Source organism: Saccoglossus kowalevskii, chromosome 22 (genome assembly GCF_978046115.1).
Source record: "Saccoglossus kowalevskii chromosome 22, keSacKowa6.1, whole genome shotgun sequence".
Classification (NCBI taxonomy): domain Eukaryota; kingdom Metazoa; phylum Hemichordata; class Enteropneusta; family Harrimaniidae; genus Saccoglossus; species Saccoglossus kowalevskii.
In genome coordinates this window covers 18,651,274-18,715,438 of record NC_140662.1, presented here as the reverse complement: position 1 = coordinate 18,715,438, position 64,165 = coordinate 18,651,274, and the positions used below count along the sequence as shown (strand labels likewise).

At 35.5% G+C, this 64,165-nt stretch overlaps 2 protein-coding genes and 2 long non-coding RNA genes across 4 annotated transcripts in view; 2 read left to right on the top strand and 2 right to left on the bottom strand.

The window, feature by feature from the left end:
* The window catches only part of LOC102808294 (gamma-aminobutyric acid type B receptor subunit 1-like), a 33,453-nt gene extending 31,413 nt beyond the window's left edge, over positions 1 to 2,040 (bottom strand). Inside the window, exons 1-2 of the mRNA XM_085495804.1 lie at positions 2,035 to 2,040; positions 675 to 812 (exon numbers count right to left, since the gene is read on the bottom strand). Coding sequence (XP_085351930.1) covers positions 675 to 812; positions 2,035 to 2,040 — 144 coding nt within the window. The remainder of the gene's footprint in view (positions 1 to 674; positions 813 to 2,034) is intronic.
* A 30,558-nt stretch (positions 2,041 to 32,598) lies between these two features.
* On the top strand, positions 32,599 to 41,602 carry LOC144355837 (neuronal acetylcholine receptor subunit alpha-2-like). The gene is made up of 6 exons (XM_085495494.1): positions 32,599 to 32,708; positions 33,731 to 33,873; positions 37,066 to 37,110; positions 38,598 to 38,707; positions 38,971 to 40,081; positions 40,407 to 41,602. Exons 1-6 carry the CDS (start codon positions 32,657 to 32,659, stop codon positions 40,524 to 40,526), a joined length of 1,581 nt encoding a protein of 526 aa, XP_085351620.1. The 5' UTR covers positions 32,599 to 32,656; the 3' UTR covers positions 40,527 to 41,602.
* A 1,589-nt stretch (positions 41,603 to 43,191) lies between these two features.
* Positions 43,192 to 44,365, bottom strand: LOC146729095 (uncharacterized). Its single transcript, XR_014928191.1, has 2 exons — positions 43,525 to 44,365; positions 43,192 to 43,301 (listed from the first exon to the last, which is right to left on the bottom strand). It is a non-coding gene; the product is annotated as an uncharacterized LOC146729095 (long non-coding RNA).
* Positions 44,366 to 50,577: 6,212 nt separating this feature from the next.
* Positions 50,578 to 51,544, top strand: LOC146729094 (uncharacterized). The gene is made up of 2 exons (XR_014928177.1): positions 50,578 to 51,212; positions 51,436 to 51,544. It is a non-coding gene; the product is annotated as an uncharacterized LOC146729094 (long non-coding RNA).
* The last annotated feature ends 12,621 nt before the right edge of the window (positions 51,545 to 64,165 follow it).

Genomic DNA, 64,165 nt, shown 5'->3' with positions numbered 1-64,165 from the left:
TGGTTTAAGTCTGACAAAATATGGATACGTGTCTATATCTGATAGAGATGGCTCCACAGCTGCATATGACATCTGATGATGAAATACAAAGATTCAATATATATTCATAATTTCTACATCTCGTACGTTGCATGTGGTGGTGTCCGATATCCATTTAGTCACTGTAATCGGTTTTCACTACGCTATTTGCATCTGCGTGTTTTGAATGCAGTGAGAGTGATGTAGCTGCGTCTTTTTGTACTTGAGATGCGATTGGCGGGATCGCAAGTTTAAACTCATGTTTTATATTGTAGTATAGATATGTATCTTTGCATTCATAATAATTTATAATTAAATATGATTAGATATGTGATTAATATATATTAAGAATATTATGAAATTGCAAAAAAATACATTCAACCCGCATGCAGCTCAAAGGGCGGCAGTCGTCGCGCCTGTTCGATATGGGACTCACAGCGACGTAAAACGCGTGTAAAATACATTGTTTATTTACATTAAATTCGAACACGCGCTGCGCGACGACCACCGCGCTTTAAATGATCTCAGCTCATAAAGGATTGCATTTAAATAAATATATCTGCAGCATACGGATAGAACTGTTTTTAATTCCCAGGCTTCAATTTTAATATAATATCAGTCGTAATAACCCAGTAGATTATGTATGTATACGTTACCTGAGCTATGTTCCAATACCGTGCCGCCTTTGCTGTTGCTTGGGCTGCCGGTGAGCACGCTGGACCAATGATAACTATCTTTGTTGGTTGGCTGTACAAGAGTTTATACATGGCGTCGACGGCAGCTCCTTCAATGCACTGAAGTATACAACACGACAGAGTTTATCATTTCATTTAGATCATGTAAACCAATTATCATTCATCTGACATAATGCAATTCATCCGTCTGCACAAATGTACATATGTTTTCAAATAATTATGTTCGAACATGACATAAACGTTATTCTTTGATGGAAAATGTTCGTTATATTTAGTTCATACAAAGTAGCGTCGACATTAAACGGTCGCTTATACACGATTGTTGTGGCAACTAGAAAGTCAAGGTGGATCATGAGGAAAACGCAAAGAATTGACAAAATTAATGCACAGACCCATCGAACATATATCCGTATCCTCGTAACAATATTTAAGGTAGAGATGCAGTTTACCTGACAGGTATTTTAATTAGTTAATTAGGAAACCAAGATGACCTCCCTTGTCCACAAAACTATATATTTTCGGAAAGCTTATTGTATGAATTTTAAAATTGTGTTAGTATTTTTTTGTTATTGACACTGTAGTTGAAATGTGCACAAAAATGTGCTTTTTTGGTCAAAAGTGATTTTAAAAAAAAGCTTCTAAACCATGCTTCTGTTTCCTGTCAAAATTGGTTTACGGGTACATCTGTTTACTATGAAGAAAGTGCCGTCTTGAAAACTGTCTACCAGTTGTCAATTTTGTAGGGCAGCAGCTCAAATTTCAATACTTCCAGTTTATGCATAAATTAACACCCAGGCTAGTTGTCTGTACGATTGTTGTAACACTGTTCAACCAAAAACAATGCCCTGACGGCGTTTTGAAGATAAACACATTGTTAATTATTTGTGAAAATTTTAAAACAAAAGGTCAAAGCATCTAGGAGCTATTTTTTTAAAGTTCTGGGATGTGCACTAAACAGAAGCTGAGATAATTGCTAATTTGCATAACAATTCACTCAGTAAGAAGTTTGCTAATGCTCATAATTAAAATGGCTGTAACAATTTCAAATTTAAATGTATTATCGTTTTGTTAAAAGTTAAATATAGTGCATAATATGGAGATCCCGTCATTTTTTGTTTACCATGTTTTTTTTATTATTTATGTACAGCCTTGCTAAATCTTGCTAAGCATTCAAAAGAGTGAATGTTTGCACCTGTTATCTATATTTTAAAATCGTCTTTTGAGTATGTTCCACTATTCACAATTCTACAAAATTTTATAGCCAAGACTGTTTGGATAATAAAAAGCAAAAAAAAAAATTCACTCCCAAGTGCCCACGAACCTGCATCTTAATTCAGTCTTGTAATGTTTCATTATCAGCAAAAAATGTATACACTATACATCGCATTACCACAAAAAGAATCACATGTACAGATATTGCCTTTACTACCACTATGCCTAAGATATCATGCATCGGCTGTCTACGCCTAATAAAGTGAATATTGCTTATGATAACGCGATGGCTACAGAATTATATATGTATTAAAGTGACCATTGTTAATAATAACACCAGGGGTATTGAATTCTAAAAGTTTGAAATGAACATTGTCTGACGAATGGACAACTGTATTCGCGTTTGAAGGTGTGCGTGGAATTAATATTGACATGGCTCAATGAACAGCTGTCGTGGCAACTAAATTTAACACATGTAATCGTGGTTATTACATGCCTACTTTCTAAAATGCTCTTAAGTGTAGGTGCGCTGATTTACCATTGATTCGATGCATCAAAGCGAGTAACTCTTTTTGTGATCAGCAGGCATATTCAAAGATAGAAGAATACAATTCGTTAATAATCATTCATCCTGGCGGGTTTGCACATGCATGAAACATCAAGGCAAGTAAACGATAACAATATTATAAATAGAAAATTGGAAATTGGAAAATGTGTTTATAGGCAAAATAAGATTTATATTCTTCACACTGAACAGTATGACGCAGTCAGTTATATGTTATATGAAACATTCGGACATTTAGTTTCCATTTATAAGCACAAAATACGTTTCGACGCACACGTGATTCTCGGGCATTAGCAGAGAATGCTTGTTAATCGTTATTCAATGGTTTTGTAGCTGATATGTCACATTATCTGAGGGAAAATTGTGCGTTTACGTATAGTAGTATATACGATGTTCTACCATCTATTATATAATATACATAATCCTATAATATAATTTTGTAGTTTGCATAAAATCGCTGGCACGTCATTAACTCTCAAATACAAATAACTGTCATAACCTTTAAACGGTAAAACAATCCCACAATATACGTTTGTAGTTTGATTTTGAGATAAGGAATTAGGCAGGCATACGTGATTACCACGAATATAAAATATCAACTACTGCTCGGATTTATACAAAAAAACTGTGGCTGTCATAACTAACGTCATCTTAAAAACAGTTTGCGCGGCATTGAATTGGTGGAGTGTATTAAAACCCTTGTTGTGAAAACAGATACTTGTAATTTAGACATAACATGACATATATGTGAGAACGAATCTTGTCTCGTTCATCATCCACCACGGGTTGGTAAGGGTCATTGGTGAAAACACACTGTTGTGAATGTGAAAACACATCGTCATTACGTACCATGCTGTTTATGAAAGTGGATAGCTGAATGCGAAATTACATCGTGTCACGTTCCTAGATGTTGCCAGAGAGGGGGTAGCTGGCTTTTAAAACACAATAATCGTTGTCTTGACCTTGTAAACTAGTATTAGATGGCCTGAGATACAGCTTATTCTGACTATACGCTGTAATACTCCTGATAAGGACTAGTGTCATTATAATTGACTCAGTCGAACGAATTTCTGCCAATATAATTATCTTAAACCTCTAGTAGCCATTTCTATAAATAATTAACATCGCCATCAAGTCGTTATCTATATCGAAATAAACTAACAACTATTAACAATATATAAACCAATGATTTCTTCCCGCAGTTCACCGCTAGCAGCTAGGATTGGAGTTATTTTGCTCTAATCTTCAAAGGTTCTTGATGATTCTCATGAGAACATCGTTAGTATTACTACACTACACGCGTCGGTCAATACGTTACTGTCTGATAGCATAGTTTGATATATTCTCGTGTATATACATTTGTCCTGCTTGTAGTAATAAATTAATGAGAGATTATGGCAATATTATGGTAATTTTTCGCATACAGTATAATGAAAGTAAAGACATAATATTGGTTTAAGCAATGCTATAGTGCTGTGATATTCATGATGGGAGTGTGCCAACACTTGAATTTAAATTTTAAAAAATGTAACGTTCCTGGATTCCGAAAAAGTAAGTGGGACAGCTTGATAGAATGTAGCTAAATCATGCTGTGATCACAGCTGAATGTAAAACCAATCTATATACGAGAAAACCCAGAGTGTTATGATGATGATGACTAGTCATATCACACTTGGCAACATTTCAAACTATCGTTTCCTGTTTATATGATGTGCCAGCTAACAACACTGACATTGTATTCGTGTCACATGTATCAATCGCGTCATTTTTGCTACAATAAGAATTTAATATTATTTTAAAAATCTGCGTATAGACGAATTCTTTGTTCACCAGCAAGCATAATTGCGTGTGTATAAAGTGTATTCAGTGTTTTTATTGCAACATTTCTAGCATTTTGAAAAGGGTTTCCATCAGTAACATGTATATAAAAGTGCTTATTGTCACAACACTTTTAAAAGTGATTTTACTAGAAATTTGAGGTGCAATTTAATCAGGATTTTCTTTTGATCCACTCTGTTTATATTCTCATCAATCAGTATCATTTCACTTTCAGTCACCTCAGGTTCTGTACCATCAAGGCATTTCTGCTTTGTCGTTGCAAATGTCTAATTTTGTCTCAGCTCTGATGTTTTACTCAGCAACAGAGGTATATCTACATCTACCACTTCTGTATCAATCTTGCAAACATTGTTTCCTATCTTTGCCGGTGGTATGACATTATCCTTTGAAGTTATCTTTTTACCACCACAATATTTGATGGCGTTATTACTGGTAAAAGCCTTTTTCTGTATGGTGTCAAGATCATCCACATAATTTGCCAGCCATTTCCTTCCACACACAGTGCGTATACATGCAGTATCAATTATAGCACACCCAAATGACTCAGTCATTAAAATCTCATTATCAGGCTGTCCTTTAGTAAGTAGTAAGTAGAGTTTTATTACATATCTCATTAATCGGATCATTCTCTTGAACATTTTGTTCATTTTTGTCTGAACAATTAGCCCAGTGGAATACTGACTGGCAGACCATGCATCTGGTTCTCCTCCCATATCTATCCAAAGGATTTGTACCTCTAGGGGTTTCTGAGTTATCCAAATTTGTGTACGTTTTTGGGTTGCTTGATCGATGGTAACACTTTTTTGAAACGGGAGAACTTAGGATTATTAAATCTTTCTCTGACATATGCCAATTCCTCTTTTATCGTGATGCCAGAGGCGCCATTCCCGCTAAAATCACTTTTCCCAGTCACGTGTAAGCTAAATATCTAAACCATATTCCTTATTAAGCTCACTTCCTTAATTGTATATCTAGCGTCTTCGCTTTGGCTTGCCCGGGGAGTTACAGAGTTACCGCTAACGCCTGTTTCTTTTTCTCGATCTCGGTCATCAGTCTCCATATTTTAACTTCATTTTTCATGTTTCGTAAACCGCATCGGAAGCAAACACGGGTGGATTATTGTAATTATTTGCCATGTTTATGCTCTGCTACCATTTAATAAGTCCGTGATACCACGAATAACCCGAAAATTCCATTGAATTTGACAACGCAACTCACCAGACAACTATGGCGCCACCGTCAGAACCGAGTGAGATCCGAACGTCTTCGGAAAACTCCGGAAATAAGTAACGTCCCATAAATAAAGTTCGCAGGGGAAATTAAACCATAGTTATCGATTTCTATGATTGTATTTGGGTACTCATATCATGTCTCTGGGGGATGTCGGCAAGGAAGTTATGCAGTATGAAATTATCTGGTCCTGTAAACGTTTGAGTTAAATCAGTTATCATAACAACACGCATATAATGAAATGAATAGAGGCCAATGCAAACGCTGGCTTTATTAATAACACTTTCACACGTTTCGTAACGTGTAACAATATCATCATACCTTCAGGTTTATTTAGGATAACTTCCCGTCCTTTCTTTCCTCAAAAAAATTAAAAGGCGTCATTTGGTCCAAATTGGTATTGCTTAATATAATTCGACCGTTGAATATGCGTGTGCACGACACAATATACCAGTTACTTGCACACGCAACGATAGTGTTCATCGTGAACACTGTCGTTTACGAAAGGTATCTCAAAATGTTTACAAAGAATTGGCAAACTAAATTATTATTCAATATTTGTTTTAATATTGTATTTATTGTAATAATGAGTTTTCCAATAATAGTTAAATGATTATGTATTATTAGAGACATAGTGGAACTCATGCGCAAATTTGCAGAGGTGTGTGGTAATCGCCATATTGAAATTCAACACTGAGGCTCCGCCAATAGAATAATAATAGAATAAAGAAAATGAATCTAATGATTCGATCACATGGAATTAACACCTGTCTAGCGCTGCGTCATCGAGCTTACTAACTCGAGCATTGATAAAAACACCGTGCAGGTTTAATTGCATTGGTTATTCAACTTGTGACAGGTACATAGTATCCACACTCGCAAAATATATGACTATATATAGCTGTTTATTATTGGAAATAGTAAAATCAATAAATTTATCGCTACAAGCACAGTATGTCTGCTGATAATTGTGACGTGAACATTTTTTTCCAATAAATATCCTGCATACAGTCGATAATAAGTATTGTGTCTATTCTAGATGCATACCGTAGATTGCATACACATGTATATGAGCATTTTTATAATCGGGTGTTTTAGCTTGAAACATTACATGTGTTTTACAGGTGGTTCAAGACAAAACAATTAGGGAGAATAGTGTTTTAGTTACTCCTATACACTTTACTGTGTACATGTCATATATATAAACACTTATAAAAGATGCGTAGTCGCGTGTTTTACTTTGAAACATTGCATGTGTTTTAGGAAGTGTTTCAAGTTAAAACAATTTGGAGAAAAGTGTTTTAGTTACTCTAGTGACCACAAATGTGCCTAATGCATTAACATTTTAAGCACATTTATAGTCTGGTGTTCTGGGTTGAAACATCCTTTCTTAAGTGTTTCAAACAGTTTTGAACAAAAATGTTTAAATCACATGAGAAATTCAGATGAGATTTAAACTACAACTACTATTTACAAAATGCAGAGTATCAAAATCCGTTAGGTCACGAGGTACTTAATTCGCCACGTGTCTCGATTTCTAGTTGTACTTAGGTTAGTAAGACCATACAAGCGTACATACAATTAATTCTCCCGCAACCTGGCGCTTGACAGAAAATTGTTTTCTTAAGGTGATGTCATGACTCATATCATTATGCGTTGAATTACGTCACCTTCGGTGATTGTCTAGTTGGGATATATACCATAATGTTTACTTACAAGTCTCCAGACTTTCCACTCAGTTTTGTTAATACTGCTTTCATGAAGGTGGATGCACTAGTGCACAAATGTTCTATCAATAATCACTTCAATGACATAGTTATGTCCCCGTGTTTTATTTTGAATGAGTGTATTTTTGTGTGTTTGCCATGTGCTTAATTTTCATCAAAAAGTGTTTCAATAACTCCCAAAACACTTTTCTAAAAATACTACTACTGTTTTGATAGAAAATAAGGTGTTTTATTACATAATACACATGTTTTTAATTACAACAATGTGCTTTCAATGACAACGGTGTGTTTTAATGAAAACCACGAAAGTGCTTCCAAGATTTACATTGTACGCGTATCCTCGTAACAATCTCATATTAATTCAGATCTTGTAATATTTCATCATCAGTTTTATTAATCATCTACAATCAAACAATGTTAGATAACTGACAGGAAAAAGTATATACACTATACACCGCATTATCCTCAGAAAAACCACATGTGCTGATCAATATTGCCCTTACTTCCGCTATGCCTAAAGCATCATGCACGTATCAAAGTAGATACTACCATTACTACAAACACGGCTGTCTACGCCTGATAAAGTGGATATCGCTTATGATAACGCCAGTGCTACAGAATTATATATGTATAAGTGACCATTGTTTATAATAACGCCAGGGCTATTGAAATCTAGAAGTGTGCATTCTACATGTTTGAAGATGAGCGTGGTTTTTATTAGTGACATAGCTCAATGAACAGCTTTCGTGGCAACTACATTTAACACATATGAATGTGCTTATTACAAGTCCGCGTTATAAATTGCTTATAGGTATACGTGCGCTGATTTACCATTGATTCAATGCATCGAAAAGAGTAACTCCCTTTTCCAAGGAGCACATCATTACAATGATCAGCAGGCATATTCAAAAGATAGAAGAATACAATTCGTAAGTAATCATTGATCCCGACGGGTTTGCTCATGCATGAAATTTCAAAGTAAGTTAACGATAACAATATTTGTTGAGAAAATCAGAAATTGGATGGCACTAGAAATGTATTTATAGTTAAAATAAGGTTCATATTCTTAGAAGTATAACGCTGTCAGTACATTATGGCGGCGCCAGTTATAGGTAACATGACAGTTATAGCAGCATGACATTTAGACTTTATTATAAGCTCATGGAAAAACGTTTTGCCGCACACGTGCATCTCGGGCATTATCAGGAAATGCGTGTTAATCGTTTTGTAGCTGACATATCACATTATCTAAAGGCAAATTTAGTGCATACATCTCATATAATAGACGATTTGCCACCATGAGATTGAATTCTTCTTGATTTCTTAAGAAGCAAAATAAGCGTATTATATATATATAAATATACAAAATCCTATAATAATAATAATATATTTTTGTAATTTACACAGAATCGCTAGCACGTCACTGGATCTCGCTCAAGAAAACAAATAACTGTCGACAATTTGATGACTATGAATGTTACATGAATTGATGAATTGAATAATCGGAGTACACGCTTTTATAATGCTTGCTGGTGTTTGAGCTAACAAACTGTTGTAACTGATAACTGTTGTAAATGAGATAAATCTTAAATGTCATTTCAGATTATCTGGCACAAAAAACGCATCACGTAATGTGTATATATATATATTATCCTACAATTTGTTATTGTAGTTCACCTCGATCACTGATTCTTTTGTATTTTTACTCGCTTTTGGTGTATAGACTCATATATTGGTAATATCTTCGACAAAATACGATAGACGTTAGTGAGGGATGCACAACACATATTACTACACAGTATTTACACAATGTCATGTATAACGATAGTATCTCCTAGTCTGGTTTGATTCAGGTCAGGTCCAAAGTATATATCATAGTGCGACGTCACGAACTGCCGAACTTTTAAATTGCGAGTGCTACTAAAGTTTGCTCAGAGATTTCGAAACTAGAACAAGAAATAACTACGGCTTGTGTACACAATTAGTATACTAGGTATGTGCAATGACTTAGACTAATTCCGTGAATAAATGCATGTATTTTTCAAATTCTATGAAGTTGCTGAGGACGAATTAAGCAATTGGGGAGACACATGGGATTACCGCCAATATCGAACATCAGCTACGGCTCGGATTTATACAAAACTGTGACTCTATGACGTCAACAAGAAAATAACTTGGGATTATATATAAGTATTTTAGTGTGAAATGTGTTAAATCTAAGGATGTGAAAACAGATACTTAACATGGCATAAATTGGAGAACCTCGTTTGTCATGTCTATCACCTACAACGGGTAGGGAAGGGGCTTGGGTGAAAACGCACTTTTGTCATGTACTTGCACGTTGCCAGCTTGGGCACAGTAGGATGTGAAAACACACCTCCATTACGTACCACGATGTTTACGAGAACGGATAGCTGAATGCGAAATCAAATCGCTGTCACGTCTCTAGATGTTGCCAGAGAGGGGGTAGCTGGCTGTCAAATCAGTATAATCGTTGTCACAATATAATGGTAATTCTCCTAATTTACTAAGACAAATTGATATATGTCAATACAATTTGTTAAACCTCTAGTGGTGAAACTGATACATTTTATAAATAATATAACGGGATTAACGTCGCCATCAAGTCGTGATCCATGGCGAAATAACAAAGCAACTATTAACAATATATAAACCAATGATAAGACCCACAGTTCGCCACTAACAAATAGGATTGGAATTATTTATTTAATCCCCGAGTGTTCTTCTACGTCAAACTAAGAATAATTGATATAGGAATATCGTCAGTACTACTACACTCTGGCCCGTACTGCCTGAGTGCATATTTTGATGTATTCTCGTATTAATCATCGGAATATGTATGTTTTCTTGCTTGTAGTAACACATTAATGAGTGATTATGGCAAAACCAAACATTTTTCGGTGTTGTAACTTTTGCGCATACAGTGTAATGAAAGTAAAGATACGACACAATATTTACACGTAATACTACTTTACATTGATATGCATGTTGGGAGCGTGGCAAAAAATGTTGTAACGTCCCTAGATTCCGTTAATGAAAGGGGAACAGCTTGATGCGAACAGACGACAGCGTAACTTCCTGAATCATGTTTTGATCACAGCTGAAAGTAAAACATATCAATATGCGAGAAACCTCTGAGTGTCACGATGACGACTAGCTGTACCCTACTTAGCTACACCTAAAACGACAATTTCCTGATGTGCCAGCCAACAACACTGATATTGTATTGTTGCTATTTCGAGGACCTATTTCATTTAACCACGGTTATTGGTGTAGTTCCTGGTTTATATATGTAAATCGTTTCAATCACCATCATTTCAAAAAGAATACATATGCCGTTTAGCGCCGTACGCCCGATTGCGTTTTACGAATCGACAAAACCTTCTGGTTCATGCACCCAAATACTCGAGGATTGCAATGTCATTGAGCGCTAGTCTCGTCTTATCTCCATAGCAACGTATTCAAAGTGTGCAAAATTGTTTACTAGAAATTATCCAAACACGCGACGAACATCGACTTTTAACACAATTGTATAAAGTGTTTCACCAAACCAAATATTATTTCTCATTTACACGACAATTAACAAGTTTACCTTACTGTCTCCCCATAACATCTTTAACTCGTAGCCAGGTAAAATGTCATCCCGATCGTTGACGTGCAGCAAGCCCAGTTCAGCAGCTGGTAGGTTACTTTGGCCACCAGGCCAGGCCGGTGTTTCCATTGGAAATAAACCCAGAATATGTAGCTCCGTTTTATTGGCATATACTTCACGATTAGTGGAAAGCACTATCATCAACGCCATTGCAAAATATACCAATCTTTGAGGCAGCATCTAAAAGAAAATACAGTTATTTCTTTTAGGTTTATTGATAATTGTGCATTGTGCTTCAAACAGGCAGGAATTTGTTGTAAAATATTAGCAAAAACAATAATATGCCACGTTTAAAGAAAGTACACGACATTTTATTGCAGTTCTCACTTTCAAATATCAGTGGCGTTCGTTATATCTTCATTGAATTTCATGCTTGTTGTCTATCAAAAGTTAAAAAAAAAATTGCCAAACCTATAAAAGTAAATATGATTCGTAGTTGAATCTTCTCATGTGTCAAAATTGTTATAGCAGAAGCAAAAAACAAAACGCTACAAAATTCACAAATTAGCCTGTATTCCTATTAATATAGAGCACATTTGATATTATAGTGCGAGTACATATTCACACATTTGGCAAAGATTATATATTTTTATATAGTTATACTTCGTTTAACGTTTTTTTCCACAATTGTCATAAAACGAGAATTTTTCGGCCAATTAAACACTGTGGAGATCAGACAAAAGAATTATTTACTGGCTTTGCGATTGATAGCTTTCTGGACTAAAGGATAATTAGACTTAATCATGCACTATGCCCAAAAATGTCATCTCTTTGCGGTTGTCGACGTCTTTTGACTACATGTCGATTAATAATTTCCAGTAGCTGACAAATTAAGGTTGAAAAATTAAAAACGGCGAGACCATTACGTGTGACGTATGAAACGAAAATGAACATCGGCAGAAAAATCAGCGGACTTTAACCCATTTAATTGCATTTTAAATATAAGTCCAAGGAAAACTGCAGAGAATGAAGGATGAGCTATTAGCAGTGGAATATATTATAATATCATGAACATCCCCCCCCCCAATATAAATTCGATATGTTATTCAGTTTACCTAGTCTTTGTTGAAGATCAAACTAAAACCGTTTGAGAAGTTGTGGGTTCACAAATTATTTGATTTTAAACATACGTTGGCGGTAAAATCGGTATGTTTCGTTCGCCAAAACAAAATTAAACAATACAACAAAAACGTCATTAATTTGCGATCTAGTTTACATTCACACCAGAAATTTTGTTTTTACTCAAATTGTCGCGGAAGGATCAGTTGCAGTCATTACAATTCGATTTAGCGCCGAAATAAAAACAAAACAAGAACGATTATTTGGTATTTAATGCTATGTATTTTTTTTTTCATTTTAAAACAACTAATTCGATGGTATACGACGTATTTATTGAAACTCTCGCTTTTACCCGGAGGTAGTGACCCTTCGAAGAAGCTATGAAGTAAAATTAATTAACCAGCATTGCCAACTCATTGGGCGATGCCGGATGTCCGTATTGATTGCGCAATACTCATTAATTTCCAATCATCATATTTCCTAGTCGCGTTCGACTAATTATTATTCCAATTTTGCTTTGTGTTGCCGCTTTGTGTCACGGTTCAAAAGCATACTCATTCAGATGACTATTTCACTGATTATACACATCGATGTCGAATTGGACGATTGTACTACTTTATTATTTTGTAATCGATTCACATTCTCCGTCATGGTCATAATTATATATTCATTTATTATTTACATTATGTTGAACATATTATGTTATCTAAGAAAACAGGGTCAACGTACTAGCACGAGTACGTTTTATCCGTCGGGTGAATAAATAGTCGCTACAGGTTAAATGAAAAACCGCAAGAGATTTGCAGGAAAGAAATGCGAACGAAAATAATTGGCAGGCACACGTTCGAAGCTCGAACTGCAATAAGTTATCTTGTATTTGTAAGAGAAATATATTTATAGTAGAAAAACGAACTTTCCTTGGCACCGAAGTTACTCCTATAAAAAATGCTATGCTTCAATGACAAGGTAATAACGTTCAAAATACCGAATGTGCATTTTATCAAGTACTTTGTCACTTCGTTTAACGTTTTTATTTTTCCACAATTGTCATAAAACGAGAATTTTTCGGCCAATTAAACACTGTGGAGATCAGACAAAAGAAATATTTACTGGCATTGCGATTGATAGCTTTCTGGACTAAAGGATAATTAGACTTAATCATGCACTATGCCCAAAAATGTCATTTCATTGCGGTTTTCGACGTCCTTTGACTACATGTTGATTAATAATTTCCAGTAGCTGACAAATTAAGGTTGAAAAATTAAAAACGGCGAGACAATTACGTGTGACGTATGAAACGAAAATGAACATCGGCAGAAAAATCAGCGGACTTAAACCCATTTAATTGCATTTTAAATATAAGTCCAAGGAAACTTGCAGTGAATGAAGGACGAGCTATTAGCAGTGGAATATATTATAATATCATGAACATCCCCCCAATATAAATTGTTGTTTGTTATTCAGTTGACCTAGTCTTTGTTGAAGATCAAACTAAAACCGTTTGAGAAGTTGGGGTTACCGCCAACGTATGTTTAAAATCAAATAATCTGTGAGTCACAGATTATTTGATTTTAAACATACGTTAGCGGTAAAATCAGTATGTTTCGTTCGCCAAAACAAAATTTAACCATACAACAAAAACGTCATTAATTTGCGGTCTAGTCTACATTTCACACCAGAAAATGTCAAATTAGCCTAGAAAAAAAAATCTCACGACAAGTACAGTTGCATTACTATCCAGTCGAATATATATATAAACCACATCGTGATGTCCATCGCTTCAATATACTTTCTCAACTACCGGTACAGTTTCAATATCAAAACGATGTAAGCGTTAATACAATTTTAAACACAATTTACGAGTACGGTACATTTGTTCAGCAGTGTGACGGTTGTATCATGTCAACACTTATGTACATTATGATTCGAGTTATTGTAATCCATAACACGGAAAATTCAGCTATCGCAACTGTACTGTCATTCCCTTTTGCATTTATTTGTAAACTAATGGCCAGAAGACATAATCGTATAACTTACTCCGCTCATGGAATGATGTGCTAGTGCGCAATCTGGGAGTAGTTTTCTCATCGTGAATTCAAAGTTGTCAAACACTGGTGTTATCGCTTAAAAAAACTTGTCCTGTGTACAGACATTTGCGGCAAACTAAAAAAATAATGCCTTTCATCAGCTGCTTAAACGTACGTGAGAATATCGAACGTCAAATCTCACAATCTAGCACGGTATATGAGGTATATGAGTTTTCCGAGAATAACCTAATTAGTGCAGTGATGGCCGAGATGTAATCACATTTCAATCCGTTCTCACGTCTGTTCTCAAGCGCTGCCCAGGTAATGTCCGATAACTGGGCGACATGCGATGTCAATCGAAAATGAGAACGCGACATTTCAGTAATCGGCAGTACACGGTATTGCAATACACCTTTAACGGGTTACATTTAAATAATGCATTATCATATGTATTGACTAAGAAAATCGAATTATAGTCACAACACGTATAAATCAATATTTCAAATTCCACACTATTAAGAGACGATTTAGATCGATTGATTTAATGACGAATAGAACGTAGTGTAGCATAAGCATGTCTAGTTCTGTTAATTTAATCTAAATGCAACAACCTTCACAATGTGGTTTCGTACATGTATACTCAAGCTGAGAAGACGCTTGTAAATTACATGACATTACGTTTACGAACTGTATATTTAAGACTATTGTTGAGTAATATTAGACCATTAGTCTATTTAGGTCTATTAGGTTTACAGCCAAAACAAAGTCAGCTTGAACATTCAGCTGTGAGAAATGACAAAATAAACGGTGCCAGCGATAGATTTTGAGTATGAACGAACAGAATAAACGCAATCAAAGGCGCCGACCACACGCGTTGAAATTAAATAAAACGCGTTGCGACGAGAAATCTCACCTGCATCTTCAAGTTTCACTCACGCAAACGCACACACACGTGCTAGTTTCGTATATTGAATACGTTGGCAACGGAAGGGACAAGTTTAAATCATCTTTGTATTAACACAACTTGAAAGCAGCAGTCTCACGCTGAATATATGTTTATAAATTATCAAACTAAACATTCTACTACACGTCCGGGGACTACATGTTCAACTATCCAACTTCCCAATACAAAACATGTTTAGTATCAGTAATAATGTCTAGTACTGGCTGGATAATTGCGTATTATTAGTTGACATCAGACATATAACTGTACAGGATTTTTTGAACAATGTCTCAAATTTCTGAAAAAATATTCAAATAAGTTGGGATGAATTGAATGTCCATCTTTTGAAAATCAGCTAAACAGTTCACCACCACGATTATGGTAAATTGGCGAGTTATCAACGAAGACAACCGGACGTCTCCGGTCATGAGCAGGCTGGTTCGAATTTATCCACTTTTACAGTGATGAATATTGCGTTCGAGTTGAGTTACTAGTAATTACAAGTCTGATTTACATTTTACTTGTGGTGTTTTTCGTCAAGGTATTAAATATAAGTGTTTTGGGAATTAGCATAATTATATTGCGTGAGTGAAAGAGGCTGGTGAGTCTGTGTCATAACGCGTTCTTTTTATTTCAAACGCGCGTAGTCGGCGCCTCTGATTGCGTTTATTTTGTATTTTTATTTTCAAAATGTATCACTGGCTGCGTTTTTTTTATATGTCTCGCAACTGAACGTCCGAGCTGAACTTGTTTTGGCTGTATAATCGTTTGAGTTTCAGAAAATCAATTCATCATTTTAATGTTTTTTTGCGCCTTGAGAGATGTCACATTTAAATTGTAAACACATTATCAATCAATGTGTGCGATATCAATCAAGACCTAGGTGGTCCTTCGAACCATGAATTGTTCACGGCAGGTGTTATATAAGTTTGGGCGTATTTCATCAAAACAACATTTTTGAATGGAAGGCAACAAACATGCGGTATAACTAGTTGTTCTACCTTCTCTGTTGGGAAAATGAGTTGTAGTGTAATACATCTATCCCGGAATGTTAAATCAAATAAAAAAAAAGACGTAAAATTGTGCAAATACTATGTAGGTTTGAAAATGCATTTGGTGCATTGAGGTCTGACTCTAATAGCTGTATTTTCATATGATTTCATAGCTTGTCCATTGTTGCAATATGGCGTATGTATTTGGGTTTCAGTATGAAATAAAGGGGAATACATAGTAGAAGAGTATTGTATTGTTTAAAATAATGCCGAGGTACCAGGCAACCGCCTCCACCCATTTCTTTATCCCAACATAATTAGTTTAAAACGTCTCTACCCATTTCTTCATATCTGAATATTTAGATGGGAATGAACAGAGCGTCAGTACAGCTTCTTACGCAAATATCACGATATTCAATGAACGTCTCCCTCAGATTTCAGCGAATACTAAAATTACTCAATAACAGAATGTCTGTGCGTTTCTTGTATTATCGAATGTCCAGCATGATATTCACAGGTCTAGTAGGTTCTTCTATAAATGTAAAATGTCAAAGTTCGAATTAATACTAAAGATCACTATGTAACATATCCCCTGATATTTGTCAGCTCAATTTGATATTTAAATACCCCCTATCTTTCATTGTATAAATTCACATTTGTCACTGCAAAATCTAATGTGGTGGGCACAATCCCGGATCAACAACACTGTCAGGCAATTGTTTAAAATTTCATAAGATTCGATACAACACAGATTTGAGAATACGTCACATATAGATGGTTTCAAAAGATTTTGATAATTCCATGATTAGCTTTACGAAAGAAAAACATATTTTCGTATGGATATATATATATATAAACAACTTGAATGCGACATTTGTCTGACTGATCGCACTGAGTTAGACGCATTTTCAAGAATACCGTAATTTCTAATTCATTGCCTAACTCATCCATAAGAAGGGCACACGTGACACTAAAAGACAATATACATGTGGTGAAATGAACAAATCACTGCGAAAACCTGTATAAGACTGAACATGTTGGGCGAGATATGACTTGACTTAATAGTGACTTTTCACTTCACGGTTGTAATATCCACACAATATAGTATAAAACAACACATGTAAACACTGTGACACATAAGATAACTTAATTAATTACTAACCAGTATACGGAACCCGATCACTTCAGTCAGTGACTACAGCAAAATAACGAGACGCTGCACACTCCTTTAATCCTCGATGTATGCGAGAGGGATATATTTGATAGCGAGTAGAATGACTCCCTAGAAATGATTTAAAAGATAACTATCAACTCCCCGGCTGCGTTTATTGTGTGAAACGAAAGCATAAACAAAGCGGATGGGTAAATTGTGAGCCAATCAAGCTGAATTAAATCACAATATATAGTCATTATTTAATGTTGCACAATGTTGTTGTGTAGTGGTAGCTGTCTGTAAGGTGGGCACAGATATAACGTTGTGCTGTGGTATACGTATTATTCAGTTGTGTAGGAATAGTTGTGAAGATAATCGAATACACATTAAGCGAGTAAATATAGGTAGACATTATCGATAAACTATACAGATAAACGATCTTCTATTATACAGATACTAATAATTTAAATAGAAAAATGAAAACAAATAAGTACAAAAAATATTAAGTTAGTAACTACCAAAGTGTTGTTACTCTATATGTCACGCACGGTCTTTCTAATAAACAGATGCGTCGATTACATCACCAAACTACTAAATTCATCTCCATTTTACTTTATAAAGAACCATTTGACTTAGTTAACTCGAACGATTTTATAAAGATGTAGTGTAGAAATCAATAATACTGAGAGTATAAGTAATTTATGATTGGAAGTTGCGTAATCTCTTGACGAGATTTCCAAAGAAAATCATTTTAATAAGACAGCAAACAAGACAAGACGTTAATGCAATAAATTTAACGAGCTGATGTTGCTCTAACTTAAATCCGCATCGAAATATCAATATGCAATGAAATATCAATATGCAACTCTAGGAGAACCGTTCTACGTGAGAGTGTATAATCATTAGAGCTGAGCAGATGTGATTTTATTGTTCAATACGTATGTAGTATTGCTTATGGAATGAATGGCGACCTGCCGCCCATTATTTATTGAAGACGGGAATGTGCCCATTAATGGGCGAAACGCAGTAGAATTGCATTGCGCGCATCCTCGTTGGAATTAAAATCATCAAAATTTGGCTGAATGACTTACCTTATGTGCATATTATTCTGGTAACTCAATTAGACATTACACGTAAGTGGCCGCTGAGGTCTCGCTGGGATCGAGAATGCCTCGAGACTTGATTATCCCTACAAATAGAGTTCCATTCTATCTCGTCATCAAAGAGAAACAATAAATACCATTGAAGAGCAAAACGAGTACCACTATTAAAGAGATATGGAAAGCTATGATATATAACAACGTGCACTGCAATCTGTCGACGTAGATTACCTTTGACAGTATTACAAACTTCTTTTTGTAATGTTGGTAGTGTCGTAAAACGCCATAGTTGTTTATAATTATAGGTTTCGTACGACAGGCACAACAGCGTGCAAACAACTGTAACATTACCTGTGTTTACAACACTCAAACGCGCGATCACCGTGTTGCTCTAATGTTGAAAGATTTTCAAATATCTGACATGTTAAAATCATGTATGTCTGTTTAGTTAATCAGTTCTAGTTTTGTAACACTCACTTAGAGGAATTCGTCTTATTGAACAAAATTTCTATCAATGTATTAGGAGTGTTTTTTTTTTATTTATGTAGTCCACATATAATATATATTATAAGTCCATATTCAGACGTGGAATCAAAGTGTTAGAAATATTGACTAGGTATTAGGTTGTCATTTCCGGCTTTAACGTAAGACATTCCGTGAGCTGGACGGTGCACATGATTGAAAATGCATTATGTTGGTAAGCATTTCTGCAATATCACAAATGGGATTATAATTTATAATATATAAATATAAGTATATGCAAGTAGACAGCTGCGAAATATAAAAGCAGAACGTTCATGTTTTTTTTGTGTGTAGAGCGCATTTACATTAATATTAAACTTTTTTGAAATCAGGATTTGGGGATTTAAACAGTTGCTATATAGAAAGTGGCAACTTTGTTTCGAACCAAACCAAAGTCTGTCTGTATTCTGACAGGCTTATCGTAAATAATGGATGAGAACGACACAAGCCGTATCTGTAATCCGAGAAAAGAAAAATAATCTTTAGATTATTGAAGGATAAAAAGCGCTGTTCTTGGATATTTGTCCTTGGATGACTAGTTTATCTTTTCTTTGCCAGTCGTCACCAGTATTGTACACGTCTACATACATTTGATTTCATACACGTAGCAATTGACAAGACTGAGCAAAATATGTTAAAATCCACCGTTCGCCACACGGGAACCATCCCTTTGTAGCTTTGTATATGTTGACTACAATAAATTGCTGAATTTAGAATTCGAAATCATTCACAAAGGAAAGTGGGTGATATACTGAAGTGGCGTTTGTTTTACAAGTACTTTACTTAATGATCAAATGCTTTTTGATCACTTTTCTACATTGACATTCTGGTAGCGTTGAAATTATAAATTATTTAGGGTCTCAGCGCGCACCTTACATTGGAATCGCTGGTGAATCAAAACAAATATGAGTCGTTCTTCATACAAATACTGGCAAGCCTAGAGCCGTAAAGCTTATCATTAAAACGGGAGCACACGTGGCCGGGAGATATACACGTCAACAGTTGAAGGTAATTAGGATTTGGGGATTCGTGCATATTTGTAGAGCGTAACAAATGGGTTATTATGTCAGTACAAATTAGAGTCATTATATGTTTCAATGAGCGTCACATGCACTCAGATATATTGTATGTAAACAGCATATCCTCGATGTAACCCGAGATTAAAGAAGCGTTTTCTGATTATTCGAACTTAAACGCCGTCGAACATGAACTTACCCCTGACCGAATCAATTCTCCATTCTTATGAGAATAAAAAAATTCTATCAGTATCTATCAAGAAGTTCAGGTCCCGATAATGTGCAACTGATGAATAATCGGAGATAAAGTAGATACCCGCCCAGATAGCGATATATAAGCGCTCACTGAGGTAGACATGTAATTGGCTCGATGCTTACAAATCGGGTACACTTTAAACCCTATGTGAAGTTTTGAAATTAACATATATGTACTGTTTATAGAATAATAACCAAGTTCCCATAGTGACAGGGTTACTCAAAAAACTATGTCTCACCTTCGGCTACAGATAAAAAATACTTATTCTTACTATTAATATGTATTACTAAGTAAAGTAGATACATTAAAAATTCGTGTTGGGTGGTTAAGTATATCTAATATATAGATATTTATCAATTGTAAATTACTGTCATCAAATTCGTTCAAGAGCTACTAGTCCTTGATGTGTTCATATTAAACATCTTCATAATTTATATTCAGTACCCATATAAATAGAGTAATAACAAAGTGTTTTGTTATGAATTTGGAGCGTCAATATTGTAATGATACAATATAAATTTCACTTTCAAAACTGTTTCACTTCCATGTAATTCTGTTGTTGAGGTTTATATTTGTTTGTCTGTCTGTTTGTTTTATTAATGTTTCTCCGCGATGTCTGTATAGGGTCATTGTCCGATTTGTCGCGTTGTTTTTCGATAATAACAATTTTTGTTGATTAAGAGAATATCGGAATAAAGAGCTCGGGTGAAAGTTATCGTAGTCCTACAAGTATGGTAACGAAAATTGTTGGCCCCGAGATCTGGTAAAATACGTACGATCTGTTTAAAACAAAGAAAAATCACTCCGAAATGAAACTCTCCGCTTTGTGTTCTAACAAGAGTGATATAACTTTCGAAACAGCCGACAACAATTTATATATACCATGAGGAATACTGATATCATCATGTAGTTTGTGAAATGTCGGGGGTTATGTTTCCTTCTTGTTTATAGTTTTGTCGATTGTTGTCAGTTCGTTTAGTTTGTGTTCACGGACTTTTAAATTGTCCTAAATATTGTTTGTTCTTTTAACCGATTTACTTTTTCAATATTATCTAATTGTTTACGTATATTCGTTCAACTCGTTCCACAAACAGAAATAGTCTGAGATTGTTGATTTTTTTATTCATTCGAAATTCCGGAAAGAGGGTTCAATTATTTCAACTTTATACATTCTTAGTGTACATAGGCAAGTCATTTGTTTCATGATTAGATTCAAGATATCGGAATGACGGCCATTGTACTGCCAATAATTCAACCAATGAGCAACTTGCGACCATTATATTAAACAGAGTTGAACAGATGACATACAACAATTTACCTGTTCGCCTTGTTGATGCTACTATATAGAACGATTCAAAACTAATGATAAAATAAAACCTTAAAAGGATGAGCTAAATTGATTAATAATGACTATTCACAATTATTCACATTATGCGAGTATAAAAAATTCAATTTATTTCAACAAAATGATATAATGATATAGAATAAACCGGCTGAACACATTTTTTTGCAATTAGCTAATTGACATATGAAGAATAATTCCAAAGTGACTACACACGTAGAAACAATTTACAAAGTGGAACGTAAATTGGTAAAAGATTTAACTATTTATCATAAACACATTGATATAAGTTAGTAATCTCAATAACAAAAGTCATGCATAATCAAATTGGCTTGACTGCATAATAAGATACACACAAATGCGACACACTGAAATTGTTGATTGTTAAGCAATGTACCTAATTAACATGCACAAATTTATTCCAAACCATTATCTGTCATTCAATTTGAAACAAATAAGTTTGATTTACAGGGAAGACAAGAATGAAAAATGGTGTAAATTTTGAAGGTTGTGAACCCCGATTGTGATTGCGCAAGCTACAACCTTTCGAATGATACCTAATTTGTACCTGTGCTCAATTTCTTTTTTTGTGAAAACGTTTTTTTTTATATTTTGCCCAGTCATATAAGACGAATATCATTTTAGTCTTATCAGTTCCGCTTTCAAATACTTAAAATAAATGTATATTACGTTTAAGATCCCCATCCCCTAAAAATCTGTGAACTTCTTTGTGAACAGTAATCGTCCATTTTTTTGCGCAATTTAGCAAGTTGTGTGCACCGTGCATTTAATTGTTTAACAAATTTAATGTCTGTAATTATGTATATTTGTTTGCTTGCTTTATTGTTACTTCAATCATTACAATTCTTCTAAATGTTAAATGTGTGTACTTCTGGGAATATGGCCTACAGCGCGGAATGAATATTACCCCATTTTTATTTGCTCATTGTCCTTCAACATGGATGGATATGATGCCATGAAAGAATAGTGAAAAATGCCCTAGTAATATGGATTAATAATTTGGTTTTATTGATATTGTCATATATTGTCATTATGACGAGTAATCTCTTTTTTCATGGTAGATATTATGCATGTTGAAATTTACTGATTTGACTAAATATAATCCAAGCTACTGGCTTACCAATTATTCTTATTGGATATACCCTGTGGGTAATCCCGTATGCTGTATACCTGTAATAGACATGTTACGTGAACTTATATACATAATGATTTGTTTATAATGAACCCAGCATTACTCTGTAGGAAATAATATACTTACAATGCGACGCAAGCACATATATTTGGTTGTGTAGTAACCATGCCTATATCGACGATGTGAATGTGACTCCCTTTAAATACAAACAGTTATAACGAGTTCAAAAACACGAAATCAATAAGTATTTCGTTATAATGAAAACAGTATCGTTTTTTTACGAGATGGTACTTTATTATATAAGGCGATACATTGCTGTACGACGGGAAAGATAGATGGCTGAATGGCAGTTTGCTTTTAAGAATGACCATGTCAAAGTTTCATCTAGGACAGAGTTCTTTTAATGATGGGATGTAATTTGGCACGTACTTCATATACGGTTCCTTCTAGTCAAACTCCTTTAGTGAAAGGAAGAATATACATTGCATGCTTAATGGATATGTTCTATTACCCGGCTTAGGTAGTACGCCCAATAAAAACGTTGCAGCCCTACACATGAGTAGTGTATTCGTGACATATTGCATATACAATGCTAGTCAATTTCTAATAATTTTATGTTTGATTGTTTGACGTACGTTGAATAATAAATGAAAGTACCAATCAAGCCTGCAGCGATATTAACTACTCTCTCATTAACGGTTGTATACACAGTTTCTGACGTTACCAGTTAAACCCTTTTAAAATGGTGCCACCCTCGGGCAGATGGTATGATATAACTTAAAGTGCAACGGTCGTCACGACGCGTGTATTTGATATGGTTTCCACGTGCAGAGTATGTAAACTATATTATTTATTCAATGTAAATTCCAAATTTTGCTAAACGCTTTAAGACAACTGTTAAACCTCACTATATCAATACAATATTCTTTTTAAACTATACACTGCATATGTAACTTTTTAGGACAGCAACTGTGTCGTGACAAAAAGCCGAGTCGTTTTTCCATCAATACGAGATCGAATCCCGTGTTTAGTGTGTAAAGTATGTATCTTGGTCGGCTTGTGAAAACAATAATTCTGCAGTATTTGTCTCTGCTGTTAAGCAGAAATGACCCCGAAGACAATCATAACTTACTAGTTTTTGTTGAACGATGAATATTCGATTTATATACCTTGTCTGTACATATCTAGTCACTGTGCAGCCATGCCTATTATAATTTTAATACTGATAGTGAATGTGCCGTGATGAGAAGCACGTCTCCTGCAGTTGAGTCTCTTTGACGTGATCACAAGTTAGAACCCGTGTTTAGTGTTGTAGTTTATGTATCTTCATTTGTTTGTAATTACATTTCATTCTTTATTGATTAAGAAAACCTTCCAAACGCTCCCATGTAAAGTTAGAATTATAAGTAAAAGCAACTAATATTACAAGTGGTACAATAAAATTGTCCGCAAAATATTTTATGCACAACTGACGTTTTTTGTTCACTGTCATGTGTAAAATCGCAAAAGGATATACGCAGGTCATAGCGTCTTAGTGACATTAAAAGATCGCGTTTAACAAACTACGAAGGATTTTTTAGTGTATTCCCACGCTTAATTTTGCGTCATACGAATTTGATAATTGCCAATTTTGATGAAGTGAGCGTGAGCAATGTAAATTTCTCCCCAAAGGATCGGCATTTTGATATTGAACTATAACAAAAAACTAAAATCAAATCATTCAATTTACTCATTATGCAAGATATCGCAGTGATCTGATAATTACCAATTGATTTTTCAAATATATGTTACTGTCCACCTTCTGCGATTTCTCTTTGCGTGATTGGAATTAATAATAGAGGATTCAAGAAAATGTTATTCCAGTGTATATAGGTATTAACAGGTTTACAGGCAATGTCGGAATGAATACAATTAAGTAAATGTAGGTCCACGGTCAATTTGTATCCCGGTAAAGTGACAATCACACTTTTATATATAATTCGTGCACGCGGACAGGCAGTATGGCCGCGGTTGGTTGAAGTATATAGTACAATAGTATATATATATATATTACGAGATCACATCTCTTGTATGACATTAACATGCCAGATGCATTAAACGACTGTAGGAGTTTTCATTTAATAGTCCGACACATATTTTCAAATACACGAAAAGCGCATTCATTTTGTGTCATATTTAAAAGAGGAAAGTATTTATATATATATATATATATATATATATATATATATATATATATATATATATATATATATATATATATATATATATATATATAATTTTTATGTTTGCATTCTTAAATAGATCAATTCTATAAATCTAAAAATCTAGCAATGTAATTAGGTCGAAATTAAAAACACCAATAAATCAATGAATAAATCAAAAAACAAACAAATAAGTAAAATAACACATAATAAAACAGATAAAAAACTAAATAAAACAAAGAATAAAAGAACAGATAAACAAACGAACAGTAAATAAAAACGTTTAAGAATGAATAGAAACATAAACAATAATTAAATGCGTAGACAAAAAATACACAAATGAATAAAAGAATAGATAAATCAGCTTATTTAAATGAATATTTTAAAGCCATGAAAAGTAAACCACCGTTGCCGCGCAACGAGATTAAAATTTTGACCCTAAGTCACAACGCGCATGGGAAGCAAGATGTTAGAGAAACGGCAGAGATCTCGACTGACTTCACGTGGTGTAATTATTGGCCGAATACCAAATAGGTCATAGTCATTCCCAGTTAAAAATATACCCCCCCCCCAGTACAGGGGTTTGTTACAGTTACTGTGAGAAGGGAGGGAACTCCTCAGCCTCGATGATGTCACAGCTAAAGATTATCTGAATTTTAAGCAGTGCTACATAGTTGAACTTTGAAAAAACCCACACAACTGAATACAGTATATTGTCGGCAAATTGAAAGCACACCAGAGATCAAACCGCGCAAATAATAACCATTGTCTGGGCAGGAACACGTTTGAAGGTTCTGCTCTGTACATCAACGACCATGCTTTGTGCTCTTCAATAGATTTCGCTGTAAGTTAACATGCTCCTGTGCCCACTACAATTGTCGACGCCCTCGAGGTTTGTACGCGGCAGGTCTTTGAGGAAATCGATACACGCACTTCTCCTCTGTTATTTTTCTCGGTGAATTAATTTTCCAGCAGTAGCTTAGAAACTCAAACCTGAAGTCTTAATGAGATTTAAGTTGCTGATTTACTCAGATATCAGTCAGAATTATAATGCCTCCTCAGTCGTTGCCCAAAATCAGGTTTCAGTAATCGTTATTATTGACCATTGGTGTATTAAATGCCAAGCTATAATTTGATAATATAGTTTTTTTTATGATTGAATATGGTTAACATTGGTAAATGATGATAAATTATGTGGTCATCTACAGGTGAGACTAGTCTATGGAAACCTGCAATAAAGGTATGCACTAGTCTGATTCGGATTACGAATATAGTTACTTCGTGTTTTTCGGTTATCGACTATCTTCCAATTTCAGAATGGGACCAACAGAAGTGTGTACCATATTAGCAAAGTAAACACAATATTAATGAATGAAGTCACAAATAGAATGTTTCATCTTTTTTTGTTGGAAATTATATAAAAGCATTGCATATGAAAATCTAATGAATTACAATGACCATACTACTGTAAACCATTGCATCATTCATTCGCTGTGAACGATTTGGACATGTCCGGCTAATCAAAAAATGTAATAAGAACAGGCTCACAACTGAACTAGAAACTGGAAAACCCAAAGATGTTGGACCACTATCAGAAATTCGACACTTCTTCCCCAGGAAAATAGTGAAAATAGTTCTCCTTCTTTATAAATCATTAATTTTACCACAAATTGCTTATTGTCTCGAGATATGGGGTAACACAACATAAAGTTGTATTGTTGGAAAACTTTGCTGAATATACTTAGTCATTGTACTCAGTTATAAGCCAATTTGAAAATAAACAAAAATAAGTATAGCAAAATTACTAGTCTGCCTTTTCAACAAATCTGAAAAATATTTTAAGGATTTTGTGTCAGAACAGAGAAAAACATGGGGTAATGTATACCTTCATGTATCAACCAGAAACTTCTGAGATAATTCGACGGACGGACGAACAGATGGAATCCAATACATAACTCCCCCAGTCTGTGTTCAGTGAGGGTCAATGGAGGTTTTATAGTGGTAATAATAACTTATCAGTTGTTATATTTGGTTCACATAAACTAAAAAGTAGTACATGTACAAGTAACATCAAAAGACAAATTATGCAATTTCATTTTGTGTTTTGAAGCGTCTGTTTACAAAACTCGCAATGCTTTTAATTATTATCTCATCTCTAATTCATCTCTAAGTCGATACATAAATTTCTGGAATGAATTGGTAATTTTAGCATTTTGTTATACAATGCGTTGATATCGTTTGAACATTCTTCACAGGCTGGTATGACACAAACAACCCACTAACGTCACTGTATTTACTTTATTTTACATGGCGCTTTAAAATATATTTAATACGACGTATTGAAACCGTTTTGAACATTTCAATTATTTAGTTAGCCAAGCGATCTGTTCATTCCATTAGCGACAAATCGCTCTTCATTCTTTTTAAAGGCCGGTATAACACAAACCACCCAATATATATCATGTATTTGACATGATAGCTATAAAATATATATAATACAATGCCAATATCCGTTGAACATGTGAATTAGTTAAATTGCCAAGCGATTTGTTTTTACTTTATTAAAGACATGTCGCGATAGTATTCTACAGTGTAATATAATTATACATTCATCTTTTCACTACGCGTCACTACGAGTCTCAAAACCCATGCGTCTTTAATCTTGTGTTAAACTGTTCTAAACTGTCAGAGATTCACAATGAAGTGAAATGAACAATACTACCATATAAGATACAACAAAAAGAAGATGGAAAATTATTGTACCATATATATAGTTCCCGACTGTTTTTCAATGTTTACTCACCTTTTTAAAGTAATTTTAGGGATAAACGTGGAGTAACATTTTTAATTAAACCACTTACACCAATCAGTTTATTATGGCATCTATTCACTAAAATTTATTTGACACCCACCTGATGATTCTGTATATATCAGAGGAACATAATACTGTGGTTGCTCTAATAGTATAGGTGTGCCCATGATAAAACAAAGTAATATTTTCCCTGATTCAATATTGCAGTAAATGTGAAGTATGGCTTATATGCACTTATTTTTGGATACCCCTCTCATAAAGAAATATGGCACATACATATCGATTTATATCGACCCAAAATGGAAGCCATAATTGCATTTTTCGAACCTTAATGTGTCCTTTTTGCGTTTACAATAAAATCAGCTGAGCGATGTTTTCTATAAAATCATACAACCAGAGCCACTCAGGTATTGTTTTTCGAAGCCAGCTACATATAGATAAACACCCTAGAGAATAATAGAGAAATAACAATAAAATTGAGGTTCATCATTTATAAGGCGCCTTCGAACTTTCTCTATAAAAAAAACATCCTCTGCATGAAACGTCTAATCCGCCTTTCCAGATTTGTTTTTATAGCGATCGTGTACTTCATGGAAAAATAAATGCCTTTGTGGCGCCGTTTGTAATTATAATGGTCAGTATTATATCAGATATTCAATACACTGCCTAATAATGCAAGTAATATAAGACAAATATATTACTTAAACATATTTATTGTTTTACTATCATACCCGGTTCATGTTACTAATACATCTAGTAATCAGAAGATAATATACTATAAATGTCAAAATTAATCAAAAACTTATGCCACGAAATATACTGATTCCAATAAAGCAAAATAGATTACTATATGTACAAATTACCTATTAAGTATAGATATCTCTCATTATTACATATATATTGCAGTTTATTTTTCGCCCATGAAATCTAAATCGGTATTTCCACAACGAACGAAAGCCACGGGGAGGTTGTGGGTCCGGGGGGAGGGGTTCTTGCAAAAAATTCTGACAGAGGTGTGTAGCTGGTAGTGTGAAACCCCCACCCCTTATCAGATAGCAATAAACTCAAATTGCCTACCCCTTTTCAGACAAACTGTGGATATTTAACACTCCTTTCCAGACAGTAAGCATAAATGGTACCAAGGAAATAGAAGGTGTACTCCCGGGGATGAACTTTCAATCGAAATGAAGTTACAGAAAGAAAAACAAATCAGCTTAATTCTCCTGATTGTTAGATCATTCAAGTTCTAGAGACAGATTTGGAAAATATGGACCCATTTTCCGGCAGAATTAATGAAAAATGGATAGGGTAAAATAACATACCCCTTTTCAGACAGAAGTGATGAATTTGGGACCTCTTTTGGCGGCAGATATACATATAGCACATCTAAGTGAGTCCCCCCGGGGGTGTGGGGTTCTGTCATATTACTGCAATCTCATTTTCACAGTCGACTTATGTGGCATCAACAGAAAACATTACATGGTAGTTTTGTAGTTTCACGCCTTGCTTAAACAGGGTACCCTCACATGTATAGCGAATCGTATTGAATACTTATGTTGGCGCTAGAGTAACAAAATCGAGTATAGTATTTGCAACAAAGCCAAAAATTAAGTAATAAATCTAGTGTTGGTATTCCATGTCCCTTACAGGAACGGGCACATATTTTGCACGTAATACAGTGGCAGATCTAAGGTGGTTCTTGAGGTCCGGACACCCCCCCCCCCCCGTTGAAAAAAATGTTCGATTTGCTTTTGTATAATATAAAAAAATCATTAACTTACTCTGGCGATTTTATAGTTTTGACCCCCCCCCCACCCTCCCATAAAAAAGAGCTGTATCCCCCCCCCTGGAATATGACCTTATATAAACGACTTTGTAGCCTGGTATATTTCTTGTAATTGCCATGTCACGTAAAGATGTGGACGATATTTGTTGGGTGTTTTAAATGAATGAATGAATGAATGGAATAATATAATATAGTATGTTTGCATATTGACACAAATAAATAAGCAAACACACAAGCACACGAACGAACGCACGCACGCACGTTCGTTTTATAAGCTGATTCATTTTTTTATTCATTTTTCTATTCTTTAATTATTGTATTCTTTTAATTATTGTTCTATTTCTATATATTCTTTAATGTGTTTATTTCTTGTTTTATCTATTTATCTATTCTTTTATTTTTTCATTTTATTTATTTATTTATTTATTTATTTATTTATTTATTTATTTATTTATTTATTTATTTATTTATTTATTTATTTAATTATCTATTATTTATTTATTCTTTTATTTTTTTATTGGTGTTTTTTTTCAATTTTGGCTCTAATGGCATACCATAAGAGTGTATTACATATGAAGTATTGTATTTAAAGTGGATATAATGCACGCGTAAACGGGATATAAAAAATTGTAAAAATGACAATCGCGACTATGTCATCGCTTTTGAAATCCAAATTATATGATTAGTTCATTATTTTAAATGCCCCTTTTAGCGTTTGTGGAAGGTAGGGCATATTCCACCAATGTTCCCGCAGTAGATCGCTCGTCCGTGTAGTTTCCAATAGTGAAAGACCTAGGGATGCAAATGCGGGAAATCCAACCCAACGTCGATTTCTCATTTAGTTTTCAAATAGTATTTTTGCCAGGCCATCACTAACGCGGTATTATCTTAGCGGGTGGCGTCCGTACAATACAAATACGAAGTCTGGCGTACGCATATAATGTAAGTATTGAGGATTATCTTTTCACCGAATATTGTGCGCCAGAGTTGTTTTTAAGATGTCATTAAATGTCGCACATACAACAGGAAACGACGTCGTCAGTCGAGTATCTCCTCGAGTTGTTAGATTGCATTACTGGTCACATCGAAGGACGCTGCACATTATTGCCCTGATTAGTTGGCTATATTACTGAGTCATACAATTGAAGGTACTAACGTTAGTACCTTCCATGGTCATACTAATTTATAAATACATCGCCCTCTATGGCGTGTTTATCCCTAGCTGTCATACAGGTTAATTGCCGAGCGTTTCATATCGAGTGCGCTCTTGGCGCACAAGGTAGTAGTAAAAAGTATTTTGCTACAAGACGAAGGAATAGCCCGGAGCTCAAGCTGATTTATTGTGATTTCCAGTCCAGAGCGATAACGATTGCACCATAAGGCCTCCAAAATATTACATACTACTTTGTCGCATCCTTGAATTGATACACTTGGTATTTCCATTGTCGATATGCAAATGAGCAGAAAAAACACAATCCTGTTTGTTTTATATATTTATATGTAGTATTCCACTGAATTACCTGCATGTGTGTGTTGAAAATACTTTTAATGAACATCGAAAACTAAATTATTCGTTCTGAGAAAAGTAAAGTATTTCAACCGGTTTTATTCAAATAAGTATGTTATTACTGAATTATATGCAAATCAATCGTGTGCCGATCCTCTTGATTCCCGGACTCGATGTTTTTTTAAATAATCTTTTTTTGTTCTCAATATCTATGGTAAATTGAAGTTAATAGGGTTAATGGCGGTAAAGAGTAGTATACTGTTTTTATTTTGAATTTCCTTTTCCTCTGCTTGCTGCATTTATTAAACATATTTGCATATGAATACAATAGATTGTCGAGTTAACCAATCACTGAACAGAATATAAAGTATGTCACAGCTCTTGTGCGCACTTACACGAAAAAGCGGATACAAATTTCCTGGCAATTTTCATATAGCCTTGGAACACAATGAAGAAACCCCATAACTTTGCATGATGTTTGGATATGGAAGTTATTTTCACTCGCGATGCAGTGTATACATGCTGCTTTTCAAATTATAAGACAGGATACATCGCATCACTCGTGAAAATGACTATCATACGCCACAAACTTCAGATCAAGGTTATTGGGTTGTGTCATATGTTGCCGGTAAGCAAACTAAATAAAATTCAACATGAACGGCTGTATACGTCACGGCCGCTTATCATTGTGTGTGCGCCATGCGGGTAGGCTTTCTCACATTACATTGCATATCTAAACCTTAAGCGTGGGAAATGTAACACCCACGCACCTACTAAATTAGACAAATAACCACATTTATGCAGTGTGATAAGATGCGACCGCAGGTGTAAATTGGCATCGAAAACGGGGGTTAAAAAAGGAGAGATTGGGTTTTTTTGGGTCGGGGGGTTTGGAGTGGAGCGATGATGTTCGTAGATGTTGGCATGTACATGTAATTATACACAAATGACTGTGTGTGAAGCCGCTCACACCCGCACCACAACGAAAACGTATAACAAAAACAAAAAATGGGTCGTGGGAAAAACTTGGGACAATCAGTGAGTTTTCGAGGGGTGGTAAAATTTAAAGGGCGGCAGTCGTCGTCCCGCGCCCTGTTCGATATTAGACTCATTGCGACGTATACAACGCGTGTAAAATACATTGTTTATTTACACATGTACATGAAATTCGAATACGCGCTGCGCGACGACCACCGCGCTTTAAAGCAACAAATTGGTGAGCGATTTTTATTAAGAATATTATATAATAATTTATCGATATTTAAAATAACGCGTTGCATCCATGCGATTCATATTTAATTGATAGTATACAGATATACCATCCACATTCTTCGCCTGCTCTTATACGTGGATATTGTGACTATTGCTTGATACACGTTTTCAAAGGCCTGCCGAAACTCTGCTTCATTAAGAATAATAATTCTCCATCTACGCGAATTGAAATATTTATTGTATTTTGTTGCACAGGAACGCTCACCCCCCCCCCCAACACACACACAGAGTAAATAAGATGTTGCCTGGCAGCATGTACAGTGAAGTCTAATGAGTATCATAATTTAACAATAAAATGGTCACATAGTCAGAGAGTTGTGGGATTGACGTACAACCAGTGAATATCTGCATTGTTCTATTGGTCAATTAGCGAACAAAGCGAACAGCTGAGGTGAGCATGTCAAGGTTTCCAATACATAATAATAGTCTGAATAAAATAATCACAAGTAAATACGAACGAGTCTTTTGTGACCTGAATAGAAAATAAACTTATTGCGCAGTCGCGGCGTATTTAATCAGTTATATAGCTGTATTGCAGCGGAATCAACGCAGGGAAATGGGGACGACAGCGTTCCTGTTACATGCCTTTTTAGTGTTTTTTGTAGCGGGTAAGTTAAGTTTTTTTTCAGTATATCTGTAGGAGTAGTATTTCAACAACTAAGAGCGATTGTTTTTATAGACACCGCGATGTGTTACGTTACAGACATGTCTGAAATCAATAAATCGGTTTTCCGACGTCACGTCGAATTCGTTGACACTGAATATCGTGACTTGAATTACTATAATTTAAACCTATCATTTCATAATAAATACGAAATCAGTCACGCTGGCGGACCTCGTAAATCTACGCAAAACTGTGGAATACATTTAAGGTACGTGTCTAATGCGGTACGTATTTGCAAATGGTTGGAGGGCATTGTTACCCGCTGATATCGCTGATTCTATTTATACCCGCATTGGATTATGAACATGGCAGGCCTGTATGCGTGTTTACATTCTGTTGATGTGTACAGGAGTGCGATAACACCAGCACACCACATCGACGTACAATTAAGTATATGCCAGGGGAATACGTCTGATATAAAATACGCCTTATTTAGCTCGCATTAATAGATAAAATAAAGGTACTCTCACGGGACAGGATTAGTGTGGATAATTCGTGTTTAGTAATGATTTTTTTGCTTTTGCGGCCAGTAGTAATGAAATTGGTGGCCAAAACAAAGACATGATTAATATTGACAAACATTACGTGTGGTAATTTCGACTGATCGCTTATAATGCTCGATTTCACCAATATTACTATAACCACAGATAGTAAATTTACCTTCATGGATAGTACTACTAAATGAGGATGTACAATTTTACTGCTACTGTTTTTTTCACATGTGATGTACTCATATAGAGTTGCGACAATGTGTGTTGTCCGATTTCTGGTTCTCGTCCCTGAACGCAAAATTAGCAAAACTAGATTCTAATGATAACATTTATTCCCGCTTGAGATGTGGTTTACACGTGATTGCTTGTGGAATTTATAGTGAGAATAGCGATACTGTTAAAGTATCCACACGACCAGATAAACTGCTAGAATGTTATATAAAATAACAATACTACACTGTTATCTGCATTTTAGGCTACGAGACAAACTGGCAAGCCCAAACGGCATTACGTAAAGATGTATTTGACGGCTATGACAAGATTGCACGACCAATAAAAAACTCCAGTGACGTCATCCATGTTACATTTGGTGTATCGATTGCGCAGCTGGTTGAAGTTGTGAGTATTTGATATCGCAGTCTTTGTTTGCAATATCTTGTTGCCAGGCGTAATTAAATTGCATTGTTAGTCTCCTGGTCTTCATTGTGTACAATTTGCATTTTTGGGCCTAAGTTACGTTACCCCATCTTCCTAATCACAATGACATCATGGCAGGTCAATGTTGCTAATCTGTTTTTATTATTTCTAAAGAAATACAGGTTTCAAAATATGATACTCGTGGGAAATTGTTAGAAATCCTGATTAGTTGTATATGACGCATGGATTTATTCCCAACAGAGGGGTTATTTTGCTGACTAATTATTATGACTTTTTAAAGAAATTAGAACATCAGAATAAGTTCACATCAAAAAGTGTCATCATGTCCACAAAAACAGTCCCGTTTCAGTCCCGAGTAGTTAGTCCTTTGTAGGAACGTTGATACACGTACGATCGTCTAAATCGACTTAATGTCATTAAAAAAATGGCGCCAACTGTCCGTTAGATAACGATTTTTTTATGGGTCGACAACACTCATTGGCACACACATTGCCCAATTGTTTGCGACCCAATGAATCCCCCATTCGTTGATATATTTTTTCCCGATCGAGTGTCACTTGTCCAAGCCATTTCCCCCGAACACTTAATATGTATCAGACAAGACTGTCTAAACCGGCTTGTATACAAACAGCTAATATATTAAATTTGGGTCCGGTGGCCAAAGCTACTGCGATTTGTTTGACAATAAGTACGACATCGATGAGACCCAACTTTAATTCTGGGCACTGTGTATCTAAATAAGCGACATTACTATTTTACTTATATTCAAGTAGCTGTTGCGTTTGTCATATTTCTCTATTAAAGCGGGAGGCTCATGGGTAGACGCCTGTTTGTAAACAATGACACGCTATGGCCATCTGACGCATGCGCAGGTGACGACTCCCCGGCTTTAAAATCCTGATTGCTTTCGATGGTAGCGCATTTTAATGACATTATCCATAACATTACATTATAATTATTAGACATGATCACAAACTTAGTCTGTCATCACACGATGGCAGATAGGATCGAGCTGCTACAAATATATCATTCATGATATATATATATATATATATATATATATATATATATTGCGCTCAGCATTGACTTGTAGGATATTGAAGAGTGTTGAGTGTATTGATTATTAATGACGACATTTAAACGGATATAATTAAGGAATTTCAATTTGTTGGTCTACTGGGAACTGGTGGAAATTACACTGAATACAACCCATGGGAGTCCCCCACAAAATGAATATATTATTGACACAAATTAATCTGACTTTCAACATAAATTAAAAAAAAAACTTGTACGGACATGTACTGTTGTAATTCCAGTCAGCTGGCGCACAAGTGATAATACAATATATGATATTTACTATATGGGGGTCCGCCATCTTGAATGCGACATAACACTAAATAAATAGACAAGTTATGAAACGCGTTTTGTCAGATTCATACATATCATAAAGAAAAATACCAATCTTTCACAGCCAAGCGATCCGTTGGGGTTAATATTAAGCCAACCGCTTGCACACGAATACCTAATTATACGAAGAACACTTTCCCGGTTATTTAGAACCGAAATTGTCATCTAACTGCAAGGCCATCGCCAATTGACTGCTGGGTTGAAATGACATTTTAGAATATGTCGCACTTAAATGAAGGCCTGGTGTTTAAGCCCGGCTGATCTAAAGTTGTCCCTTTTGTCAAAGTGCTGTCAATCAAATCGTTCGAGTCATCTTCCATGTAATTCTTATTTCATTGCATTATTACCATATGCTTAACAACAGTATGTTTGTTTTTTTTTTTTTATAAATATTTTTGTGCCAGGCGACAGTTCTGGACATTGAATGTCACCGTTGTCTCTCCTGACTTTTTTTTTGTATGTGCAAATTGCAAGTGCTAGTGCTGACACATAGTGCATTCTGCCACAGAAGTCATATTCATGTTTGGGATTACATGACAGGGATGTGTGGCCATCTCTCTGTCAAATGGCAATTTTAATGCGCTATCCTGGCGTCAACCAGGCTCGGTCGAACACAAGCACCTGCGGACCTTAACAAAGGTTCCCCCAAAGTCGCATTCGTTAGTGAATGAATCTCGGCCAGTGGAATTGGCCTTCACATTGAGTCTGTGGCACACTCACCCAGGATAGGGGTTGACCCTTTGATGTTCAGCCTAAGGTAAGCCTAAGGGTCTACCGATCATGAGTCTGGAGCGACAACCACTATGCTACAAGTGACCGGTAACAACAGTATGTTACATATTTATTATTTAGGCTGAAGTAGGAACACTTGTTGCGGATATCAAAAATGTCTAAAGTTAGAGTTTATATTGCGGTCCACAAATGTTTGTTTTGAAATCTTTTATTTTCATAAACACTCAACGAGTTCACACTACGTAGCAGATTGAACGAAAAAGAGCTGCACATAGACAAACATTCAACATGTGTCATTTGAAAAACAAAACAATCGGGTCACGAATTAGAGCAGTCATTTGTAATTTGATATATACCTGTCTGCTGAAGTTCCCCACTGTAATTGAGTACGTGTTTGTGTTCAAACAATTTATCAAAACTGTCGACATAATCGTTGTTAAACAAATGTTTTATGTAAACAATATTTTCCATAATACTTTAAATAATAAATATATAATGAATTCGAAAATGACGGCTATGTATCACCATGGCTCGCAATCGAAGTTAGTTTTATACATGTTAATACATTCCTCTTTGATAATACCAACCTGTACTTACTGAAATGGTTTGCCACAAGTGGATATCGATTGACACGCATTCGGCCCACCATTATCTAGATTATATAGTTGATTTATATATTGTAACCACCGTATGCGTGCAATGTTTGCATACGCTACTGATACACAACAAAGGAAGTCATTTTAATTGTTTATTTTGCAATGCTTAACGCGCGTTGGTGTTCATATTAAACAATCTGCGCTTATCATTGGACATGCGCATTACACAACTATTAGTTATTTAAACGTCAGGACAATGACCTTCTTCATTTTTACGGCACAGCTGTTTGTTGTTTGATTTTAGACAAAGCAACACACGCAAACGCATGCGATTATAATTTTAATTGATTCAATAGCACATTGTATGTGTCATCAAATAGGAAAGTGAAAACTAAATGATATCAACGTTTTATTGCAGAATGAAAGAAAGCAAGAAATAAAGGCACGATTTAAAATATCACAGGTAATTATTGGAAATTTTAATATATTCTTGTATTAACGACATCATTGTTAAGCACTGTAAGGTTCTGTTTAGCTCGTACTGTACGAGGATGTTGAGGGAGAGAGGATAATATCAGCGGGATTTATTATAATTATTTAAATCTACCTCATAAACAGCGATTAAGTCCGTCATTAGACTTACCATTACGCCTATTATAGTGAGTCAATTCCCAATATAGTATCATTACTATAACGTCCTTGAATTAGTGTGTTATTTTATTGACTTGGCGTGTTCAATGACGTGTTTAATGACGTGTTCAATGACGTGTTCAATGACGTGTTCAATGACGTGTTTAATCATTAATCTTGTGTAGCGGCAACTTAACAACACTTTCAATCATCTATTTTCTGTCGTCAGATAGAATTAGAGTTACAATGGGTTATGTTAACTGGGTCAGAATATGCGCGACGTCATGATATTCAGCATTTAGATAGAATGCCCCTTATGTAGGTTAAAAAAAATAAACCTACACTTCTAACGTGGTCTACCTCAACATGCACCAAACTAGTAAATATGTTCATCATAGCATTGCGTTATCATGGCAACGATTATTTATATGTATATATATATACATAGATAGAGGAAATGGTTTCTGACCCTAACAACAGAGCGTTGCTAGGATATTTATAATGTAGAATAAATGACGTCCATGTATTTTTGTGACTCGTACAACGTCGTATTGTCTTTTTTTTGTCAGATTTACCGCTCTGTTCACAATTTTCAATAAGTAATAATTCGAATATTTTTTTTTATTTTTTCTAATTGATATTATTTTAAAGCGAAACTGTTTAGAACATAATTTAGATGCTATAATATAATACCGCTACGTATGTTTTAATTTTGTGTGTGAATCTATGTTTACAATAAAATGTCCTGTCTATCTTTCGTCTGTTCATTATCTATTTTGTTTCAATTCTCGTCATTTTTTAGCTTAGCTCAGTCGATAAAAAAGTAATATAAAATATTGCTAGGCAACCTACACACAGCTGAGACTAATAATCCCATCAATCCTAATTAAATGTGGCGCCAACGCCGCGAGTGTGTATTCATTAAGTGTATGTATTGGATACATTAAAAATGATATCAATTCAACAATAAATGATGCTGACATTCGAACTTTGCCAAATAACAATATATCTGGCAATTAAACATAAAACAATTGTGACGTCATGAACTTGTGATTCTGTATCTATTTATTTATCTGCAAATTAGAACTCGGTCTCATGCGAGGTGCAACGTGCCTTTATTGTAGTGAACTCGTTGCCTGGGGGATTATGTTATCGAATACTTTTCAATACATATTTTCATTTTTTTTAAATTATCTGCACGTGGAAACAATATAATGTTAGTCGTACCCTTAACCTTGCACGTGTACGCACTTGCATGCCACAGCACGTAGCACGCCGAACATTACATAATAATGACACACATTTTGTGCACGTATTCAGGAAATGACGGACATGCGACTGCAGTGGGATGCAGAAGAATATGATAACGTCACAGATATGATCGTTCCATATTCAAAATTCTGGATGCCAGAAATTATTCTTCAAAACAGGTAACTTCAATAACACATATTCCTCCATGCTTTATGATATCAACAAGTATACATATAAGTCCAATATGAGTGCGATTTTAGATCAATATTGGTTCAACATTGTGAAACCGTGAGAACCGCTATATTTCAAATCACATTATATTAAAATTGATGTTTTTTATGACAATTGCAGTAGTTCTAATACTCTTCAATCCATCACTTGAGGGCGACAACATATAAAGTAAATCCATGTCACTTACATGTGTTTCCAACTCGAATTTCAGCGCTGACACCTATGTCCTTCCGGTGGCTAGACATTCCCGTTTATTCAGCAACGGTACTGTCATTTCGTCTGCTCCCGCGTCTTTAACAGCACCGTGCATCATATACATCCAGTACTTTCCCTTCGACATACAACAATGTGAATATCGGTTCACCACTTGGGAGACAAATGCGGAAGAAGTGGCGATGTATCCGCTAACTTCAACGATTCTCAAAGTTGATTTTTTAGAGAATACTGAGTGGAACATTGTGAATACGTCTGTTACGTCCAAACTCGTCTTCTATCCTTGCTGCGAAGCGCCGTACAGTACGATCACGTGTCTGTTGACGATTCAGCGGAGACCCTTGTACTACCTGATCACCGTAGCAATGCCTTGTCATATTCTCTCAATTTTGACGGCGCTTACGTTTATGTTGCCACCATGTTCCGGCGAGAAGCTGACAGTCGGAATCTCGATTCTATTGAACTTGGCTGTATTAAACCTGGTAATCGCCAACATCATGCCAGCAACATCGATTGATATCCCGCTAATTGTAAAATATATAATATTCAGCATGGTATTCGTTAGCACTTCAATCGTCGCTAGTATCTTTGTTCTGAGCGTTTATCACAACAAGTCTGAACACCGACCAGGTCGCAGGATGCGTAAAATATTCTTAGACATCTTGCCGCGTTTATTTTTTCTGAAGCCGTTTCACGATGACCCGAGCTTAAACGTGTTCGACGACAAATACACCCTACGCATTACCGATTCAAATATGGACATTTCGAAAAAGGACTTTAATTTTGAGAATGGGGATTATGATTTCGAGCGACAGGGATTATCAGAGTATGCTGTTAAGGTCACGGAGAGTGAGTCAAGTAGGGAAGTGAAACGAATCCGTGGCAGACGATCAGACAAACCTCTGAAATATATTGTGCGGTCAGCTAGACAAAAACACGAAGCAGCTGCCGCCAACGGCAGTGAATCGACGTCTACTGTTAGATGCGAACATTGTTCACTGACCGCAGAAGAGGCATTATTGCTGGAAATATTGGGCAAAGAAAATTGCATACTCGATAACGTGGGACGACTTGCAAAGAAGGAACGAGATGTTATAATAGAACGACAGGTAAAATAAAAATATTCTTTCTATACCTTTATAGGAATTCTCAATAATTTTGAGAATAAATATTAAATCAAGATGTTGTTTTTTTTGTGTTTGGCATACCGTGTTCAGTTAGTAAATAATAAAGAAATTATATCCTATCGCAGTAAAGGTAATCAATTCACCATATACAGTCACTAACCCCATATATCTCAAAGAGGTCTCAAATAGCCACTTAAGTTGTAGTGGATTGACAAATTTAATCACTGTTTGAATATTGTGGCATTAGCCGCGTTCAGTTCACATATTTCCGAATATAACGCTCTTTTAATGTACTCTTTCTTGTTAGATACGAGATGAATGGAAATTTGTTGCTGTTGTCATCGACCGTATCCTGTTGTTTGTTTACATCATTGCTTGTACTGTTGGCATCTGCATTCTATATATAACTAAGCCTGTGATCAGTTGAGCAGAAACAGCAAAGAATACGCTGGTATAAACAAAAACCATCATTGACAGTACTACGACAGATTGTCTTTTGTGAAATGTATTATACATTGTCAACAAAATTTAGAAAATTGTACAGCTAACCATGGAAATTCTGACTGACTCAACAACTGTAATTTGCTCCCAAAATAATTGTATTTTAATGTTACTGATGACACACAACTAAAGTAGTACTATTATTATTTTTCTGTCGCTTATTTACATTGAAACTAATACATTGTGTTCATATAGGGCGTGTAATGGGTCACGATGAAAAAAAAGAAAACATCTTGAAGGATCGTAGTTGAGAACTTTCCAAAATTTACCTCGGTCAATTTATTTACTATAGAAAAAAGCCTCAAACTGTTCAAAAACACAAAATAAATATTCAAGTGTCTAACTCATCAATTTATGACGACAAATGCTATTGAAGCAATAACATAAAATTACAGAATATGGTGATGTTTTGAATATTCGTGCTCATGTATATATAAATAATTTTTCATATTCAGGTGACACTTGGCACTAGCAAAGCACTGCAACATTGGATAGTTTAGGACAGAAGTGTGCACGTATTATTTTTACAAATTGCCTACTCATTAATGTATTATTTTACTGAGTGCATATGGTTTATTTTGATAAAAGACAGCTACAAGCTATTTACTCATATATCAACTGATTATTGGATGACTATGAAATCGAAGTGGGGGATGCCACATGCTCTTTTGTGTGTGTCAGCACTAACGATGATGATCGTGACCAAAGTATGGAGGACAAAAAGCTTTCGATACGTGTGCAAAGAAACACTGATTTTAGCTTTGTGCTGAGTTTTCAATTTGCATATAGAACCGAAATAAACATTAGGAAATTTTAAGTACGACTTCACATATGTTTTACTCGTGATATGTAAATTAATGTGCGACGACTGCTTATAATGTTTCCTATTACCAGCAAGAGGAAATATTCAGTGTGAACACGTTTTGTTTCCTCATTGTCTTTGTTGTACAAATGTATAATAAAATTCATGATGTATTTATATTATAATATTATACCATTGTAGTAGTGCCATGAATACATTATTGTGATTGGAAGATACACTGTTTATGTAATTTATGCAAGTCTTGGTTAAATACCCATAATGCACTATTATTCATGCATTATCCATAGGTTATACCTCTGAATATGGATACCGAATGCTGATAGTATATAGGTATTTTTCGGAAATTGGATTTAATTTTGTTTTATGCCAAGAAAAAACAAAGTAAAATTATGGTATTATGATTTTAAGTTATTTTAAGGGGAGAGTCACTTTACCAATGACGTGTAAACGAAACCAATGTAATAGTCTGTCGTCTGCACTGGTTCACTCGAGCACCACTTGGGTCAATAATTCTGCCGAGCCTGTGTGATGTAGCAGTTCGTATGACGCCGTTCGGCAACTAGTTGGGTCATTATTATTATATCACATGTATCAAAGTCCCCGCAAAGAAAGTTTAATTTTCTGACATATATACCATGTATGGCGTTGTATCTATGCCAAAATTATTACATCGATTCTTTTAAATTTGAAAATTCAATTTGTGAATTTGTCAATTAATCAACAATAAGTAGTTTAGTATGGACTATAGGGACGACCATGAGGGCGCTGTTCATAATCGGATGCGATGACGTCATACGAACAGCGCCCTCATGGTCGTCCCTATAGTCCAGCTTTAGCATAAATAATGACGTCACAATGGGAATTCGTGCATAAATTAGCATAAATGAGGAGCAATGCCGTAAAGGGGATCATTTGAATGAGGATGACGTCACAATGGGATATTGTGAATACATTTGCATACATAAAATTGATGTGAATACGAGGTCGTGTCGAGGTCATCGTGAATACATTTGCATAAATTACTATCAATTTGAACAGCGCCCTCATGGTCGTCCCTATAGTCCAGCTTTAGCATAAATAATGACGTCACAATGGGAATTCGTGCATAAATTAGCATAAATGAGGACCAATGCTGTAAAGGGGATCATTTGAATGAGGATGACGTCACAATGGGATATTGTGAATACATTTGCATACATAAAATTGATGTGAATACGAGGTCGTGTCGAGGTCATCGTGAATACATTTGCATAAATTACTATCATTTTTTTTAATTATTTTTTTTTATTTTTTTTAATTATTTTTTAATTATTTTTAATTATTTTTAATTATTTTTTAATTGGACAGGCGTGGACGAAAGATTTTTCAGAATGTTTCGTAGAGGGCGCTCACACACACACACACACACACACACGTTAATAAATACACGTCATTTTGAAAACTAATGGAGTTTATTGCACAAAAGAAGTAAACAAGAATGAAATATTGACATGGAGTATATATTTATGACATGGTTGAGTATTTTTTTAACGTCACAAAAAAACATACGATGTGAGTAAGGAAAATAGTTGCGTAGTGTATAAATGTTTAGCGTGATTAAATATTTCTTTGTTAACACCTCGAAAAATACGTAGATACATGTAAATGTGCGGCGTGGTTAAATTTATTTTTAATGCCACAAAAAATACGAGTACATAAACGATTCGATTAAAACACAGAAACGAGAAAAGCCAATAATAGTAAACATTGATCAATAAAAAATAATTCATTCTATATATACATATGTTGTTTATTTTTACATTTCTTACTTCCTTTCAATGAGTCAAGCAGTCTGTACACTTTTTTTTTTATTCCATCACTATAATCAGAATCGCTCATCTGTCGTACAAGAAAGAGAGAGAGAGAGGATAATATTAAAAACCGATAGTTATATAAAGAAAGTATAAGTTATGTGTTGAAAATTTAATAATATGAATTATCCCGTAAAACTGCGGTCATCAATCCGCTAAAATGCAAAGTATGCAAAATCGGTTGATCGACGTACAGTTTGTTTTTCAAAAAATGGCGGACTACGCTACTATGAGTTAAAATGTATAATTACCTGATCGTTTCACAGAATAACTTTTGACATACATAATCATCACACGGAATGAGTTTACGGTGTAACGTAGCGATTTTCGTTTTTTCCCCCGACGAAGAAAATATGTCCTCGCTTCTTGCCAAAGATTCAAAGGCGGTAGACCAAGTTTGACCTTCCGTGAAAAGTTCATCTCATGGACACTACGAGTCATACAGGACGTATTGGCAACACATGGCTTGAAAGTATTTGATGATTGTAGATCCACGTACGAGAAATCTTATAAATTCCATGACATGAATACCGTACGAGTCATAATAGTCTTCGTGGTAAGGGTATTTCAGACAGAAAGTGGCCCAACGCGTTCCACTCGCGAATATCAACGGTGTTTGATATAAGCGATGTGTATCATTCCGAAGCACACTTGTGAATGCCAGTCTGAACTCAATCACAAGATTAAATGTAAGGCGTGTCTAGTCCTAAGTGTTCCCAACGTGAAATAGACCTCCCACGTAGATGATAAACAACAGATGTTGGTATATTTATGTTATCTAAAACATGAACACTCACAAACAGCCTGAGGGATATCGAGTTTCAAGTTGAAAGCGTGAATTTCGACCTGCGTGTATGGGATACTGATAACATGACTCGACATTCTGTTGACCCCGGCACTATCAGTCAATTCACTGACTTAAACCACAGTCACTCTACTAGGACGGTTAGGAAGCGCCGCGTCATTCTATTGTACCCACCCTTGTCTCCATAAACATTGAAACAAGAGAGGTGTTAACGAGTTAAGAAGTCATTAGCATTAAACAGGCGACGGAAAACACGCGATAAATCATGAGACAGTGCGAGAGTTGCGTCATTTTCCCCCACAAAGCATTGCAATACATGGCACTTTGACCTTTCAACGAAGAGCAGTCTCAAATGCGGAAATGAACATGCTTTGTATATACACGTTTTTCGCGAGAAAATCTTGCTGTCTTGTATGGCATTCTGAAATTATAAATAGTTAATAGAATACTATATTAGTGAATTTCCCCCAAAAGTCGTCCCTGTCTCGACTGAATCAAAACATGTTGAACGGGATTTGTATCAGTCGTCAAATAAAGCGAATGGAGGGATATGAAAGCACGACAATCAAAAATCTCTTTTGTCCAATTACCTCCTATGAAAACTATGCAATAAAGCAACACGGCGACCACCTCCATAGACGAAAACATGCAAAACTTCGCCATAAAGTGACTCTAAAAACACACAAAAAATACGAGAATGGACAAAGGAATATTGTAAAGGTTTGCAGACATCAATGTTTTTAGCGATAAAATTGTTTCTAAACTGAGTGAGGGGTTTATTTTACGGACCGAAAGACTGTTAGAGATCAAGACAAAGAGACTGTCAACAAAACACCGTTTTTCTCGAGTAAAGCATCTTCAAGATTGCAAAAGAATGCTCATCTGAAAAATACAATATCACTCCTAGTCACAGTTCAGTTGAGATTGTAGTTTGATGTAAAAATAAAGCACAATTTAAAAAAGTTCACAGTCTTCTCGAGGGTCTTCTCGAGCAACATCGAACGCAATAAATAATGGTGAAAAATAGTGCATTCCAATGACAAATACGTCATAGTTTTGAGACCAGCATAGGTTCTCAGAAGCTGCTCGTTCACACCTTTAACCAATAGAGCTTCCTAACCGTCCTAGTAGAGTGACTCCTAGTAGAGTGACTGTGCTTAAATTATTTTTATCAATTAGCCTTTGCTAAAATACTGCCGTCATTTTCCACGTCATTAAAAAAAACATGGCCCGCAGCGGAGGGATTTGAAATAAAACACGTTCAATCTCGTAATGACGCGTTCTCCGTGTCAATGTTACGATTATACTCGAAATTGACTATTTGGGGGATAAAAACTGGGTCAACTTGATTCAGTCAACATGAATCTGACCCAGGCAGTATGATGATTCCAGTCCGTCACCAATTCACTTGTCTGAAAAGGCACACCCCAAGGGTGTATGACGCCTTGTCTCAATTCAGGCCGAATCAAAGACTGTGCACGCCGTCGATCTATATCTGTGATCGATGTAGACCAGAAACATTCCACCACTCTGATCGTTTTTATATCATCGGTAATTCAGTGTACCGCTCGAATGTAATGCATCAATCAATAGTTTAGTTTTGAAGGTTTATTTTACAATAACTGGAAAACCGACCGAAATCGCGAAATTTTAGGATTCAATCTTTACTCAGTCAAACATCAAAACTAAGTATTCAGTTCATTCTCTCTTCACTAATAAAATGGCAGTACTCAGCAAACTATCATTCATCGTTTTTTTAAACAGCATGGGTAAAAGACATGGATCAAAGTAAATAGCAAACCAAGAAATTTGGCAAGCCTGCTAGAGTTGAGAAAATATCCTTGTAAAAGACATGAATCAGATTTTAAACAATTTGACTATGGCAAAAATAATATTTGAAATACACATAAATCTCAGGATGACAAAAAAGAAAATCATTGAAATATTGACAGGTAATTCGAACAATCCTTTAGAAATTCATAGCACAGAAACATTACACGATGCAAATAAAAGTACACATCATAAAAACAAGTTACGAACTTACAGAAAAATTAAAACAGAATTTGCATATAAAAAAATATATCACCACAATCAAAAATCTAAAACATAGTGCTGCGCTAAGGCGAAACTCGGAATAAGGGCTCATACCCTTAAAATGGAAAGGGGTAGATATAATAACATTATAGCTGAAGACTAAATTTGCCCAGTTTGTGACAACTAGAAAATTGAGAACGAAAAACAACTTCTCAATTGTAATCTATACATGGAGGAACGAAATAATCATGATTAAAATATTAAATACAATAAAATCAACTTTAGGACGGACGATGAACACCTAACAGATATACTAAGAAGTTAAAATGACAAAATAATCATTGAGCTAGGAAAATTCGTCCACATCTGTTTCAGGTTACGACAAGAAAAAAAAACTAAAATACCAGATGTCTAAACCAATCACAAAATAATTTGTTTTTCTTTACATTCAAATGTTTGTGATTTTATTATTGTTACACATTGCTTATTTTTGTTACTTTATTGTATATAATCTTATAGCTGAAGACTGAATTTGCTCAGTTTGTGACAACTAGAAAATTGTGAACGAAAAACAATATCTTCTCATTTGTAATCTATACAATAAGAAACAAAAAAAAATCATGATTAAAATATTAAATACAATAAAATCAACTTTAGGACAGATGATGAACACCTAACAGGTATACTAAAAAAGTTAAAATGACAAAACAGTGAACGAAAAACAATATCTTCTCATTTGTAATCTATACAATAAGAAACAAAAAAAATCATGATTAAAATATTAAATACAATAAAATCAACTTTAGGACAGATGATGAACACCTAACAGGTATACTAAAAAAGTTAAAATGACAAAACAATCATTGAGCTAGGAACATTCGTCCACATCTGATTCAGGGCACGATAAGAAAAAAAAATCCTAAAATGCCAAATGCCTAAACCAACCACCAAATATTTTTTTTTTTGCTTTACATTCACATGTTTGTGATTTTATTATTGTTACACTTTGCTGGTTTTTTGTTACTTCGTTGTATTTCCAACCAAGATCCCACGCATGAATACGGTTTCAATTTTAATTATTATTGTGCAAATTAGATGGTTGGATATTGACATCATGGTCAGTTTACCGCCTCAGTTATCACATCGTGCTTTGTAAATATTTGAAAAGCTCAGTGGTCACAGATAGCGTTGCAACACACGCACGCACTCTTTCGTAGGGGGAACTAGCCATGTTGTGTACGGCCGCAGTGAGTTGAATTGAAAAGCCCGCTTCAAGTTGTGTACGTAGAGTAATAGATTATTATAAATTATATTAGACATAATCATAATCGCAATCAAGAAGCAGATCTTTCCTCACCGATAAAATAGCTACTTATTGCTGACCCGTGTTTACCATGTTGTTAGGACAATTTGATTCATGGCATTATTCAATACAGGAGTTATGAAACGCGATCAGACCCCATTAAAACAATATCACGCGTCGTGCGTTACTTCAATAATAACACCCAGCTGATTTGAAGACTATATAGTTGTGTCTTCAATTATTATTTCAAAGGCGAATATCTTTCACGTATACACTATAAACATTACAAACGGTAACATCGGTGTAAAGTATTTATTTCGAGAGCAAGTCAACACTGTTCATAATGAAAGAATCGACAAAAATGGCAAAATAAAAGAAATATCTAATCATTCGAACTACAACGTGCATACATACATACAGTATTTTGAGGATCGTCGATTGATATTACGCCATATTGCAAGTGATACTATTATGAATGAAAGTGTTAACGAAATGTAATGTGCACGCACGCATTTCTCGTCCACCGGTGCCCCAGTCACGTCAAACAGTCGATTTACGAGAGTTTAAACAATGCGGTCAGGATATTATAATTGTATAGTGGAATCTGTCTAATGGATAAGCGAGTGCTCTCTGTACATCTTGGGAATAATCAAAACTTAGCGCATTTTATTAAACATGAATTAGCATACAAAGTGTATGCCATTATTACTGGTCGATGTTCGCCATTGAAAATGCGTACGTGTTTACCGTCAAAGAACAAACTACGCACCATCTCTATAATATGAAACATTTACGATTTCTTGACCCGCTTCCAGTTTGCTTATTGAATCTACAATGATAATAATAAAATTTCATCTCATTCTTTCCAATATAACTGTTTATTTTAAATTAGTGGTAAAGACATAATCGAGTATAATTTATAAGCGGAGTCTGAATTTGTCAATGGTATACGTTATTATACGTACTGTGATTCAGTAGTTTGTTGGTAAAAATGACAAGTTTGGTATTAAAATATGTATAATTTCAAAATTTGGTTAATTTTGTCTTAGAAATATGGGTCAATTTCTCGAGCTAGTAACTACAATTGTCTCTTTGTAGCCAAGCCAAGGCCGTTACCTCGAACAGGAGATCGCCTATAATGTTTCTTTTTTGTCGTTGATCGTGGAAATTTGAATCTGGTGGTGTGGTTAGTTGAGTGATTTCTTTTGCCAGGCTGCTAAGGATGTCAGCGTAATTTGTGACGAATCATAGTGCTTCATTTAATTTGGTTTTGAACCATTTGAAGAGAAACTCGTTGTTTGAAGCATCGGCTATGGCTCTCAATGTTTTTGAGGTTGACTCTGTTTTTCAAATGGGTCAATGTATTTAATACATTCTGTTGCACGTTCGAGCGGGGTCAGCCCCTTGTCATTTGACCATTCAAATGTAACGTTCGTTCTTGCCTCTTCTAGTATTTCGAAATCGTGGATACTCGAAATGCTGTTTAAAAAAACGATGAATGATAGTTTGCTGAGTACTGCCATTTTATTAGTGAAGAGAGAATGAACTGAATACTTAGTTTTGATGTTTGACTGAGTAAAGATTGAATCCTAAAATTTCGCGATTTCGGTCGGTTTTCCAGTTATTGTAAAATAAACCTTCAAAACTAAACTATTGATTGATGCATTACATTCGAGCGGTACACTGAATTACCGATGATATAAAAACGATCAGAGTGGTGGAATGTTTCTGGTCTACATCGATCACAGATATAGATCGACGGCGTGCACAGTCTTTGATTCGGCCTGAATTGAGACAAGGCGTCATACACCCTTGGGGTGTGCCTTTTCAGACAAGTGAATTGGTGACGGACTGGAATCATCATACTGCCTGGGTCAGATTCATGTTGACTGAATCAAGTTGACCCAGTTTTTATCCCCCAAATAGTCAATTTCGAGTATAATCGTAACATTGACACGGAGAACGCGTCATTACGAGATTGAACGTGTTTTATTTCAAATCCCTCCGCTGCGGGCCATGTTTTTTTTAATGACGTGGAAAATGACGGTAGTATTTTAGCAAAGGCTAATTGATAAAAATAATTTAAGCACAGTCACTCTACTAGGAGTCACTCTACTAGGACGGTTAGGAAGCTCTATTGGTTAAAGGTGTGAACGAGCAGCTTCTGAGAACCTATGCTGGTCTCAAAACTATGACGTATTTGTCATTGGAATGCACTATTTTTCACCATTATTTATTGCGTTCGATGTTGCTCGAGAAGACCCTCGAGAAGACTGTGAACTTTTTTAAATTGTGCTTTATTTTTACATCAAACTACAATCTCAACTGAACTGTGACTAGGAGTGATATTGTATTTTTCAGATGAGCATTCTTTTGCAATCTTGAAGATGCTTTACTCGAGAAAAACGGTGTTTTGTTGACAGTCTCTTTGTCTTGATCTCTAACAGTCTTTCGGTCCGTAAAATAAACCCCTCACTCAGTTTAGAAACAATTTTATCGCTAAAAACATTGATGTCTGCAAACCTTTACAATATTCCTTTGTCCATTCTCGTATTTTTTGTGTGTTTTTAGAGTCACTTTATGGCGAAGTTTTGCATGTTTTCGTCTATGGAGGTGGTCGCCGTGTTGCTTTATTGCATAGTTTTCATAGGAGGTAATTGGACAAAAGAGATTTTTGATTGTCGTGCTTTCATATCCCTCCATTCGCTTTATTTGACGACTGATACAAATCCCGTTCAACATGTTTTGATTCAGTCGAGACAGGGACGACTTTTGGGGGAAATTCACTAATATAGTATTCTATTAACTATTTATAATTTCAGAATGCCATACAAGACAGCAAGATTTTCTCGCGAAAAACGTGTATATACAAAGCATGTTCATTTCCGCATTTGAGACTGCTCTTCGTTGAAAGGTCAAAGTGCCATGTATTGCAATGCTTTGTGGGGGAAAATGACGCAACTCTCGCACTGTCTCATGATTTATCGCGTGTTTTCCGTCGCCTGTTTAATGCTAATGACTTCTTAACTCGTTAACACCTCTCTTGTTTCAATGTTTATGGAGACAAGGGTGGGTACAATAGAATGACGCAGCGCTTCCTAACCGTCCTAGTAGAGTGACTGTGGTTTAAGTCAGTGAATTGACTGATAGTGCCGGGGTCAACAGAATGTCGAGTCATGTTATCAGTATCCCATACACGCAGGTCGAAATTCACGCTTTCAACTTGAAACTCGATATCCCTCAGGCTGTTTGTGAGTGTTCATGTTTTAGATAACATAAATATACCAACATCTGTTGTTTATCATCTACGTGGGAGGTCTATTTCACGTTGGGAACACTTAGGACTAGACACGCCTTACATTTAATCTTGTGATTGAGTTCAGACTGGCATTCACAAGTGTGCTTCGGAATGATACACATCGCTTATATCAAACACCGTTGATATTCGCGAGTGGAACGCGTTGGGCCACTTTCTGTCTGAAATACCCTTACCACGAAGACTATTATGACTCGTACGGTAGTCATGTCATGGAATTTATAAGATTTCTCGTACGTGGATCTACAATCATCAAATACTTTCAAGCCATGTGTTGCCAATACGTCCTGTATGACTCGTAGTGTCCATGAGATGAACTTTTCACGGAAGGTCAAACTTGGTCTACCGCCTTTGAATCTTTGGCAAGAAGCGAGGACATATTTTCTTCGTCGGGGGGAAAAACGAAAATCGCTACGTTACACCGTAAACTCATTCCGTGTGATGATTATGTATGTCAAAAGTTATTCTGTGAAACGATCAGGTAATTATACATTTTAACTCATAGTAGCGTAGTCCGCCATTTTTTGAAAAACAAACTGTACGTCGATCAACCGATTTTGCATACTTTGCATTTTAGCGGATTGATGACCGCAGTTTTACGGGATAATTCATATTATTAAATTTTCAACACATAACTTATACTTTCTTTATATAACTATCGGTTTTTAATATTATCCTCTCTCTCTCTCTTTCTTGTACGACAGATGAGCGATTCTGATTATAGTGATGGAATAAAAAAAAAGTGTACAGACTGCTTGACTCATTGAAAGGAAGTAAGAAATGTAAAAATAAACAACATATGTATATATAGAATGAATTATTTTTTATTGATCAATGTTTACTATTATTGGCTTTTCTCGTTTCTGTGTTTTAATCGAATCGTTTATGTACTCGTATTTTTTGTGGCATTAAAAATAAATTTAACCACGCCGCACATTTACATGTATCTACGTATTTTTCGAGGTGTTAACAAAGAAATATTTAATCACGCTAAACATTTATACACTACGCAACTATTTTCCTTACTCACATCGTATGTTTTTTTGTGACGTTAAAAAAATACTCAACCATGTCATAAATATATACTCCATGTCAATATTTCATTCTTGTTTACTTCTTTTGTGCAATAAACTCCATTAGTTTTCAAAATGACGTGTATTTATTAACGTGTGTGTGTGTGTGTGTGTGTGTGTGAGCGCCCTCTACGAAACATTCTGAAAAATCTTTCGTCCACGCCTGTCCAATTAAAAAATAATTAAAAATAATTAAAAATAATTAAAAAATAATAAAAAAAAATAAAAAAAAATAATTAAAAAAAATGATAGTAATTTATGCAAATGTATTCACGATGACCTCGACACGACCTCGTATTCACATCAATTTTATGTATGCAAATGTATTCACAATATCCCATTGTGACGTCATCCTCATTCAAATGATCCCCTTTACAGCATTGGTCCTCATTTATGCTAATTTATGCACGAATTCCCATTGTGACGTCATTATTTATGCTAAAGCTGGACTATAGGGACGACCATGAGGGCGCTGTTCAAATTGATAGTAATTTATGCAAATGTATTCACGATGACCTCGACACGACCTCGTATTCACATCAATTTTATGTATGCAAATGTATTCACAATATCCCATTGTGACGTCATCCTCATTCAAATGATCCCCTTTACGGCATTGCTCCTCATTTATGCTAATTTATGCACGAATTCCCATTGTGACGTCATTATTTATGCTAAAGCTGGACTATAGGGACGACCATGAGGGCGCTGTTCGTATGACGTCATCGCATCCGATTATGAACAGCGCCCTCATGGTCGTCCCTATAGTCCATACTAAACTACTACAATAGCAATGAACGTACAATGTTTTTTTGTACGTGCGGGTGTAAGGAGACTGTGCAAATGTCATCCGGGTACTTATTGTCTGAAATGTAAAAAATGTGGGAAACTAGTAGAAGTTAGGTACAATCATTCTATTGGTGGATAGTAAGGTCTCTAAAAAGAAGATTCAGTAACCCACATTATCAACGCAACTCCCAGAAAGAAACAATTATTAATGTATTCTGGAGAGTGTGGACATGTGTGATCGTCAAAGTGTTCACGATGCCAAGAAAGAAACATTCCAATTTCTTTGTACTAAATTAGATATTGACTATCCACTTTGTCAAACTCGTTATATGCAAACAATGTGAAGAGTTCCAACAGTGTTTGCTGCATGACCATGCAGGTCTAAACAACTCTCTAGTATTCCCAACTATGAGATTGTACCCCCCCCCCTGCGTTGAAGTGACACCGGAGCGGAATCACTCCGATGATTATGCTAATTACAAATTGTTGACTAGCACTGAAAACGAATCAAAGTGCAACTCCGATGTTTGAATCACATTTCCGTTGTAATTTAGAGTGAAATAACTAAACCCCAGCACCACCACCACCATAACTCTAACCTACACTACACTACACTACACTACACTACACTACACTACACTACACTACACTACACTACACTACACTACACTACACTACACTACACTACACTACACTACACTACACTACACTACACTACACTACAACAATTTATCCCGTTTCAGCTACATTTTTCAATTCTAAACTACAAGATACGACTAGCAGCAGAACATTCACGTGTTTCCGTGACTAGTCCGCAATTTGCATTGTGACCTTTAAAAGATCACGTTAACACACCCACTCATGAATAATCATTGACATCATGAATAATTAATAACATTCAGATGCGTCCAGTCAGGAATTATTTCGCGGTCACGTTAGTTTTCGCAATCGCGCTAAAAGGACTTAAAACAATTAATTAGTAAGTCCCGATTTTGCCAGTCTACAGTATGGTGTGTATTAAATGTTACAAAATCATTTTCTAAAATAGCTAGCAACATAAAATTAGATGTGCAGTCTGGCTTGTGCATTTCAAGTGATGTCGTCCTAAAGGAATTGAATGAAACTATTCTATTTGTTTACTCAATAAACAAGCAATATTGCTGTTGTGTGTTAAGCTGTGTTTCATCACCACATTAGAAAATAATTATGAAATGTGCAAATTAAATAACAGTGAAATAGAGCTTTTAGAATTCGAGAAATAAGGTATATTTACTTTCCTTCACACGTTTCCTTGAAATCGAGCATTAACAAAAAATATCTGCCCTTCTATACCGAACTGGTAGTGATCTGACAATATTGCATTAGAAAATAGTAAAAGTGTTGTGTCTCTCCAGAGCCGAATAGAACAACTTGAAGCGAGAGTTTGGGGATTGAGTAAAGTTGATGTAGACTTCTACAAAGATTTGGTTGCTGATAAATTGTATAGTAAATTTTATATACAGGCGCTTATTGACCCAGTTATTTGGAAGATTGTTGTTTATTTCACATTAAACACAACTTAACGGAACCATCGTCATTGTAACAATTTTGAGTGGGATCAGCATTATTTTGTTTTTTACCGTAGAACTTCAATGGAGAGTAGGGCTCGCTTTCTCAGACGTTTATTTTCTATCTGTTTACTTCTTTTTACATGTTCTGATCAATGTATCTATCCATTACATATCTATCTTTCTGATATGGTTGAATGTTACATTTGTACAATGGACGCACTGCATCGTTATATGTTAATAAAAGATCATCTGACACATTTATGGAGGACAATATAGTCAGAAATGCATTCTCAATAACAACCATCGACAATGTAGACAAATCCTCGAAATATGCTGCACTGATGTCAGTTGTTAATCAATGGGGTTTTCATGGTACTTCTTACCAAATGGTTCAACCAAAACCTAAAATTGTGCATAAAGCTACAGAAGATTTTGTTTTTGGTAGTTATTCTTTTGTTAAAGATCTCAGTTATTAAGTTATTAAAATACATGGTGATGGTCGTTGTTTTTTTGTAGATGCATTGTTGTGCGAAATAATTTCCCTCTGCGTACCTGTAATAGGTGTGTTAATGCACTATCTGGTGATTTGTCGCTGGTTGAAAGGGAACAGAAATTGGCAGATAAACTAAGATTGCATACTGATGAAGTAATGCAGGCCAATCATGCTTGTTTTGATGAGCAGAATGATGGCCAGCTGGATGTTTTACTGGATGGGAATAGGTACATGGTCATCTTACATAGGGCAGAGTGCATAACAAAAACATGATAGATACGCTGGAGTGACAGAAATGTTGTGTGCTGTTTTGTAGCCAAATGTCCTCTCCATATATATACAGCACAGAATGATTCATTTGTGAAGGGAGAAACCTTTGGTGAATTCTTTTCAAATGCCGACCCTGTTTGTCTTTTATATCATCCTGACCAACCCGGAAAACCTGGCCATTATGATTTACTATAGAATCGCCAGTTAGTAAACAGTAAGGATAGCTTTATCATCGAATCAACAACAAATTCATTCACGCGGTGGCGAGAGATAAACTGCAAATTCTGTACTTCTAGTATGACTGAATGTAGCATGACCAAAGTTTTCTCACCTACTCTGTGTGCAATCAATCTTGCTTTAATCTGCAAACTTTAGTGAGCATTCACACCATTGGACTAGAAAACGAACATACAAACTGTCAGAAAGAAAACAAAATTGGCGATGTATCCGTTTTTAGGCCTCCACTCATTCCAGAACGTTTGTCCCAATCGTCATTGCCTGGTCAAATCTTTGTACCAAAGAACTTCTGTACATTCTGTAGAACCATGCTCTACATCAATCTCAATCAAACATATTATATATTATAAAAAATGCACTAGCAATGGATGATACTAGTTCTGATAATGAGCAATCTAATGTTATCTATTCAGGTATATCTAATGAAAATGCCGATTCTATCGAAAAAATACGTGCAATAATTAATAGGCTGTACAAGACGTTTACAGTTGGTTTAAAATCAAATATCTGGTTGTTGTTGGTGATAGGAAAACATCATCTTGTCAGACTAAGAGACATGTACGGCTCTGATTGTGACTGGCTCATATCAATATATTGGTGACTGGCACACCCTTAAAAACTATCAGCCAGTTCTGATGAAAATATTTTGAGATGCAGGGCTAAAACAGCTGGCTGGCCTCAGTTACAAAGGGGTAACATTGGAAATGTTTATTTAGCAATGACATAGGCAATACACGAGTCTGTATTATTATCTACAAATAACGAGCTTACTTAAACATAATGGTATTTATTTATTTATAAATAATGCATTTTGCTGCATGATATGTAAATAATATTGCACACTTTTCTTATTTTATACAAAACACAATTGTTTGTATATACATATAAATATGGTGCACTTGCTGTAGAACTATTAATTTTCACAATAATCGTACATCTGGATTTCAACGTTCATGTGTATTATCAGTGACGGAAATTATTAGCAAACACTCATAATTTTTTGACCACGTCTTCCAGCTTCAATTTATGTTGCATTTTGATGACAAAACTTTCATGCAGGCAATAGGGTATAGTTTGGGAAATACTTTGATCAATAAAAAAGGCTTCTCTGCTTCTTTAGCAATATTGTTTTACCTTAGTTTCATGATGACAATTTTATTTCCATGCATCCATGTCTGACATGAACGTGATCCGGTTGACACCCTCGTTGATAGTAAAATTCAACTTATATATTACTTGTATTTTGAAATATTTTTACGCCTTCCTCGTGTTTTTAATTCGAACTTTTGGCTTAAACAAAAGTATAAAGCGCGGTGGTCGTCGTGCAGCGCGTGTTCGAATTTCATGTAAATAAACAATGTATTTTACACGTGTTGTATACGTCGCTATGAGTCCCATATCGAACAGGACGCGGCACGACGACTGCCGCCCTTTAAATGTGAAACGCGAAAAACTTCAATGATGACTATGAAGTGTAAGAAGCATCTTCTGCCAACGCATTTCCACTATACGTTCTATCTCATGTTATTGTACCATTCGTCATCCAATTTCGAGTTATCATATTTCACGGGTTCGCGTTTTTGGAATACGCCCTCTGTCGACTACATTTGTAAAATATGATTTTTTTTTCGGAAAATAAAGTGGCGCGGTACGAACACTTTCTAACCTCACGGCGTTCCACACACGTGTGAAGATTGATAATTCGAATTATTCGTCTTTATAGACCAATAGTGACATGGATATGAGTAAAATACTAGTATATATACTGTTTTCCGTATCATAAACTATCACTACAACGAGAATTATATTGTTAGTATTGACTAATACAGAAGTGGATGTGAATATATACAACAAATCGTTAATATTGACATATTTACATCGACACTACTGGATGTAAAACATGCAACATGGCAAATTGTATTAGGCGAACCATTTGAAGAATCCGACTTACTATAAGCTATAGAGACAAATAAACAAAAAAAATATGCTACTATGCTTCATGCTTCTTTTCCAAATATACGAAAGAAAACGCTACCCTTACTTCGGAACATCTGGTAGGGTTTATTTCTGGCTTATTTTGTTAGATTATTCGGAATTAATCAAATTAATGCATTTATTCTTACACTCGCTCACTGAAAAAATGTTGCCATAGCGACTGACTTTTATTGGAATGGACTATTTTTCTTCGATATATGTGAATCTATTAGCTATTAGGGCGTCCTCTGTGTCGAACTGTTGAAATGTATTGCTTAGAAAAAAATAGTTCAACATTACTGCCTTTCGTATCTGCAGCTGGAATCGCATATGCAGTCATTTTTTATATTTGAACATCAAGTGGCAAGTTCGTTAGAACAAAATATTATTGCTTGGTTATTTATTTGGATTCAGTCTAACGTGTCAGAGTAAGTAATTAAATTCACCACCTTGTCCATCATAGTTCGAATGTCAAACCCAAAGTTAATAGCTAATTCAGATCTTCGCACGCGGTACAGACTGGTCTCTGTGAGAAAAGATTTTTTTGTATACCTCTCTTCGCATAGGATGAGTATCAAACCCTACCGTTTGAGGCACTGTTCGGTGACGCGTACGAAAGGCATCTTTAGAATCCATACCTGTACTAGTATAATATGATTATGCTACGACAATTTCACATAATTCAAGTGGGAATTAATTAAACTCGCAGGCAAAATTTGCATATTTCTATGTAAAATATAATAAAACATGTCGCCTGTATTTGGTTTTCAGTGCAATCAATTGCCAGCGATAACGGTACGCTGTATCAGCCAGGTATGTCGCTTTCATAATACAGTCAATAACAATCAGACATCGAACTTTCATGTTGAAACTCTTCACCAATTGTGAAATAAATTAAACAACAAGTCGTAACTGAATCGTGAGCTTCTACAATGCACGGACCAACTTGTTATTTTCTTCTTTCAAAGTTTATCACATATTTCGAGGTATTTAATTGAAATAAAGGATTCGGCACTGCTGAATACTGCATAATGGCAAGTCTTTAACAATGATGTTCACTCAAATGACAGACTCGACTGATATTGTTCATTATTGCGCACCTTTCCCAGTTATCACTCAATAATTGGCAGCACGTTGTCTTTTATTACCTAAATAAATATTTCGTGATATTATAAATAAAATAACAAATTCAGCACTGCCCACTATAGCGTGATTACATGACGTGAACAAGGGTGTTCAATTTTGTTTCCCTGTTATTTAAACAATATTATATTTCACCAGTGTATCACACCTGTAAATATACGATAGTGATTGAATGAGAGGTAGTTTTAGGTCATGCAAATCGGTCTAAAGTAACCTGATTTACCACGGGTTTTCTGTGTTTGGATGGCGTTTCCAAATAGATCTATTTCATGACATATGTTTTTATATATGTGCAACTTTTGTTTAGATTATTTGATTTGTTTCACTGTGGAAATGGGTGATGACCTTCAGGGCTTTGTTATATACAATGGGAGAAAGATTATTTTATTAAATGTTTTTTTTTCTGTGCATTGTACTGCGAATTACTTTAATCTAAATAGACAGTCCCGTCAAGTGTTTCTAGTCACCAACAGCATATTATTTGACTGTTGTATCTAAAATATAAAAAAATAATCAATAGCTAAGTATTGTGCAACTATGTACTATTTAATATTATTCTCAATTTTCTTTGAAACTGCATTTGTGCTATGGACTTCAAAATATTAGTAGATTTGTATTTTGATATAGTATGATGAAATTGTTTACACGTATCTGTTGATCGACTTAATTAGCTGATTACGAGTGAAATGTTGTGTTATGTCTGTCATCGTTTAGGCAGGCGAGGTCCTGGACGGAACTCGACTCAGTGATTTGGAACTAATTACGAGATAACCGTCGCTATTCGGACTACTATTTCTGACAGTTTAGTATTCGTAGTTATTAATGTAGTGAACGATTAATCAAAAGATATGACGTATTCAGTACTTAGTGTAATTGGCTTTATGATTGAAGGTTACGCCCTAGAGTCTTTTTACTGCTTTGTAATTGGTTAAGATTTTGAAAATGAATAAAGTTGTATTTAGTTGGTCTTGGCGAGTACACCACGACAAGTCCAGTCCTGGAGAGTCTTGGGGGGAGTCTTGAGACGCAGTCTTGGGACAGAGTCTTGGGTCAGCCTTGCGATAGTCTTGGGGACTTTTCCCCAGGGCGCTGTGTCTTATAGAGTGCTCGACTGACTGACTAAGACGAGAGTTGAAACGTATTTTGTTGTGTGTGTCTTATTTGACTGTAAAGCTTAAGTGACTTTCCCGATCCCGTACCTCAAGGGGACGCGATAGAGAGACGAGACGAGATTCACCCCTGACACGTGTGGAGAACCCAGAGAGAAGAATTTCCCCTTCATAATAGCAATGTCACAGTCGAATAGTTAGGCTTTTCTCGGGTTGTAATATATGTCGTGGGTAAACTTTACTACGAAAACAACCTAGTAATACGATAATGTGGAATCATGACGTGTGTAGAGAAAGTGACTAATAAAACAAACGGATATGGTAATAGGAAATTAAAATATCATATTCGTCAAACCTTCTATGGAGTCAGTGTGGATACAATCTCGAATTCAACACGCTTCGAGCACGATTCACAAACAATCCGGATTTTACACCAATAACCGCCCGTATATGTATCCGGATAAGCTTTGGCTGTCACTTCCCCAACGTGGGTACTTGAGTCACTTTTTTAAATCTGAAAAAAGTGCGATAATATTGTTGACCATATACAGATAGCATGGCCCGTCGAGGCCTTACAGAATGACAATGGGAAGGAATTTCATGGACGCATGCTCGAGCTGGTGAATGAACAACATTTTACAACCGCTTCCGATATCCATGCTTTTGTACTATTTACTGCAGATAAATGAAACACATTGGGTTTAGGAACCAGAAGAGCCAAAGTAACCGCATAAAGAATGGGCGAGGTGGGAGAAATCCGAACAATATTAAAAATGACACATGTAAATGAATTAGAGTAATGGCTAGGCAGAACAAGTTGCATAATCTCAACGAGAAACGTAAACGCATGTTTGCAAAAGTATCTAATGTGACATACAATGCCCAGTTGGTATCCAGTAGATTGAAACTGACAATATTTACAAAATATTGCGTGTGCATCACCTAATATTAGGCCAAAACAATTCTGTCAAGAAATCTATATAACGCAAGACACGAGATTGACAATGACTGGCTTTAAAGTGGAGTGATTTGCCGTAATGGACATCACGACTTTCACTCGATCGGCCGAATGGAAAAGCCAAAGAAATGGCTCTTTGTGTTGTGGATAATGAACAATATTACAATATGCTGAGTAGGATAGATTTGATTACATGAGGTATCAAGTTATCGTGCATCTGCATCCGGAGCCTAATGACGATTGTCAGGTTTCTATTATTGCAGACTAACTCAGCAATATTGGTGTAAATTAATCTCCACAATCACTGCGACAGGAGATATTGGATGCTCGCTCAGCTCGGCGATGTAAAACCAACAGAACATCACTGGCTAATTGTTAGTGTATGGACATTTTTGACGCATAGCTACAATCAATGTCACAGGCTGGAACGCATGACACACTAGTTTACCGGATGTTTAATTAGCAATTGATAATACTTTTGTCAATACCCCATTTTCCGTTCACTGCGAGAATCACGCGTTATGCGTGAAATCGAACGTAAAAACAGGACAAACAAAGGTCATAGCGTCGTAGTGGCGTCAAACATCGCGTGGGATTCGACAAACGCGAAGTATTTTGGGAGACATTTCCATGCTTAATAATGTGCTGTCCACATTTGATGATAGGCAATTTTGATTAAGTAAGGGTATTCGGAAGCAATATTTCTCTGTCGAAGATCGGCCGGTCGATGTGAGTTACGAAATAAAGAAAATCGTTCGATTTTTGCGGCAGACGTTCGACGCGCGTTTTTCATACATCTCGCGAGATCTCGCAATTGTACGGAAAATCCCCTATTGGACCTGGGTGTACAAGGCTTATGTTGCTGTTGGGAACGATTAATGACGACGTTCAACTTGCACACAAATCAAAGAATCAGTGATAATAGTGCTACAGCATTCAAGACGTTGTTACAAGTCAAAACCGCATACAATATCATTATTTAGTATGTCAAATCCGGCACCAAACCGACCAAATAAAGGAACCCCGGCTGGCGAACTTAAAAATGAACATTAATCAATATTTCAGACAGTTCTGTTTTCTAAGATGGTCGAAGTTTTAGACGTGATCAATAACTAATGCCAATAACTATGAAAAGTTTGGGAGTCTTATTTGTCTTATAAAAAAATAAAAAATAATTTTGTGTTTATGGTTTATGCAAGTTAATTTTTTTGAATTGTCCATGAATTGGTGGGAGAACTATAATGTGCATGAGGATTGCCCGTGGAGTATTGCCATTTAGACAATTATGAACTGTTGGAAAAAAATAAGATACTAGAGCAAACTGGCACTTTCTTGTTGCTCAGCTACAGTAGATATTATCCTAATATACAATATATACCGGTGAGTTTTTTGCATTGATAGTTGTCAGCATCCTTCATTTAATGTTTTTGTCGTATTGCCTCAAACCCTGCAAATAGAAGTGTACATGGAATCATGGGAAGAAACGGTGTGCATTGCCGTGTGATAACTGCCATGAAGGTGATTGACCGGTCATACTTGTTTTTAACTTTGGAAGGACAGTTTAAATCTACCAGGTGTGTTTGTGATTTACATAACAAAGGGTGTTTACAGCTTTGGGAGAAAATTTGGAATCTACCAAGTGTGCATGTGATTTAAAAAACAAAGTATGTTTACGATTTACTGACTTGCCTACGTGAGACAGCTGCTAGCAAGACCACATTCTGATTGGCTCATGTGGAAACCCAGGGGGTGTACCTGAATCTGCGCCATTTGTGCTTATAAATTGGACAGACTGAGGACAGTTGGGGCCTATCATTTCTACTGAGTATCCTTAGTGTAGATGCTCCGATATTGTGATACAGGCTTCAATCATCATTCTGTGAGACTTTTATGAACTGCTCTGCGATCTCCTGCTAAAAGCGGCGACCTCCAGAATAACAGCGTTTCTCTGCAAGCAAGACTTCTGTATTTCTTCGTTGCTGTGTTGCAGAAGCCATTGACTATCATCAATTTCCACATCCTGGAACCGTAAGTTATCACCAATGCACAATTCCCTAGGCAATCCCATATTTTAGTGAATTTATTCATTGTATTTTTCTGTGCTTTGTTTCTTTTGCCAGGAGCTTTAACTTGATATGTTGGTGTATGTATATTCCATTTCCAGTACTATTGTCTAATCTACCCCATTCTAGCAGTGAAAGAACCCCCTGTCCAGTGTGAGTTCTGTGGGTGCCCCCTCTCAATAGCAATAAGCAGGCCTTACATTGTGACAGTGGTGGTGTGAACTTTTGATTTAAAATATGGAAAATTAAGACACAAATTAATGACTATAATTTAAATTCTGATTTATTTGGTACGATTCGACCTTGTCGCTGATAATTTGTGGGAATTATGAAGGGTCAACATAAATATGACCACACACTATAATTATGAATTGAACTGTATTATCCTGTTAAATTCTGCATCATTTCTATGATATTATTTGGTAACTCAGATCATGTCTCGGGGGATGTCGGTAAGGACGTTATGCAGTATGGAATTCTCTGGTTCTGTAAATGCATAAACTTGAGTTTAATCAGTTTTCCCGCACATAATGAAATGAATGGAGGCCGCTGCAAATATTAATGCAGTACACAACTGCCGACGCTGACTCTGTGAATTACACTTTCCACACGTTTCGTAACGGAGTAACACTATCATCATACCTTCAGGTTGGTTTAGGGTAACTTTCGGTTTCTTTCTTTCCTCAGAAAATCTAAAAAGGCATAATTTGTTCCAAGTTGTTGTTGCTTCTTCAACGAAGATGCCACCTGTTCACACCCTCCCGATAGTATAATCTATTATTGAATAGGCGTGCGCACAAGTTACCAGTTACTTGAACACGCAACATAGAATGGTGTTCATCGTGAGCAACGTCGTTTACAAAGGATATCTCAAAATGATTGCAAAGAAATAGCAAACTTAATTATTGATCAATAATTGTATTCATATTGTATTTATTGTAGAAAAAAATAAATAACAGTTAATTGGTGATGTATTATTAGAGACTTACAGGAGCTCGTTTAAATTAGACTCAAATTTGCACAGGTGTGTTGTAATCACCATATTGGAATTCAACACTGAGGCTCCGCCAATAGAATAATAGCTGTAAAGAAAATTAATATAATGATTGAATCACAGGAAATTAATTAGCTTACTAACTCGAACATTGATAACAACCCCGTGCATGTTTCATTGGATTGGTTATTCTTGTGACAGGTACATGGTATGCACACTCGCAAAATATGTGAATATTTAAAGCTGTTTACAATTGAAAATGAAATCTTGCTTCAACGTGTTTTCAACAACTTTGAGTAGTATTTAACATCTTTATTGTAATGGGCACTTACTCGTAGTGATATAATTACATAACAACAAGCAACTTAGCATGGCTTATTACCATTCGCCTGTGGTTCTTGGATTGGAACTGCGTATAGGTTTCCTATTTTTTTTATTAGCTCGCTTGAAACTTTACATAAATTTGGGCACATCAGAAACCTTGACATGCATCGCCATTTGTGTCATCAAACGTTTGCCCCCGTTTTTGAATCGCAAATTTTTGCCACATTCATAATTCATACTTCAAATGAATATTTAATTAATTGAAGAATTGCAGTGGTTTTTACACCATTGTGTCGTTTTGTATTGTTTAGCGCAGACATTGCATTTCCATCACATTCCAACTCGGAGTCTACAGGGTCAGTGTCAGGATTTGTTCTTCGAGCTATGCTTCTCTTCACCAGTTGTATCCTTTTCTAAATTGTCGAATCGCTATCTGTACCTGCTTCAAAATCATCGT

Coding starts and splice junctions, on each gene's coding strand:
- LOC144355837 (XM_085495494.1), top strand. CDS start 32,657: ATGGGGACGACAGCGTTCCTGTTACATGCCTTTTTAGTGTTTTTTGTA. Junction 33,874..37,065: donor TTGCGCAGCTGGTTGAAGTT/GTGAGTATTTGA, acceptor GTTTTATTGCAG/AATGAAAGAAAGCAAGAAAT. Junction 40,082..40,406: donor ATGTTATAATAGAACGACAG/GTAAAATAAAAA, acceptor CTTTCTTGTTAG/ATACGAGATGAATGGAAATT.